General features: G+C 38.4%; 5 protein-coding genes and 1 long non-coding RNA gene across 6 annotated transcripts; 4 read left to right on the top strand and 2 right to left on the bottom strand.

Annotated features, from left to right (window-relative positions):
- Positions 1-20640: 20640 nt before the first annotated feature.
- mrpl48 (mitochondrial ribosomal protein L48) lies at positions 20641-23006 on the top strand (the record flags this gene model as incomplete). Its single annotated transcript, XM_082157290.1, is given in 6 exon segments — positions 20641-20650; positions 21808-21890; positions 21972-22061; positions 22063-22164; positions 22521-22610; positions 22743-23006. Coding segments are annotated over 6 exon segments (465 nt in total). The 3' UTR covers positions 22833-23006.
- A 130-nt stretch (positions 23007-23136) lies between these two features.
- Positions 23137-25609, top strand: dnajb13 (DnaJ heat shock protein family (Hsp40) member B13). The gene is made up of 8 exons (XM_082158316.1): positions 23137-23327; positions 23482-23585; positions 24076-24237; positions 24399-24556; positions 24630-24743; positions 24835-24948; positions 25193-25269; positions 25379-25609. The coding sequence occupies exons 1-8, from the start codon at positions 23260-23262 to the stop codon at positions 25548-25550; spliced, it is 969 nt and encodes a 322-aa protein (XP_082014442.1). The 5' UTR covers positions 23137-23259; the 3' UTR covers positions 25551-25609.
- A 63-nt stretch (positions 25610-25672) lies between these two features.
- Positions 25673-28911, bottom strand: ucp2 (uncoupling protein 2). The gene is made up of 8 exons (XM_082158317.1): positions 28769-28911; positions 28518-28652; positions 27842-28072; positions 27273-27486; positions 26965-27159; positions 26243-26344; positions 25982-26162; positions 25673-25898 (listed from the first exon to the last, which is right to left on the bottom strand). Exons 3-8 carry the CDS (start codon positions 27965-27967, stop codon positions 25784-25786), a joined length of 933 nt encoding a protein of 310 aa, XP_082014443.1. The 5' UTR covers positions 27968-28072; positions 28518-28652; positions 28769-28911; the 3' UTR covers positions 25673-25783.
- Positions 28912-28989: 78 nt separating this feature from the next.
- On the top strand, positions 28990-33367 carry LOC309489513. Its single transcript, XR_014202434.1, has 2 exons — positions 28990-29112; positions 32944-33367. It is a non-coding gene; the product is annotated as an uncharacterized lncRNA (long non-coding RNA).
- Positions 33154-36328, bottom strand: ucp3 (uncoupling protein 3). The gene is made up of 8 exons (XM_082158318.1): positions 36174-36328; positions 35875-36004; positions 35575-35768; positions 34999-35206; positions 34724-34921; positions 34001-34102; positions 33744-33924; positions 33154-33634 (listed from the first exon to the last, which is right to left on the bottom strand). Exons 3-8 carry the CDS (start codon positions 35698-35700, stop codon positions 33520-33522), a joined length of 930 nt encoding a protein of 309 aa, XP_082014444.1. The 5' UTR covers positions 35701-35768; positions 35875-36004; positions 36174-36328; the 3' UTR covers positions 33154-33519.
- A 6681-nt stretch (positions 36329-43009) lies between these two features.
- Positions 43010-67514, top strand: rsf1b.1 (remodeling and spacing factor 1b, tandem duplicate 1). Its single transcript, XM_082158459.1, has 16 exons — positions 43010-43230; positions 44705-44796; positions 45025-45117; positions 45260-45465; positions 45645-45790; positions 47486-50073; positions 57091-57366; positions 57451-57555; positions 57643-57722; positions 57930-57984; positions 59728-59837; positions 59959-60026; positions 60147-60354; positions 60438-60673; positions 63170-63349; positions 64739-67514. The coding sequence occupies exons 1-16, from the start codon at positions 43077-43079 to the stop codon at positions 65269-65271; spliced, it is 5130 nt and encodes a 1709-aa protein (XP_082014585.1). The 5' UTR covers positions 43010-43076; the 3' UTR covers positions 65272-67514.
- Positions 67515-71478: the final 3964 nt, after the last annotated feature.

Below are 71478 nucleotides of genomic sequence, written 5' to 3'. Positions count from 1 at the left end.
AATTTTTTGCCTGCCACCAGAGCTGGTATTCGAACACGGGTCTCTGGCGCGAAAGCCTTAAGGCCTATTTATACTTCTGTGTCGAACTTACGCCGTAGCTACGTCGTAAGCTGTGTTTAGCGCGCGTACCCTTCGGCGTACTCTGACGCGCACCTCTCCAAAAATGTAACAACGCGTCAATTCTACGCGGACGCAATCGCTGTGATTGGTCTGCTAGAACCCCTCCCTCGGGTTTCACATGGTCCCTCTGCATGAGTAATTGCGCGTCAACGTGGATAACGACGCAGAAGTATAAATTAAAACCAACGCGTTGCCTACAGCGTAGCGGCTCCGGCGTAGGTCCGACACAGAAGTATAAATAGGCCTTTACTGTGCGTTCACACTGGACCCAAATAGCGCGTCAAATTCGCGCCTGCCGCGTCTAGTTATACGCTTGACCACTTTGTGTCCATTCTTTTGAAACGTTTGAAACGTTTGAGAACCACTGTTCTAGGTTATTACGTGAAGACGTTTTTTGTCCAATAATTAGAATCTCTGTTTTTTCAGAATTTAGTAGTAGGAAATTACAAGTCATCCTCTGACGCGCGTAAATTTCGCTTCAAACTTTTGTTTTTACGCGCGTCAATTTCACTCGACGCGCGTAAAAACAAAAGTTTGAAGCGAAATTTACGCGCGTCAGAGGCGAACGTTTCAAAAGTTTCGAAACCCGTTGGCGGCCATCTTTTTACAAGATATCTGATGTTGATCGATCATTTATCGAGAGAGTCACCGCTCTGTATTTTCTCTGGAGAGCAGAACAGCGGCATAGGGATCATCGTCGCCGTATTTGGGTCCACCGAGACTCTCCGGAGTTTGGCGAGTTTCACTATTTGCTCCAGGAGCTACGCCTGGATCAGCGGTGCTTCCGCCTGTACCGCGCTCAGTTTGATGACCTGTTGTCTCGCATCGGAGTGAGGATCACCCTCGCCCTCACCCACATAATCTGTCATTTATTTTTGTATTGATGATAAATGGAGCCAGCCATTTTAGGATTTTTGGCCACTTGAAGTGCTGAAGTGGCCCAAAATCCTAGAATCAAAGACAACAGAACCGTCGTAAAGGCTGACCGAAACGTCCTCAAACGCTTTGTTACGGCCTATGAGGCAGGTCGTCCAGTTGACTTACCAGCTGTCCTAAAATACGAGCTTCTGCCAGTTCCCATATCCCTTGCTGAAATGAATAGGACCCTTCGCACTGAAAACAAGTCTGTTTTGGTAAATAAGTTAACAGAAGACATAGTCTGTCCTGAGGCTATTGAACTTCCCGACATGTCATCTTGCCTCATCATAGATGGACAGGCACTGGTGGTTGCCCTAGGAAAGCCAGACAAAGCAGTAACATTTGGAGATTTGGCTGACACATTTGTCAGAGCAGTATTAAAAGCAGGATTTTCCTATAAACGGATAGACGTTGTGTTTGACAGATACAGAGAAGAGACCAGCACCCTTGAAATATGTAAAGTAGGCCGGTTCCCGACTTGTACCCATAAATGCTCCTCACTTTCACTTTTTGGGTTCATCCCATCTAGACTATTAGTGGAATTGCACTAGCATGGTTTAAATCATACTTATATCAGTTTATGATGTTTTATAAACAAAGTTCGGGAGGAGCACGTTCAAATAATCAATCCAATCTACTCGTCATCAAACAATTATGTCTACCCTAATCAGCATGACAAGAAGTATATATATCCACACTGTCAACTCACCTAATATTCCTTGACAGTTTTCCAGCATCCCTCCACCCCGACTCCTCACTCTTGGCTTAATCTTTTACAGCCAGGAATACGGGGGGAGTACTCTGGGTTCGGGCCGAATACCGAGCCCGGAGCCCTCTCCTCGGACAGCACGCCAAATACGCATTTATTCTATCTAACTTATTTGTAAGTGTGAACTAGTGAAGTAGCAGTAAATGAAGAGATGTCTCATCGATCACAAGTTCAGTATGGCGTACCACAAGTATGTACATGTACTCTGTACATGCTACCATTAGGAGATATCATTAGGAAACATGGAATTAGCTTTCACTGTTATGCCGACGATACTCAGCTGTATATTTCTTCAAAACCCAACGAAACTTACCATTTCACAAAATTAACGGAATGCATAGCTGATATAAAAAATTGGATGACTTGTAATTTCCTACTACTAAATTCTGAAAAAACAGAGATTCTAATTATTGGACAAAAAACGTCTTCACGTAATAACCTAGAACAGTGGTTCTCAAACTTTTTACACCAAGTACCACCTCAGAAAATATTTGACTCTCCAAGTACCACCATAATAACCAATATGAATACAGTAGCGTAGTAGGCCTAACTATTCAGCTATGGTTATGCGTACAGCTCAAAAATGAGGCAGCTTAATTTCTAATAAGAATATTTATTATTGTCAGCCACATTAAACATTGTAAAAACACAGTTTGAACATTAACACTGCACTGTGCTGCTTACATACAGGTAAATAAAAAACTTAAATTATGATTCAATTAAAATGTATTGCACCTAAAAGTGAAATAAAAACTGAAGCCTACTGTACTTAAAATATGAAGTAAAAAAACATACTGTACTTAATTAAAAAAAATGCAAAATTAATGCAAAAAAAACTTGCATCACAATAAGTGTATTGTGATTGTCAAAACATTTTAGTAACTAAACTGAATTGTATTAGGTTTAGTGACAACATGTTACAATGTTTATATGGTACAATTTCTGGTAAGCTAGGTTTTTTTGTTTGTTTTTTTTACAAATTTCACGATTTCAATTCAATTCTTGTGATTTGATTTAATATTGACTCATTTGAATAAATATTAGGTACACAAGATAGGCGTTAATTTTTCTCAAAAAAAAACAAAAAAAAAACATAGGCTACATACAGGCTCAGATTCGCTGTCCCAGTTTAAAACTAGATTAAAGACGCATCTCTTTAGCCAAGCATTCACATAATACTTACCTTTTATACTACAGTTGAATCAGATTGAATGCATTAATATTAGGAACAGCAGCTACGCTAATTATTTCCCATCTGCTTTTCTGTTGTTATCTCGGGACGCAAGTCCCGAGGTAAATAGAGTACGTCAGCTCCAGTTTGTATCCAGCCTCTCATGGAAACTTCAGATGCCCCAACACCCATGCAGAGACGACTCGACGCCGGCGATATGTTATGCCCTAAATTAATGCATGATTAACTAACTGTATTTTTCTATGTACATTTTTTGAAATGCACTTTCTGTAAAGCTGCTTTGAGACAATATGTATTGTGAAAAGCGCTATACAAATAAATTTGAATTGAATTGAATTGAATTGAATACAGACAGCCCTATCAGCTGGTATAGGCTATTATTTAAGGTAAAAAATAACTCAGATTAAATATAATGCGTTTTTTATTATAATAACAACTTTATTTAATGATATAAGTACAAATATAATAAATATGTAATATAGTACACATATTTAGCTAAATACTTTTTCTAGCCAACTAACGTGCCTATATTATGGTCATTAAATGGCTTTCCTGAGGTAAATGTTATGTGACATAATTGTTCTCCAGCTGTTTTATTGACCCCTTTGTTTGATTGATTGATCGATATTATGTATGAAGAATATACATTTTGATAAGCTGTACTGTTTCTTTCAACATTGTTCATTCGTGTTTATTTACTATTAGCTAGTAGAGATGATCGGGTGACGTGCCGCTAGGGATCAATTACAAACACTAAAACGGTATTTATTGTTGGAATTTCGTAATAAAATTGACAGAATCTGAGAGCTGAGATTTTTTTCATATCATAACTAACCTGCTCTGTCAAGTCTGTCGGTCTCCGTGTCCTCTTTGCTTCGCGATTTTTCTGTGCGTGAGAAAATGGATGTGTGGCGTGAGAGCGTGTGAAAAGTGTTAATTGCGTGAGTCTCACGGTGAATGCGTGAGAGTTGGCAGCTCTGATATTATATTTTGACTTAATTCTATTTGTTATTCAGATTTTACCTCAAATATTACCTTTGAATTGGAACATGAGAAGTAATTGGGCTGTTAATGCTACAGTAGAAGTTTTCTTGATAATCTTATCATGTTTACTGTCCCTAGATAGCAACTTCAGGTATCACACATTTCAAACTGGTTTATTTTGTACTTCAAGTGGTAATTCGGCATTTTTGGGTTTATATGATAAACAGGTTTGAAAGTGCAAAATTCCCTATGTTTTCCTTTTTTTTTAAATGGGCACCTTTAGCATCATTTTTATCAAAAACTGCAAGGTTGTGTGTGGAGAACTTTTTCCTAAGGAATCTCTATATATTTCTGATGTTAAAAAAGTAGGTAGTGCCCCACTTGGTGGGACGAAACCCTATTTCTACCGACAGCGGCCTATCTCTCTCTCACACACACACACTAACCCGACCCCTAAACCTACCCATCACACACATACACACATGTTGGGACATCAGAGACCGGTTTGTCCAGGAGGGCAACATGTTTATTAGCAATAGCTAACGTTAGCACCGTAGTGTCCGACGTTTTGAGCCATTCCTATGCTTGATTTTTTTCCCATCGGACTTCAGTAAAGGGCTGCGGACCTTTCCCACATCTTTTCCGACATGAAGAATACACTTTACGGGTGTTAATCGAGCTTGATCGCCGCTATCAGATGAAGATGCGCTGCTTACGTCCTCCTCCATGTTTACATGTGCGTAGTGATATTGGCTTGATTTCGGCTGTGACCTACTTACATTTTCGATGCTGATTGGTTGAAAATCTAGCTCAACAGTTTTACATGTCTCAATACGCAGTCAATATAGTGCGCCAATAAATTACAATTTCTCATTAACTGCAAGATAATGCGTGGAGAACTTTTTGCTTGGATACCTTTTATTAACGTTGAACATATTGAGCAAAAGAAAAATTAGTGCCCCGTTTGTCGGAACGAAACTGAACGATACAGCTCACGTACAGCGGCCTAATGAGTTTCTTTTGCAATTTTATTTTCTGCAATCAACTCAGGAATAATTTCCTTATGTAGAGGTGTGCTGTCATCAGTTAATATACCCATAATTAACCCAACGGACACAGTATGTGGTAAAATTTGTTTTTTTGCAGTCCAAATCTATTCGCGCACTATTTTTAAAGGACGTTGTTACCAAATCTTGCTCTATTGCCTATTGGGCTAAATTTAAGGACCTTGATTGGGATAGTGTTTGGTTATTACCTCATAAATTCTTTGTTACAAACAAGGTCAAAGAAATCTCTTTCAAGATATGGGTCAATATATAATTGAGGGAGTTTTCATGTCCATGAGATTTATCTCGCAAACATGCTTATTAAAATAAAATTTTAAAAGTCTTCAGTGTTCTTCATGATCTTGTCTTTACAAATTCCATAGTTAATTATTATGGAAATAATCATTTATTTATAAAAATTTACTAGATATCCCTAAAATGTCAACTAAATAACCGTCCGAAATGAATTACAACCACAATCTCATTACCTAAAAAAACATTTAAAAAACTTATTCAAAAACAGTTTTAATTATATTATTTACATTAAGTTGAGGTAATTGTGAACAATGTGTCTTTTTGGGCAATATGTCACATTTTCAATAGAAATTGACAAATTGAATATGTGTCCGAGAAGTCGCTGTCATCTAAGTTACCCATAGCAAATACACCCCTCAAGGAAGAGTGTGTTTTCCAAATCACATGACCTGCTCCACATGATGTCATTTCCTCCTGAAGAGAAAACTAGCAAGACTCCAAGGTATGTTCTCCTTCAACATTTTCAGTTATTTCACCTAAAGTAGTGCTTGGGGCAAATGTGTACTTATCATATGTCAACAATGTTACTACAATGAATTCATAAATAACTTTAAATTTCAATTTTACTCAGTTGTACATATAATATTTAGAAGAACCTCTCCGTAAAATGCCATGTGGTGTCTGGTGCTAGGCAACCATTTTGATTTTATCCCTAAAAACAGCAAAAATGTCAACTAGGTTACCAGTCACCTATGTTACTCAGCAAAGGTAACTTAGTTGACCAAGAGTAACATAGTTGACATTCATGACATGTTCTTATAGTTTTCAGGAGTTCATTTAATATTCTAATTGTACAGTAACTATAAAATACTTTGCAATAAATATTATAAAAGTAAACTTGTTTTCAGGCAAATGCCACGATTATCTGCTGCAGAAAAGCAGCGCCGTTACCGTGCACGGCGAGATGCTGATCCTGCAAAAAGGGAGGCATACTTGGCAAAGTAGTCTTTTCGCGTAGTGTTTTTGCGCAGCGCGTATGTGTTGCACGTCATCACGTACGCTCATTATTGGCCGACGCTGGTCGTGTGTGATGCTTGTGTCGTACAACACTGATGCGCTGCGCAAAAACACTACGCGAAAAGACTCGAGGCCCAGAGAGAAGGAAATGAATAGTGGAATAAAGTCGTTATTTTGGGGGGTTTTTGCGCACAAAAAGTATTCTCGTCACTTGATATACTTAAGATTGAGCCACTCTAGTCACTTGGACTATTTTAACGATGTCTTTAATAACTTTTCTGGGCCAGCAAGTTCCAATCACTTAGAAGCCTACGGAGGAGTGATCCAGCCTTCAGATTTCATCAAAAATATCTTAATTTGTGTTCCGAAGATGAACGAAGGTCTTACGGGGTTGGAACAACATGAGGGGGAGTATTACTGATAGAATTTTCATTTTTGGGTGAACTAACCCTTTAACAGGCAGAATCACTGAAGGAGAAAATATTATTTTTTAAGACACCGTTATGGAGATCAGTGTTTGCTTTAGTTGGGCTCTTGACCCTTAAATCATTAACTTTAGATTTTGTTTGGCTGTTGTATCTGAGTTATAACGGCCAGATGAACAAAAAGAAAAGTTTATCAGGTGGTGTTGGTTATGTTTTGACATAATCATAATTTGCCTGAATCACTGAACTCATTTAGAGTCTAATCTCTAACTTAAATGTTTATTGTTGAGTACAGCAGCACAGTGACTCTACAGCATAAGATCTGCAAATAGTTTTCAGCATTTTCAATATAATCCAAAATATTTGTTAAAAGTTGTTCTGATCAAAAGTCTTAGAAAATTACTTTATGTAGACACACTGACATCAATAATCAGCCTGTGAATCTCAACAATGGTGACAATAATAAAGCATGTTGCAGTGCATTCTGGGTGCCACCAATCAAAACTCATTCATGCCTCCCATCATGCATTGCGGTATGAATAAATTATGATCCGAATGGTCTTACTAATTTCCTTTCCCTAATTAAATATTCTGTTTTTCACCATTGTTGAGATTCATACACTGATTCTTGATGTCTGTGTGTGCCTAAAAGAAATATTTGTTTTATCAGAACAACTTTTAAGAAATCCTTTAGATTATTTTGAAAATTCTGGATCTTATGCTGTAAAATCACAGTGATGATGTAATCAACAATATACATTTAAGTCAGATATTAGACTTTAAATGAGTTCAGTGAATCAGGTCAAATTATGATTATGTCAAAACATAACCAACACCACCTGATCAACTTTTTTCTTTGTTCATCTGGCTGTTATAACTCAGATACAGCAGCCAAACAAATTCAAAAGTTAATGATTTGAGGGTCAATAGCCCAACTAAATCAAACACTGATCACAATAATGGTGACTTAAATATATTTTCTCCTTCAGTGATTCTGCTTGTTAACATCAGGTGTCTTCAATAATGGTAAATCATCACTCAATGAATCACTTCATTAGCTTATTAACTTTAACAATCTTGATTGTTAATTTAACACTCATATTTTAACACTTTAGCACTCTTGAGTCTGGAGCCAAATAAACTCCCAGGAGAGTACATTTAACACTGGAGTTTTTGCTGTGTTATAATGATTTAATATCAGTAAATTGACTTACACAACTTTTATTTCCTTTATTTCAAGGCTACTCAAATATAGTGATAAGTTAAAATCTACCTTAAATGATTAAGGTATCATTAAAACCTTAAAAAAAATGTACTTAGCAGAGGCTGTCTCTTGATATTGTACCTTAACCTTTAAACGAAACAGTATATGTACCTTTTAATGCTTGGGGACATATATGTACCTTTCTGACCCTCAAAAAGGTACATATATGTACCTTGGGGGACAGAAATGGACTCCTACTGTACCCTTATTTCTGAGAGTGTACTGGCCAATGCGAGAGGATGCGCTCTGGTATCCATTTGAGGATGTGCTCAGGTTGATTCCTGCCCCACAGCACGTGACAGCACGTCATGTTGAAATAAAAAGAGATGTGTGGGAAGATATTGGCAAATCATATCTTCATGGCTAAGGACATGCGCGCGCACACACACACACACACACACACACACACACACACACACACACACACACACACACACACACACACGCTAACAAACACGTGGCACAAGCACACGGTCAAGCACACACACATATAGACACACACACGCACAGATAAAGACACACACACGCACACACACACACACACACACACACACACACACACACACACACACACTCACACTCACACACACACACACACACACACACACACACACACACACACTCAAATATTACTTGATTGAGCTTGACAAAGTCATTGAAAAACAAACCATAATTGGCCATGTTCTTGGGTTAGAAAATGGGGAGTGTGTTCTGTCTCCGCCGGTTTCATGGGTGCCTGGAAGTTGGAGGGTATGCCAATGTTTTACTTGGGTTCTGACATATGAATGTTTTTGAGATACAACTGTTTGCACTATTAAAATTTTGATCCAATGCAGCACACTTATTCTGTTAACCAACAGAATAAAACACTATTTGGTTATTGTTACTTATTGCAGTGCACTATTATTTTTTGTTCAATACAATGCACTACTGTATTTCATTCCACAAAAAAGATTTTCAAAATGTTTACGTTAATTTTTGTGTAAGTGCTGTTTTTGATACTTTTGTTGTTGTTGTTTTCTATGTTAGGATCTCTTGCTTATGATATATGTGCTTGTTAATAAAGTATTTCTCCTTTATGTCATGAAATATTCAACAGGTCTTGATTAAATGCAATAAAAGATTAGCTAACATATAATAATTGATATAGTTTAGGATTGTTTTTGTTAAATACATCATCCTACTTTGTCATGTCCAGTCAACTATGTTACTTTTGTCAACTATGATACTGGGCTGTCAATTAAGTTACCATTATGTTTAAAAAAATATATATGTATTTCAATGGTTCCCTAATCTCCAAGTAAATATTTAGAAACTGAGTAGCTGTCAAATATATACCTCAGCATAATTTCATCAAAAAAATTATCATGAATCAAGCAGTTTGGAAACAAAATATACAGACCGGTAACTTCAGTACTTGAAATTTGGGGTTTCAATTGAACAAAATGTGTATTTTCTTAATTAATTGGGTATTTTAATTGAAAAGGTAGGTAAATAGACACATATTCTTCCAAGAGTAATGATTTTTTTTAAATATCTGCCATTTACTTAAAGTTAAAACGTATAGGTTTTGTCCGTAACATAGTTGACCAAATAATGAGTAAACTTCTTGTTTTTAAAACTAAATATCTGAAATCAATTATGCCTGAGCTTGGCAATGACTAAAAACAAAATATTTCAGGGATGATTTATCAGGGAAGATAATAATATTTTGTAAATAAATATATTTTTTCCCAGAATTATTCAAACTCAAAATCTCCCACAATTATATATTGACCCATATTACACAAATTTTACCCTGTCAAGCATTTTCTTAGTAAGTTTAGGAAAGACATTGATGTAAGCTGCTCTTTTTGTTCTTTGCACCTGGAAACAGTACCCCATATTTTTTGGCATTGTAGTCATGTGAAAAAGTTATGGTAAGCTGTCGTTGTTTATTAAGAAAAAGGTACTCTTTAATTTTTCTTTGCTTTTTGAAAATGTAATTTTTGGTTATTCAAAGTTTGATAACTGTGTGATAAAGGAGGCTTTTGTAATTAATCTATTAATATTATTAGTCAAATTTCACACAGTTTTCTAACAAAAAGCGGTATTCCTTAAAGAATTTGAAAACTATTTTTCTACAATTCAATCTAGTACTAATAGAAAAGCTATTAAGACTGATCATCTATGTACTGTCTTTAAAAAATAATTTATATTTTTTATTATTATATATGTGTTTTCTTTGCTCCCCTGGCTCTAAAGTTGTATGTTGTATCAATCTGTTGTTTAAAGCAATAAAAAAGAGAGAGAGAGATTAGACCACCACTGGATGGATTTTTATCATTTTATGATGGTTGTGTACAACAATAATAATAATAATAAACTTTATTACAGACTCACAGGTCCAAATAAAAAACAAGACAGTACACACAAGACAATAAAAAATTTAAAAAAAATTCAGAGGAGACAACTATACCAATGCTTCCATAACTTGGACTTATACCGTGTAGTGCTAAACTTGATGCTAGTCAATGCCATAATTATGTAATTCTCTGAGTTATTCAGCCGACATATAAATTTGTACATAACATTTGTCAATGTGGCGTGCAGTGTAACACCTGCAGCCACAAACATCTCACTGGCACTACACCAGCGTGGTCTTCTCAGCGCATCATTGTAAGCTACCTGAAGTTTATGCAAGCTAGCTTTGCTGAAACTAGACCACAAGTGTGCATTGTGGAGAGGAGTGCAGTATGCTCTGAACAAAGCAACTTTCACTCTATCTGTGCACCCACCAAACTTGCGAGCCAAACTATTCGCCTGAGCATATAAAGAACTAGCCTGGCAAGCCAGACGTACATCAAGATGTTTAGTCTGGCAACTCACCATAGACACGGTCAATCTGATGGGTGGGATAAACGGCTGTCTTTCAAATTCCCTCTGCACACAATAGGACAGTGCTTCAACCAACCAGAGCGTTTTCCCAACAGCGGAGCTAACGTTAATTGATAGATTCAACTTTTAAATCTGGCCGACAAAACTACGAACACATCTTCCTTTTTTTAAGAATGACTTAAGTGCCGTTCTTTGTTCTTTTCTCAAAGAAAAACTTAACTCCAAGTCCTCCAGAGTTGCGGCCAAAGCCGATTCGAAAGACCGCTGTTCTCCATCCGCAGCAGCCGTCATTCTTTGTATTCAAGTAGCAGGGAACCGTCACAACTCTGTCGTCATATGTTAAGCCCACCCCCGCCTACTCTATACTCGACGTGATTGGCCTGACCCAATTTAGGTTTTTGCAGCAAAAAGGTCTATTGAGAGTTGCTAGACTGACCCTGGCTGCAAAATAATTTTGCTGCCGCTAGGGTGCGTCTAGATTTCTAGGCTAATAAAGAACGGCATTGCCTGTAAACGTCAAGGTCATCCTTCAACTGGTCCGTAATGAGATGCCCAAGATACTTGTATCTGCTCAAAACTCTCAAGGTATTACCTGCCAATTTAAAAGGAGGAAACATTAGACATTTATCCTCCTTTGTTCTGCAAATCATCACTGCACTCTTGTCTGTATTAAATTTCATGTCATAAACAGTTCCATAATCAGAGCAAACATTAAGAAGCTGTTGAAGACCAGCACTGCTAGGACTGAAGACCACAAGGTCATCTGCATACATAATATGATTCACTAAAGTGTTGCCTATCATACACCCAGTGTTACATGAATTCAGGCAGACAGAGAGCTCATCAACATACATGTTAAAAAGAATAGGGGAGAGGATTCCACCTTGTCTGACCCCGTTCCTAACCCCAAAAGGGGCAGAAAAAACAATGGCCCCATTTTATAAACATAGACTGGTTGGCATACCAGTAGGACAGAATTCTCACAATACATTTAGATACACCTCTCTTACTAATTTTATCAAATAACTTGTAGTGATTGACGCGGTCAAAAGCTTTTGAGGCATCAATAAAACTCATTAAAACTGAGGAATTCTTATCTCTATACGTATTAACAATTTCCTTTAAGGAATATATGGCCATATCTGTGCCATGTTTAGATTTAAAAGCAAATTGGTTGTCAGTAGAGGGGATAATGTCCACAATTCTGCTCAACAGGATGAGCAGAGTCAAAGTTCAAAAACTTTAGACAATACACTGGCAAGGGCTATTGGTCTGTAGTTATCAGAGCAACCAACCTTACCAGACTTATCCTTGATCACCGGCACAAGCAAGACAGATATCATTGTATCCGGCAGGAAACCATGAATTAAAAAAGAATTAAACCAGATACCAAGAAGGGGGGCTAACCTCATGCTGGCATATTTAATGTGCTCAGCAGTGATGTGATCCGACCCGCTTGCTTTATTATCTGCTAACTTATTTATAGTGCGTGATACCTCATGTGAAAAAATTGCCTTAAAATCAACACACTTAACATTGTCAGACATATAAATATCACTTTTAACACAATTAAACAAGGTCCTGTAGTGCTGTCTCCACATCTCAGAAATATTCTCAACACCTGAGATACCATCTACAGTGCACGGGGTGATTTAAGACCCTTTACCTCCTTCCAAAATTCAGTAGTGTTGTTATCCATTACCTTCTCGGCCATAGATTCTGCCCTCATAGCTTGCTCATTTTTACAGATAAATCTGACAGCATATTTATACGCTGCATTAGCATTTTTCTTTTGTTCAAAAAGCGGCCCTTGCCTTGGTCTACCAGCCAACACCCATGATTTAAGCGCTAACTTAGCTTCCTCATGATAACCGGCCACATACTTATTCCAGCCAGGCCTCATTTTACCCCTTTTGTTTTTCCGTTTAAAATAGGGTCTACTGCTTTCATAAAGGGCTCTCACAACATGATCATATAGAGAGGAGATTTCATCCCTGTGCTTCCAATCATTACAGGTAGGATCACTACACCTGATTGCATCACTAGGAAGACTGATTTTACTCAATAATCTATTTGTATCAGCATAGTAGCCAGCAATATCCTCCCTTGAAAGGGATTCAGTATTACAATCATAACTATCACAAGAGAGCATTGGAATATCCTCAACATTTATCAATATAAGCACAGGCATGTGATCATAGGTGGCTGCCCCATACAAAATGTCCATACCCACTATAGATGAGTGTGCATCAGCTGTGCTGATACAGTGATCCAACCACGAGGCAGTATGCCAAGCCTCACTTTTATAAGTATAAGTATTTGAGGGTAGAAACTCTTGACTTGATAGCATTAAACCGTTATCCTGACAAAACTGGATCATGTGATTAGCAAACAGTGAATTTCTGTCTGCAATGTCAGCATTCATATCCCCAATTACATAAATACAAGAAGTATTGCTACACTGAATAAAAAAATAAATAAAAGCAAGCCTATTAAGATATTCAGCTTCATTATGAATACATTCATATGGTGTATAAACATTAAGTATGATGAACTCCCTGCCACTGTGACTGAGCTGAACACCAATACACCAGTCTACATCAAGCCTAAGCACATTAATAAGTAAGTCAAGTCTCTTATTCCACAGAATGGCCACACCCCCAGGTATTCTACCCCTGATTTTTCTCGAACTAAGATCAGTTGTTGATTCCCCTGCACCATGAAAATTGACATCAAGAATGTTTAATTTTGCCAAGTCTTGCTTTGCCAGAAACGTCTCTTGTAAGCACAAAATGTCACAATTTTCCAAGAGATTGTCAACAACCAAATGGCGAGCCCTGTCACCTGCGCCCTGGCCCAGACGCAGGCCTCGACAGTTGTAGGACAAAACACGAAGAGGACCAGTCATATGAGTGAACTAGTAAGTGCTCGCAGCACCAGTAGACCCACTTCTCAGCTCAGCAGACAAAACAACATTAGTCAAGACAGCCTTAACCCCGGTAGCACCCACCCGGCGCGGCTCATAATATCGGCGGACAAATGCCCCGTCCGGCCAGAGCTCCGGATTGTACATTTCTCTGACCTCATGACACTCAGCAGAAACTTTAAAAGAGCTATATCTGCCGTTGCCATTACCGATCCGGTTGCATGACACCACACGTCCAAGCTTTTCACCAAGATAACCGGAGAGAGCTTCCGCATCCAGATCAGGTGCGAACTTAGAAGCAAACACACTCACCAGCTTGGTCTTGACAGTTCTGATGTTACCTGCAGCTCCAGTCCCAACAACAGACGTGCCTGATTTCTTCTTCGGCCCCGAGATGGCACGTCTGAGCGCCAAGTCGTCCGGGCCGGCGGCACCTCCACCCAAAGCCATGGACACCTCCAGGCCACCCCCAGGAGCCAGGTCAGATGCTTCCAAAGCACCCACTCGCCGGTTAATATCCTTAGTAACTTCCCGCAGATCCTCAGACACATTCACCTGCAGCTGCGTTACGCGCTTCTGGGCGCATACCTCAGATGCCAGCTGCTCCACTTTCCCGAGTAGACACGAGACATCCATGTTGGAAAAAGTTACCGGAGGTAGCTCTTCCAAATAGTGGGAAACAAATCTGGGTATATTCTCACCACACTCATTCAACACTTTGAGGCAGCTTTTTATGTTTTTAATGTCCTTCTGCGATCCTTTATGGGCAACATTGCGCTGCGTGGTAGTGCAGAGATCAAACAAAACTTTCTTGGAAGACTCTATCCACTCTGAGTCAAATGTGTTTGTAGCCAGCAAAACAATCTCATCTTGATTCATTGTCTTCATTTTAACAGCAAGAAAGTTAAGCAACTCATCCTCAACAATGATCTTGCCATCCATAGTTCTATATATATCAGGTTATAAACGCGGGCGACTAAAAATTCGAGCCGCCGCACCCGCACCCACAGAATCCGCCATCTTAGTCCATCTATGTACAGGCACTGCCAACACACATTTCAGTACAATCAACTTGTAAAAGTGCATGTACCATTATATGACCCCTTTAAAGGGACATTGTATAAAAATTTCCCCCATCTAGTGGTGAAAATGTATTTTGCATTCAAACAAATAGTGCTCTCCAGCACCTCGCTTTTTCAAATGCGTGTTGCATCTACGGGAGCCGTTATGTACCAAAAAGCTATGACGGGATGTTCTAATAGCACTTCGAGTTTTCCTTTGGGTGAACAGGTTTGTTATTTCAAACAAACTGCAACTTGACACAACGAACAAACGAATGTTACAGTATGAATTACTGACTGTGAAAAACATGAACTATGGTAATTAGTAGTGATGCCTTCTTTATTTGTTGTATTTTTGTATATTATATAATAAAGTACACAACAAAGCAATGAAAAAAAGCTTGTAATTAAGAACGTAACATTGACTTGCCTGTCGAGAAGAAAGCAGGAAACTTCAGCGTCTCTTTTGAAAGTTTTCTCCTGCATTAGCTCTTTCCACCTGGAAAAAGCTATACCGACATTAACCCTTGTTTTTTGTAATCTCCGGTCACGTGTCCTTTTACAGTCTATTTTGGACTTTTTCGACGACGAGGACTCCTTATCCTGTGACTCAGCATATGTATGGTCCTCCATGATAAATAACCGTACAGTGCAGCCTTTTAAACTTGCCGGGGCAGTGACAAGCGCCTCTCACTGCTCTGCTCCTCCGCTTCTGCTGGTTTCAGTCACTGGCTCTGAACGAAAACGTGTTGTGGAAACGCATTGGCTTAGTACTTTTTGTCCCTCTCTGCTATTATAGTTTTTCAAGATGGCAGAACTACATGGAAGCCTCCGTGGACTTACCTTACCCGTACCTTCTGGGATGCTTTCCAGTACTGGATCATGTACGATACACAAAATATCCCAATTTTAACATATGAATGCGTTAAATTTGGCCTTCAAATGGAGAACAGAACAACTGAGTTTGGAGTAAATAATCTGATTTTAATGGCAAAATATTTCATACACAAATGTCGATTTCTTAAAACATCCCCTGTCTTTAATGCCTTTCTAAATTATATACACTCACCTAAAGGGAACACCATACTAATACTGTGTTTGACCCCCTTTCGCCTTCAGAACTGCCTTAATTCTACGTGGCATTGATTCAACAAGGTGCTGAAAGCATTCTTTAGAAATGTTGGCCCATATTGATAGGATAGCATCTTGCAATTGATGGAGATTTGTGGGATGCACATCCAGGGCACGAAGCTCCCGTTCCACCACATCCCAAAGATGCTCTATTGGGTTGAGATCTGGTGACTGTGGGGGCCATTTTAGTACAGTGAACTCATTGTCATGTTCAAGAAACCAATTTGAAATGATTCGAGCTTTGTGACATGGTGCATTATCCTGCTGGAAGTAGCCATCAGAGGATGGGTACATGGTGGTCATAAAGGGATGGACATGGTCAAAAACAATGCTCAGGTAGGCCGTGGCATTTAAACGATGCCCAATTGGCACTAAGGGGCCTAAAGTGTGCCAAGAAAACATCCCCCACACCATTACACCACCACCACCAGCCTGCACAGTGGTAACAAGGCATGATGGATCCATGTTCTCATTCTGTTTACGCCAAATTCTGACTCTACCATCTGAATGTCTCAACAGAAATCGAGACTCATCAGACCAGGCAACATTTTTCCAGTCTTCAACTGTCCAATTTTGGTGAGCTTGTGCAAATTGTAGCCTCTTTTTCCTATTTGTAGTGGAGATGAGTGGTACCCGGTGGGGTCTTCTGCTGTTGTAGCCCATCCGCCTCAATGTTGTGCGTGTTGTGGCTTCACAAATGCTTTGCTGCATACCTCGGTTGTAACGAGTGGTTATTTCAGTCAAAGTTGCTCTTCTATCAGCTTAAATCAGTCGGCCCATTCTCCTCTGACCTCTAGCATCAACCAGGCATTTTCGCCCACAGGACTGCCGCATACTGGATGTTTTTCCCTTTTCACACCATTCTTTGTAAACCCTAGAAATGGTTGTGCGTGAAAATCCCAGTAACTGAGCAGATTGTGAAATACTCAGACCGGCCCGTCTGGCACCAACAACCATGCCACGCTCAACATAGCTTAAATCACCTTTCTTTCCCATTCTGACATTCAGTTTGGAGTTCAGGAGATTGTCTTGACCAGGACCACACCCCTAAATGCACTGAAGCAACTGCCATGTGATTGGTTGATTAGATAATTGCATTAAAGGGGTGGTTGAGTGTGATTTCACTTTTCTAACTTTAGTTAGTGTGTAATGTTGCTGTTTGAGCATAAACAACATCTGCAAAGTTACAACGCTCAAAGTTCAAAGCAAAGGGAGATATTTGCTTTTAAAGAAAAGGACTACAACAAACGGCTGATTGGGACTACACGACATTCCTCTCGGGTTAGTGACATCACTAACCCTAGAATTTACATAAACCCCGCCCCCGGGAACACGCAGTCCATGTTGAGAAGAGGAAAAGTTGTTGTATAAGAGTACATTTGTGAGTCAGCTCAAACTTTAGCATCCATCTTTTCACATGCAATAGAAAGTCACTCTGTGTGCATCTCACAACAGTTCCTATATGAGCAATTTATAGATTTATCATGACAGAATATCCTAATTGAAGATAGTTAACTCCACATCAGCAACATAAATTCATCAACTAACCATTCAGAGACGTCCTGTTGCATTCTACATGTTGTCACTTCTTCTTGAGTCTCTCCATCCTTATCTGACTCCGTTTAACATTAAAGGCAGGACAGTTTCTGTCATTTTAGTGTGTCTGCGTGAGGTAATAGCAGCTGCTAACAGACACAAGCTCTTGAAACCCCACCCTCTGCAGCAGCTCATTTGCATTTAAAGGGCCAGGCACAAAACGGTGCGTTTTTGCAAACCCTCAAAAAGTGACAACTTTAACTTGCTATATAAAAATATCTGTGGGGTATTTTGCGCTAAAACTTTACACACACACTTTGGGGACATCATAGATATATTTTACATCTTGTGAAAAGGGCATTATACCACCCCTTTAATGAGAAATTGAACAGGTGTTCCTAATAATCCTTTAGGTGAGTGTAATTCTGTATAAACAATCCCTGAAATGTTGCAAAACAAAAAAAGCCCTAATTTTTCATGAATACTTATGCAAACTCATTCCTTAGTGTCTACTGCTGAGTCTCTTGGTCTCTTTTCCCTTTATTTATTTATTTATTTATTTATTTTTGTTTGGTTTTGTTTTTGGAAAATGTATCAATGTTGTACTCCATGTTCAATTCATGTTGTAAGATTGACTGAATATGATTGCAATGTGACTTGTTTTATGTTTGATATATGAATGTTTATTAAAAAAAACATTAACTGTAAAAAAAAAATTAAAAATTAAAAAAAACGTCCCATGTATATAAAGATAATAAATTCTTCGTTTACGATGATAAGTCAGATAATTAGCAGAGGTATTTGTACACCATTGAGGAAATATTTATGAATAAAAATTTTCATTTTAGATAATAAAATACCTAAAAAGCTACACATTGTCCCTTTAAAGTAGCATGTCTCAACATTTGGAGAAGTGGCAACAAAATTTAGACGTACATTTTCAGAGCGGAGTTGAACCAGAGCCCGTCTACGGAGAGCCTTGGCACTTCCTATTAGCCCCATTGTATCGATCTTGGTTGCAGTTCCATTAGAATTCCACTGGAGGTGATCGCGGGCGAGTGCAGACTGTATGGGAGTCTATGGGGCTAGACGGCTAAATTTGTCTCTTTCACCCGATTGCCGTTGAGAAATCTCATATTTTATTGTAGGTTTTGCAAGTTCAACATGGGTTATAGGTCGAAAATTGAATGAACGAGTACTTATGTCCTTTCGATTTCTTACAGGTTGAGTTGTTGTTGCCCATAACACGCTAGCATTCTGCTAATGAACACTGATTGGTCAGTGAAGGACTGATTACGACCAGAGATACCGCTTGATGGCATCGTGGCATCCGAAGCGGGACCAGAAAAAAAAAAAAAAAAAAAAACTCTTCTAGCATGTGTATTTACCTGTGTCAGCTGTGTTGTCGATGGCTCGAGAGAAAAGAAAGTGCAGAGCGCGAAATCACCAAAGCGACTGAAGCATTGCCGTAAACAGAGCCCGTCTACGGAGAGCCTTGGCACTTCCTATTAGCCCTATTGTATAGATCTTGGTTGCAGTTCCATTAGAATTCCACTGGAGGTGATCGCGGGCGAGTGCAGAGTGAATGGGAGTCTATGGGGCTAGACGGCTAAATGTGTCTCTTTCACCCGATTGCCGTTGAGAAATCTTAAATTTTATTGTAGGTTTTGCAAGTTCAACATGGGTTATAGGTCGAAAATTTAATGAACGAGTACTTATGTCCCTTCGATTTCTTACAGGCTGAGTTGTTGTTGCCCGTAACACGCTAGCATTCTGCTAATGAACGCTGATTGGTCAGTGAAGGACTGATTACGACCAGAGATACCGCTTGATGGCATCGTGGCATCCGAAGCGGGACCAGAAACAAACAAAACAAAAACTCTTCTAGCACGTGCATTTACCTGTGTCAGCTGTGTTGTCGATGCCTCGAGAGAAAAGAAAGTGTAGAGCACGAAAGCACCAAAGTGACTGAAGGATTGCCGTAAAGCAGTATCTCTGGTCGTATGATGTGTATGACGTCATTGACATTTTAAAATATTTTTTAAAGCAAATAAGTGACTCTAAAAAATCTAACACCCAGCAATGTGTAATTTCTTTGCATCTCCTTTCGAATACAACATTCAAATTACTAGACAAAAAATTATATCCTGAGAAAAGTGGATTTTGATGGGTATAGCGCCATAGACCTCCATTCATTCTGCACTCGCCTGCGAGCGCCCCCGCATGGACAGAGACGTGTTACTGCAGCCAGTCCAGATACCGGAAGTAAGCAGAGAGTGCCAATTCTCTTCCTATTAGACATTCTCTGCCGTAAAGCAGTATCTCTGGTCGTACGATGTGTATGACGTTATTGACATTTTAAATGACTTTTTAAAACAAATAATTGACTCTAAAAAATCTAACACCCAGCAATGTGTAATTTCTTTGCATCTCCTTTCGAATACAACATTCAAATTACTAGACAAAAAATTATATCCTGAGAAAAGTGGATTTTGAGGGGTATAGCCATAGCGCCATAGCCTGGTTAAAACCAGACCCTTCTCAGTTGAAACTGAGTGTAGGGTCTGGGGAAGCTATGTAGACAATTCATTTCCAAAGGAGCGTCACCAACCGACGTAGCTCCCTTCGCAGGGAGCTTGATTGACAGGCGATCTAACCAATCATAATCCGCCATCCGCCATTTTGTCCGACAAAGCAGTCAGGAGAGATCAAAGAGTATAGAAGTAACTTCTATACTCTTTGGAGAGATAGCAGATTAACATGGGAGGATTTGAACATGAATAACGGAGTGTACTGACGTCTTTCCGCGGTTAAAACAACAATCCTTCCCATGTTCATTCATGTTTATTTGATGCTATAAATGAACTAGAAGGAAGTGATGATTGGTTCACGAGCAGCTTTAACTGATGCTCTACAGCGATCTGTCAGGCACATTAAAGAGCCACAAATGGTATGTATCGTTTCAATTTCTTTTAAAAAATGGCCAAATTTGAAAGGTGAGACTTTGTTTAATATGTTTAATATCAAAAGTAACAGAAAAGTAACCTGGTCTGTCCTGTCTGTCAGCGTGTTGTCCGTGTCCTCTCTGCTCCGCGATGTATTTTTCACTGCGTGAGAACATGGTGTGGCGTGAGAGCAGCGTAGCTTGTCGGGCATATTAGCGACAGTAACTAAGGAGGGCGGGTCTTTGCAATCAGATCGATGAAGGAGATGACGTATGCTTCGAGTGTTGTTCTTTGCTCCGGTTTAAACGAAAACGGTCATTTTAAATCGCTCAAAACAGACGCGATAACTGATTCGAACGAGTGATGTTCCACGGCGGCATCCATCTTTGTAATGAAATCTCCTTCAGCGTTGCTGCGCTGTCGTCATCATGTAAATCCCTCCCCAAACGTTTCTGATTGGTGCCGCGATTTCGGCGGCACAGAAATGAGTTTGAATGGGCTCTTCTCCAGACTATCCTGGAGAGAGAATTAAAATTCGCCGGAAGTAGTCTGGGTTTTCCCAGGCTAATACGCTGATTTCACGCAGCCGTTATTCTGAAATCGAAAGCGAGGCTCCGGTGGGAAGAAAACCGGAAGTGTCGCCTTTAATCACAGGAGAGTCGTGAATGCGATGGCGTATTGTTGTGTTTAATGATGGTGTGTCAATTCAAAAAATTTACATACATTTCTTTCATACTTTAGACTATATACAGTGAAATTCATTTATAAAGAATTTTTTTTTTTTATATATATATATAATTCAGAATGTAAAAAAAGAAGCAGGGATGAACTATATACATATCCTATATTGAATAGTAACATCCAATAGTATAAATCGCGGCAGCAGCTTTAGGTTGGTAATCCAAGGCATTGTTGTTTATCTTTACTTCCGGGGTTCTTCCCACCGGAGCCTCACTTTCGATTTCAAAATGGCGGCTGCGTGAAATCAGCGTATAGCGCCATATACCTCCATTCATTCTGCACTCGCCTGCGAGCGCCCCCGCATGGACAGAGACGTGTTACTGCAGCCAGTCCAGAAACCGGAAGTAACTAGAGAGTGCCTATTCTCTCTCTGGTTGAACTCAGATGAATATGAGTATATGACATGAAAATATATAATGGATCATTTAGATTCATAAATTGATTGATAAATGGAAAATATTTTTGAAAAGAGTAATCATAGACCATAAAAAAAAAAATCATAAGAATTCTTTTTTTTATTACACACCAGTGTTCAAATATAATTGTTAACTGATAGTAATCAAATGTTTTTTTTTTTGTTGTTTTTTTTTGTCTAACCAGGTGTTTTGCTGACTAATAGACAGTATAGATCAATGCCCACACATGGTATCGGAAGATACAGACATCTTCTTCCAAAAGCATTGGTAAGACCTAGTTTTGTACATCATCAGTATAAAAAGTTTTCACTGCCAGTTAATAGAATATGCTAAATTATTTTCGTTCAGCCAAAGAAGAAGGACAAAATTCAGGCAAAGCAGATCAAAGCAGCGACATCCACGGAGTTTGGCGTGCTTAATGTGTGTGTTTCCGGTTATGGAAGTGGAACATTATTCCCAGTACATCCACAATCTCTGCAGTCACTTGGACATCAAAGTCGATGAATGGTGGGAAAGAGAGATCATCTATTCTCAAAATCATGTTGTTTTTAATATAAAATGTGTCATGATTAACAATACATCATTTAACATTCTTTGAATTATTGTAAGGTAACAGTGAAAATAATTCTCTCTTATTTGTGTTTTAAAGCTTTGCCCTGCCTACGAAAAGCACAGAGGGGTGGTGGTGGCGCAATGGATAAGACACATGCCTTTGGTGTGAGAGATCCGGGATCGAATCCACTGTGAGACACCAATGTGTCCCGGAGCAAGACACTTAAACCCCTAGTTGCTCCAGAGGCGTGCGACCTCTGACATATAGCAATTGTAAGTCGCTTTGGATAAAAGCGTCAGCTAAATGAATAAATGTAAACTGATTTATTGGTGATGTGCATTTAGATCAGTGAAATGAAGGCAACACTTTTTCCCATACTTGCGGAAGTTCTTCTCAAGAACCAGCCTGAGGGAGTGCAACTCTGTGTAAAGCAGGTTAGAAAATTACACTTCATAATCATTGACATTGATACTGCTCTTATATTAATATGTCTGGCTGCATTTATGAAACTATTATTATCAACTGTTATGGGCTTCATTTGTGTGTGTTTTTTCTTCTTTTTTCAGCACAACGAAGCAGATTATCAAGCCCGGTTCAAAACAAGACCTGAGCTTGAGGGGCTTATTGCAAAAATTAATAATGAATGTATTATTTAAAAATGTTTGTCATATTAAATAGTGTGTTTTTCCATGACAGACATTTTCTACCTGGTGTGTGCTGTGATGAATAAATGATCTCATGATTGTTTTCCATATAGTCATTTTTGTCTTGACCTGTCTTTAAAAGTTGATGTGAATGCACTGGAGTATGAGGAGAGTTGAAATTCATCCTCAATGACTGCTGTAATGTTGTTGACAGTATCAGAATATTTTTAATCTCTGGGATTAAATAATTCAGCAGCTGTTTAATGAAAGACGGCATTACCCAGAATTCCGTTCTCTGTTTCCATATCAACCTCCTTTGACAACAGTAAACTATTGTTCATTCCTACTGACTAAATCCCGGTTTGCATTTGTGCCCTGATACGTTTAAAGTGTAAATATTAGAAACATACATTAGGAAAGTTAGATAAACAGTTGGGCGATGGGCAGAGACTATTACGCTATTTTGGAAATAAACCGAAACGCCACTGATGCTGACATAAAGAAGGCGTAAGTTACGTTTTGTTTAATTTCTAAGTAGTTTTGTAAATATAACGTTATATAAATTCAATTAAAAGCAGATAAACTAGTCAACAATGTGGTTTACGTTCATTTTGAGGAATCATTTGCTAGCAGCTGATTGTTTTTATTTCGGTATAATCAGGTATCGGCGGCTCGCGCTGAAGCACCATCCGCGCAGCAGCAGCCACGCGCGCGCCGCCGAGCGCTTCACATTGCTCGCGGAGGCGTTTGACGTGCTGAGCGACCGTGAGTTCACTAGACAAACTCATATACATCCACAAAATACAAAAAACACCTTGCAACAGCACTTGAATATTCGACATAACGTTATTAAACGTTTTTTATATTATATTACAAGTATTTTGCGACGTGTCTCCCAGCTGTATTTTAAGTTTTTGGTTACCAGAAAGTTCTGGCAGGCTAGTTTATATTTAAAAGAATACAACCTAAAAATAACCTTTAGAGAACGTCGTGTATCACATAAAAACTTCAATGTTTGTTTGTTATTTAAAAAAATTAAAAATATTCATTCAACGTTAAGCTTTGGCTCCCAAACATAAACAAAATGGAACCATACACTAACGTGTGATGCATGTTCTGCTTTTGCTGTGATGTACACTATTTCATATTACTATGCTCCTGCCACTGTATTGTGTTAGGAAAACAGTAGTACACAGTTCAGGCCTCAATTGTTGTTTCCTGGTAAGTTGGTAATGGCTTTTCTCATGCAATTCAGCTCGTAAAAAGGCCACTTATGATAAGTTTGGAGAGGAGGGTTTAAAAGGAGGAATCCCATCTGAGCTGGGAGCGAACGGCGCCTGGTCATCAGGATATGTCTACCATGGAAATGCAGATGAAACATTCCGACTGTTTTTCGGAGGAGACAATCCTTTTGCAGGTAATTTTTATAGTATGATTTAATTTGATTATTATTATTTTTTTGTATGGTTTTAATTTACATTTTAAAAGACAAGCTGGTTCAATCAATGTTCATAATGCCATGGTGTTTTGAAGAACCCAAACTCTGATTAGTAATATCTGCTAACTCATTCTCCATAGATTTCTTCACTGGTAATGGCAGTGAGGTCAACACAGCTTTTCAGAGCTTGCGTGGGCAAAAAGAAAAGTTACAGGATCCACCAATAGAGAGAGACCTTCATCTTGCATTGGAGGACCTTTATTATGGATGCACTAAAAAAATTAAGATATCCCGTAGGGTAAGTTCTGCAGACAAGGGGTAAAGATAAATCATATGGACTCATGAGAAATTAATTTCATAAATTGATACAGGTCATGAATGAGGATGGACACACATCCAGCATAAGAGACAAAATTTTAACCTTCACTGTAAAAGCAGGATGGAACGAAGGGACACAGATCACGTTTCCAAAAGAGGGAGACCAGGCATGACAGAACACATTTTTATCACAATTTTGTTTTGTCGTGGTTGTAAACAGATCTTGGTCATAACAGAATTTAATCTTTTTCTCCACAGGGACCAAACAACATCCCAGCAGATATTGTGTTCATCATACGCCAAAAGCATCACCCACGCTTTGTCCGCCAAAATGATGATCTGTATTACACAGCAAATATTTCTCTTGAGAAGGTGAGAAACATTTGTTTTAGCATATTTCAGCAGATTTAAATATACACATTTTCACACTCTAATAGATCATGGCCAGAGAGGTGTTCCATCTTTTCCGTTTCATGCTGAATATGTGATGGGGTCTCAATTGGACCAACATGTTAAAAATGAATAGTTTCACTCAAAATGTAATTTTTTAAAATTGAATTGTCAGTTTAAGTTTCATAAATCTAACTTTGTCTTTGAATATATGGTAACTCTACAGGCTTTGACTGGTTTCTCAGTAGAAGTTGAGACACTAGATGGCAGGCTTCTCAACATCCCCATTAATGACATTGTGCAGTGAGTAAAACATTTATCTTTTTTAACATGCACGTTTATGTTACTCAGCAGAACTTCTGAACAAAGTTCATATTTAAGACAGTTTCGTTTTAATTTCTTTGTACTACAGCCCTCAGTACACCAAGGTTGTGACCGGGGAGGGAATGCCACTAGCCAACAACCCATCCAAGAGAGGCGACCTGATCATTCGCTTCGTTACACATTTCCCAGAGAAGCTCTCGGCTGAAAAGAAACATCTTCTAAAACAAGCCCTTTCATCAAAACTAATCCAGACTTCTTAAAGTCCAGTCAGTCATTAGAAATGTTGATTCTGAGGATTAAACACAAAAACAGATTTAAACGGGTGTTTTTTTTTTAATAGCCCAATTTTATTTCACAGATTCCGAAAGACAGAAGAACCATGTAAAAGCCAAAGATCAAGTTTAATAGACGTAAACAATTCACACAGAAAATCTAAAGTCAATAGAAAGTTAGAACCGCATCAGCAAAGCTCAACTAACAGCATTCTATGCTCTTAAAGAGGAGTGACCCAGTTATGGCGAGCTGCCATCAGGGCCCGTTTCAGCTGTTCATAGGTGACAAACATAACCACGTTCCAAGAGCCCAGCCTCAGAAACGATGGCATGAATCTAAAAAGAAAACAAACAGATGTCAATTCTACATTCATCCTCCAATCATTACAGTAAAGCTGTAGTTGGTCAAGAAAACCGACCCCTTGTAAAAAGCCTTTGGTCCCTCTTTAGCAAACATGGCTACAGCACAGTTGAGGGCACTGCTGTACTGGCCCTGGGCGGAGTTCATGTATCTTGTCTTCACAACATCAACAGGAGAAGCAATAACTGTGGTGCAGAAACCAGCTCCAAATGCAGAAGTGAAGTGGCAGGGGAGATCATCTGTGAAGAAGAGCAGCTATAAATGTTTCTGTTTTAGTCTTACTCAAGTTTGCCATACTTTTTTTGCAGCCTCATCTTACCAGTCATCAGCATTGATTTTATGAGTGCATCTTTGATAAGGTCATAGGTCACCAGCTCAGTGCAGTTTACAATGGCATTACGGGTGATGTTTGGGCCAGTTCCTTAAAGGATAGAAAGGGTAGTATAAATTAGAAGGGAGAGAATAAGTTAACAACAAATTACACAATATATTGAATGCACTTTAGGTACATCATTTTTAGTTTGTTACTTATACTTTTTTTTTTTAAGTTATAAACGAAACTAATAAACTTAAAATAACATTCATAAGTTATTTTATTACATAGTATTATTAGTAGTAAAAAAAAAACTATGCATTAAAATAATTTACATATTTAAAAAGTATTATTAGTGGTAATAGTATAATAATTTAAATATTTATAGAAGTATTATGAAATAAATGCAATTAATGAAAGGTTTATTAAATTTAACAAATGTAATTATATAATTAATAAAAGAAGTTATTTACATATTAGTAAAATAAACTGCATTAAAACAACAGTTGTAGTAATAAATTTAAATGTATAATTTTAAATGCAATTAATAAACTTAAATGTTTATTACACTTGTATACATTTAACAAATACGAATGTAGTAGTAACTACTTTGATAAATTTATATAAAGAATGAATAAACATTTAAAAATGTATAACAAGTTGTTTATTTATATAAAAGTATAAAAAAAATGAAATACAACATTGACATAATTGGGCCCCAAGCTCACCTTTCCACAAACCACGAAACCCTTCTTCCTTTGCAATGGTCCGATATGCATCCATCGTGCCATGGTAACGTTTATTGGCCCCGGCGCTGATCTGAGCCTGAAACCGTACCTTCACCACATCTGTGGGTTGGGCCAAAGCCACTGCCATGGCTCCAGTCGTACAGCCGGCCATCAACCTACTGCCGATCCCGATGTCTAATAAAGGAAAATGCATGGAAATGGGGTTAATATGAGAGGTCTTGCATTAAAAATAAAATAATTTCCTATAATCTCTGCATACAAGTGTAGAGCACATGGAATGAACTTACGATCTGAGCCTTTGGTGTAGAACTGTTTGACTGAATCATAGAGGCCAATGCGTACAGAGGCAAAGCTCATCTGACGCTGCAGTCCCGCAACCAACCCGCTGTAGAGACTTCGTGGCCCCTCAACACGCACCATGGTGCTGATCGTGCCAAACACTCCGCGATATTGCACCAGACCATGGCCTGTGTTCGCAGGACCTTTGGTCTCCCCTTGAATCTGTACAGAACAAAAGGTGGATGGAGAAACTTTACAGAATCACAGGGGAGGGAAGCAGCATCTTCAGGTTAAAAAGGGTCCACAGTGATCCTGGGGCAGCAAGGACAATCATCAAGGCCTGGACCTGCTTATGTTGCTAGTGTAAAAAGAGTCAAAAGAAATATAGAGCTGGCATCAGTATGGGTGTGACTTTAAACAATCCAACTGAAAGAAAAGATTAGTTTGTTTTTGTTGCTGCAAATTGACCTGGATTGAGTCATCACACGTGTCTGTTGTCTCCAGACTCAACCGCTGGCTCAGCTGTCACTCAAGCAAAGTTTGTCATTTAAACAAGTTCCACACAACAAAGACTCACCTGAAGTCTAACTTTTGCTGTGTCCAGTGGAAACGTGAAAAGGTCTGCAATGCAGGCTGCGGTTCCTGCACCAATAAACTTCACAGTGGCTGTAGGAGGCACATCACCAGCTCTGAATCCAACCATGTTTAATTGAAGTCAGAATCACGGGAAGTCAGGAAGGTAAAAGATGAGACGGAATGTGTTGAAAACCAATGAAGTGAACACAAGATAGGTGGACTCCACCCTAACCTGGATAAGGAAGACACATGATATTATTCACTTTTTAAAGCTTATGGCATTCATGTAATGTTTTTATTATTATTTTTTTATGTGTTATGCAAACTTAAGCCATTTTCGTTGGAACACATTAAATTAACTTAGGTTTTAGATATTTTTAAGCCATTTGGAGTGGGACAACAGATGTACTTAAGACATCTCTATCAAACGGCCAACAGACAAAAACAGGAACATAATGTTCTTTCTGACATGCTAATCTATAAGCTGACGTCATCATCCTGTTTGCATCTGCGTGGGGGTTTTGTTGACTTTCTACCACACAAAGGAACTTCAACAAAGGAATTGCGGATACGCACAAAGTGCGAGATTATATAATGGTTACGCGATACTAAATCAACGATATCCAACTATTCTATATTGGTTAAAACAAACGAATAAACGCTTTTGGAAAACTTACCGGTTTGGATGAGAACTTCAAGATTCTCTAAAAGCATCTCTTTGGTTGAAATTACTTTCAACTTGAATTTTGTTGCCGTTTTCTTCCATAAAGAAACGTTTATCCCCCGTACAAATAAAAAACATACTCCAAAGTCTGAAAGACAACAACTCCGTATTACATACAGCTCAGCATCACTTCAAATAAACAGAAAATACTTTCGCTAGTAGAGGAGAAAGTCTGTTCGTACTATGTAAGTTCACAATACTCACCTTGAACAAAAATGTATTAAGTGTCTATGAATAAAAGTGTTTACTGAAGAAGAAAAAAAAACTCCTTCGGAAAGCTAACAGTTAAAAACCACAGGTGCTCTGCTCTGTTCCGAACGCCGCAGCGACCCTTTTAAACTCCTTCGAGGAAGTCACGTGACACATGTGACGCGTCATTCATTCGGCGCAGAAGTACTGGTTAACGCCTCTTCTGGCTTTACTGATAAACACCTATTTCCAACGTTCATCTTTCATTGTTTTCGATTTAGGTTATTAAACTAGAAACCTATGTGTTATTTGAAGAAGTTTATCAGCATACGAAATATAAACAATGTTTTAAATGCCAGGTAAATTCTGCTAAACGTTCACGACGGACAGGCGTCACGCTACTTTTAAATACACCGGGGTTTGTTGTCACAAGGGCTTATCTCAGTAACTGAGCTGTCGAGTCAAAATACTAGTATGCAGTTGTGCATTTGCTCTAGTTTAAATGTGTCGAATGTTAGTTTAATAGATGTTGGTGTTTCATTCTAATTGTTTTGTGTTTCGGAATTGTAAACTTGGTCCAGTGACAAACGTGCCAATATTTCAAAGTATGCTTATACACATGAAATTGACTTGCAAAAACAATTAAAGCTGCAAGCAGCGATGAAAGGGCCCTCGCACCCGTGCCATCGTCACTCGTTGGCTTTAGGAAGACAGAGCATGGTTGGGCAATGTGCATTTAAGGAGGTATACAGTATATAGTAGTTGCTAGCATGTTTAGTATGTTTTTAGCATGCTTAGTACACAATAGGTATGTGGTTAGTACTGCATTACTGTGTTAACCAGTTCAGTTTCTGTTGGCAGTAGGTGGGGTTATATATCTGAATATTGCTTTGTAGATGTGTTCAGTGCAGGACTTTTATCAAGTATGTGAAGTTTGGGGCAGATTGGATATTGTATGTTTGAGTTACAGCAAATTCATATTTAATTGTAGTAATAGTATGGTTTAGTACTTATAGTGTTTACTAGTATGTTTTAGCATGTTTCTAGTATGTTGGTAGGATGTTAAGCACCTACTGGCATTTTTTTTTATATGTTATTAGGAGTCCACAACAGTGTTTAACATGTCACTTCCTGTTGCCAGCAGGTGGCGCATTGACTGTAACTGAATATGAGCATTGTCATGTGTTCAAGACAGAACGCTTATCAAAAGTGTGAAGTTTGGCGCAGATTGGACATTGCCTTCTTGAGTAACAACAACATCCTGTTTCATTATATTAGCATGCTTTAGCACTTAGCTTAGTATTGCTAGCATGTTTTAACATGTTTCTAGCATGTTTAGAAGTCAATGGTATTTTTAACATGTTGCTAGAACGGCATCAACGTGTTAAACATGACACTTCCTGTTACCAGTAGGTGGCACTATTACTATAACTGAATATTCTCATGTAGATGTGTTCAGGCCATGACTCTTATCAAACGTGTGAAGTTTGGGGCAGACTGGACATTCCGTGCCTGTGTTACAGCAAATTCCTATTTAATTGCAGTATTAGCATGCTTTAGCACTAAGCTAAGTGTTTGCTAGCATTTTTTAACATGTTTCTAGTATGTTGTTAGCATGTTTAGCACATGCTGGAACTTTTTTATATGTTATTAGGAGTCCACAACAGTGTTTAACATGTCACTTCCTGTTGCCAGCAGGTGGCGCTATGACTGTAACTGAATATGAGCATGGTCATGTGTTCAGGACAGAACGCTTATCAAAAGAGTGAAGTTTGGCGCAGATTGGACATTGCCTTCTTGAGTAACAACAACATCCTGTTTCATTGAATTAACATGCTTTAGCACTTAGCTAAGTTTTGCTAGCATGTTTTAACATGTTTCTAGCATGTTTAGAAGTCAATGGCATTTTTAACATGTTGCTAGAACGGCATCAACGTGTTAAACATGACACTTCCTGTTACCAGTAGGTGGCGCTATTACTATAACTGAATATTCTCATGTAGATGTGTTCAGGCCATGACTCTTATCAAACGTGTGACGTTTGGGGCAGACTGGACATTCCGTGCCTGTGTTTCAGCAAATTCCTATTTAATTGCAGTATTAGCATGCTTAAGCACTAAGCTAAGTGTTTGCTAGCATGTTTTAACATGTTTCTAGTATGTTGTTAGCATGTTTAGCACATGCTGGAACTTTTTTATATGTTATTAGGAGTCCACAACAGTGTTTAACATGTCACTTCCTGTTGCCAGCAGGTGGCGCTATGACTGTAACTGAATATGAGCATGGTCATGTGTCCAGGACAGAACGCTTATCAAAAGTGTGAAGTTTGGCGCAGATTGGACATTGCCTTCTTGAGTAACAACAACATCCTGTTTCATTGAATTAGCATGCTTTAGCACTTAGCTAAGTATTGCTAGCATGTTTTAACATGTTTCTAGCATGTTTAGAAGTCAATGGCATTTTTAACATGTTGCTAGAATGGCATCAACGTGTTAAACATGACACTTCCTGTTACCAGTAGGTGGCGCTATTACTATAACTGAATATTCTCATGTAGATGTGTTCAGGACAGAACGATTATCAAAAGTGTGAAGTTTGGGGCAGATTGGACATTCCATGCCTGAGTTACAGCAAATTCCTATTTAATTGCAAAAATAGCATGCTTTAGCACTTAGCTAAGAGTTTGCTAGCATGTTTTAGCATGCTTCTAGTATGTTGTTAGCATGTTTAGCACTTGCTGGCACTTTTTTATATGTTATTAGGAGTCCATAACAGTGTTAAACATGTCACTTCCTGTTGCCAGCAGGTGGCGCTATGACTATAACTGAATATGAGCATGGTCATGTGTTCAGGACAGAACGCTTATCAAACGTGTGAAGTTCGGGGCAGATTGGACATTCCATGCCTGAGTTACAGCAACTTCCTGTTTCATGGCGAAACATCGAAATTTGTCAGGCCGCCGAGGACCCGCCCTTCGACGAAAACTCAAGATCTTCGCAATTTAACGTCGCAAAGGCCTTAAGATTACACTCACCAAATTTGAAGATGATCAGATTAAAACTGTAGGAGGAGTTCGTTAAAGTACGAGGCATGAAAATGGCAAAAACTGCACAAAAATCTGAGAGGAAGTTCAAAATGGCTGACTTCCTGTTGTGTTTAGGGCTATGCTCCAAGAGACTTTTTTGTAGGTATTAGGTGATTACATGTATGTACCGAATTTCGTGCACGTACGTGGAACGTTGCGGGAGGCGCACTCCGTTGAACTTTTATAGGTGGCGCTATCGAGCCATTTTGCCCCGTCCAATTCTGAAACCTATATCAGATGTAAATTTTCGCCAGTTCTGACGCGTGTGCAAAGTTTTGTGAGTTTTCGAGCATGTTTAGGCCCTCAAAAATGCAATTAAATGCGGAGAAGAATAATAATAATAAACAGAGCAATTCCAAGAGGGTCCTCACACCATCGGTGCTCGGGCCCTAAATATATCCTGAGAAATATTCCTTAAGAATTAAAGTGTGACAACTAGCCCCAGACTCCCCATGTGAATGAAATGCTGAGTCATTCTGAATCATTATGCGATGTAGTTGCACATATGTTTTTCATAAAAGAGGACTTTCAGTTCTCCCTTTTTTCAAGACACATCCCCTGGATTAACTTTTTCACATAGATTGGTATTATTGGGTATTAAGTTAATTTTTGTGAATGATCAGTTTCATGTAAAGAATTCATCTTAATATCCTCATAGCCTATAACCAAAAGCATCTATACTTTATTACATACTGAACTCCCTCTCACCATTATAGAAGAAAAAGCTGCTGGTTAAGTTTCATGGAGGTATGTTATCGCGGAACTATGTTGGAGAAAGTTCAACGCAAAACAAAATAATTATGTTCACCTGAGACATGGGTTGAAACCCGCAGTGACACGTGCTTCATGAACTGCACACTGTTGCTTATTATCGTGTGACCATCAGGCCTGATCTCAGGTCAATTGAAGGGTCACATACACAGCAGTCTTCAGAGAGCATCAGGCATTTCTTCTGTCACACGTCCTTGTCTTCCTTTTTTGTCACCCACTTCACAGATTTGCATTTGTCTTCTGATTGTTAATTGGACAAATGCACTTCCTCTTTCCCTCAAGTGAACTTCACAGCTCCGTTCTAATGAAGATTTTGTTTGTCTGTCTTTTATAGGTCAGCACGAGAGCTCGGAAAAGCAGTTTGAAGACACTTTCTGGTCTTCTGTCATGTGAAAGCCATTTGTGTTGATTTGATCATTGAACCTGATTAAATGACTCTTGAGTTCAGGGGAGTTAAATGCATGGGATCTAAATGAGTTGTATGTTCATGGTTTGATACTTAAAACAGTTTAGACCTTTTATCAAAAGAAATAGGTAGCCTATATCATAAAAAAAAAAACTTTATTTTCCAATAATGTACAGTTTACAGTTTATAGTATAAATATTCATTCAGTTATTAAAGCTATGGACCCGTTTTCATGACATTTTAAAAGCGCATACATAAATAGTGAACTCTAAGGCAAATACCACCTCTCTCAGTGTTCCATGACACTGAAACTAAGACAAAATATGCACATTCTGCTTTATCAGCCATGCATCTCATGATTTTTGGTGACTCATCTCTTTCATTTTTGATGAGCTTGACCTTTGGCCTTTAAAAGTTGCAGCATTTTTTCAGTGATAAGACTTAACCGTGAATCCCTCTGTTCTCTCTGTTCAATCAAAATCAGAAGATACTGACTATGTCCATTCAGAAAGGTGACTCCCATGAGCGCTGCATTTTAGTCATACATCTCTTGATTTGCTCGTAGGAGACGAACATCACAATGTTCCAGGATCCCAGGCGCAGGAAGGAGGGCACGAAGCTGTTGGGGAAGATGAAGATGTCACATTCATGGTACTGAAAATAAGAATGTGTGCATTGTTCTGTGTAAATAACACATCATGATTGGTTTACAGCATGATTTTTCTTACCCCTTATAGAAAGCTTTTGGTCCCTCTTTGGTTAGCATGGTGAGGGCACAGTTAAGTGCACTGCGGTACTGGCCTGTAGATGAGTTCATGAAGCGGGTCTTTACCACATCTACTGGAGATGCCACAATCGTGGTACAGAAGCCAGCGCCGAATGCAGCAGTAAAGTGGCACGGTAGGTTATCTAAACAGGGCACACATGTTAGACAACATGTACATAAAAATAACCATAATGAAAGCATATTCTTATGGTAGCATACCTGTCATGAGGTCGTATTGTAATATGAGTTCCTTGATGATGTCGTAAGTAACCAGCTCTGAGCAGTTCACGATCGCGTTCCTTGTGATGTTTGGCATGCAGCCTAAAATAGAGAAAAACATGCATGTTTATCTCCACTAGAACACATCCACTTAGAATGGCATGTGAAAGCTGAAGTTAAAGGGATAGTGCATTGAAAAATGACAATTGTGTCATAATTTACTCACCCTTATGTCATTTCAAGCCTGTATGACTTTATTTCTTCTGCAGGACCAAAAAGAAGATATTTTGTCTCAGTGTATTTTTATCCATACAATGAAATTCAGTGGCGCCCAATGTTTACAGTGCAATTTTAGTATTATTTTAGTATTTATTAATATTTTGAATTGGCTTTAATTTTTTTACATTTTCAGTTTTTAAATTTAATTAGCTTTAATTTATTTTTATTTCAGTTTTAGCTTTTGTAATTTTTTGTACTTTTTAAGTGTAAGTTTTTCATCTAATATTTATATTTTATTTCACTTACAGATTTTTATTAGTTTTATTTTTAGCTATAGGTAACAATAACAACACTGGCTTGGACCCCATAAACTTACATTGTGTGGAAAAAAACAACGGAAGCATTCTTCAGAATATCTTCTTTGTTCCCAAGAAATTCAAACAGGTTTGGAATGAAACGAGGGTGAGTAAATGATGATAGGATTTTTTGGGGTCTTTTGCTCACCTTTCCATAGCCCTCGAATACCCTCATCGCGGGCGATAGTCCGATATGCATCCATTGTGCCGTTGTATCTTTTTAATCCATCAGACTGACGCACTTGAGCCTGAAAACGCACTTTTACGACATCTGTGGGCTGTGCAAAAGTGACAGCCATGGCCCCGGTGGTGCAGCCAGCCAGCAGGCGAGTCACAATGCTCGCATCTGAGAAGAAAAGAGCAGAGCGTTAGTCTGTCTATAATCATTTCTGTCTCTATTTAAACAAACAGTCTGATACTCACTCTCAGATCCTCTGGAGTAGAATTGCTTCATTGAGTCATAAAGACCGATACGAACAGATGCGAAGCTCATCTGACGTTGCAGTCCTGCCACCAGGCCGTTGTACAGACTCCTTGCGCCCTCTGTACGCACCATAGTGGTGATGGTGCCAAATACTCCACGGTATTTCACCACGGCTGATCCTGATGTAGCTATAGACTCTCCCTGGATCTGAAATAAGATGTACTGATGAAAGCCATGACAGATGGATCAAAATGCTTTTTTTTTGTTATTTGATTGTTACTGCAACTCTTACCCCCAGTTTCACAGATAAGGCTTAACTCTAGTCCCAGACTAAAATGCATGTTTGAGCTGTTTTAACTGAAAGCAACTGGCATATCTTAAAATATGTCAGTCCCATTGTTTTGTCTCAAGATGCACACCAGTAATGTTTTTTTCTATAAAAGCTACTTAACTGTTCAAATTACCTAATTGATCTAAGGTCTAATTCCGGCTTAACCTAAGCCCTGTTTATGAAACCGGGCCTTAATGTATAAAAAATGATATACTTTATGCAATGCTTTTTAATAAGTCCTCACCTGAAGTCTCACTTTTGCTGTGTCCAGGGGGAAAGTGATCAGGTCAGCAAAACATGCTGCCGTACCGGCTCCAAAAAACTTCACAGTGGCAGTTGGTGGCAGATCGGTAGGTTTTATTCCAACCATTTTTCTGTGCTTCTGATAGCAGCAAGAGAATTTTACTCTCTTTTACAGAGCTACTTGTGTTTCCCTACCTGAGGGAGAATAAGAAGCAGACCAAAAGTAGTTAAGATTCATTACCTCAAATGAATGTTGATTCAGATTAAAGAATTCTAAATAAACATTTAAGCTTCAATTTACCTCAGCTGATTCACGATCAAGTTTCTTCCAAAAGGATAACTCTCTTGCCTTTTGTTTTAAATGTTTCAACACATTTGGCCATAAAAAATTGTGGCTCAATGTCCCAAAGCAGCATTCCAGCAGCACAAAACTACAGAGAAACATTTAGGATCAATACCCATCATATGTTGATTGGTTGTTATAGAAAAAGCCTGACTGTAAACTCAGTATCTCTCATTACTTCAGCTCTGGGTACCCAGAAACATAAATTAGCATACAATATTGTGTGAAATATAAGAAAATGCAGTGTGCTCACCAACCTTGCGGTAATATGAAATTGTTAGTCCAAATTGTACTGACAGAAAGCAGAATAATTATTTCCATCTGGGGGTTAATCCAGCGAGTGTGTTTTCCACCTGAGTATGATGGAAACGGTCTGTCAAACTCTGAATTTATAGGCGCATGTGCCGGTTGCAGCCAGTCCCATGTATTCCTTTCATCACACGACTCTAAATTTAACTTTGTGCGGTGGGACAATGTGTACACTTGTTTACTAGTTAGTAGTTTACCGATAGGGTTGTTGTCTGTTCTCCATATTAAAGGTACACACATATCAGTAAAAAAAAGATATATATATATATACGTATACGTATATATATATATATATATATATATATATATATATATATATGTGTGTGTGTATGTGTATATATTTATGTATCAAATCATATAAATTGCAAGTAATATTATTAAATTATGAGAATTGCAGATTGTTATTAATTTTATTATAATTTTTTATATATATATATATATATATATATATATATTTATTTTTAGAAATAACACAAGAAAAATATCATTTTGGAAATATTTTCTTGTGCATGTCCATTTTAAATGATTCATTTAATTGTTTATTGTTTTCCACAAAGATAGATGACATGGGCCTCAGTCATGTGTTGCTGTACCATCGCTTTGTCACCTTTCCCCCACTTCCCAAAACACCTCTGGGGGAATTCTGCACTGTAATCTGAGTGCGATCTCATTGGCTGCTGAGATTGCCATGGTATATATGTTCATCCTATCAGAGAGGGGCTTGTAAGTTTGACTCAAGCACTTAGGGATAATTTTCATTTCTGCTCTTTACAGAGAAGGGATCAGTGATTCAAGTAATGTTGCCATCAGTTTATTAAAAACACAATGGTTTTTCCATCCATTTTTTCTTTGCCGGATAAAGAGAGAGCAGCGGCTTTACGTAAATATTCCTGACACCCGTGCCAGAGGAAAACAATATGTACCAAGATGCTGCTCCGCCCCAAACTTGTTAAAGTTGTATAAGCTGTTCGGGGAACGCCACTCTATACAGCCAATCTGTGCATGTCTCTGGGAGGGAGTGAATGTGTACATCTGCTAACAATAAATCAGGAACCTCTGTAGTCCGGATGAATGCGGATCAGGTCTAGACCTCATCATATTGCATAAAAAAGAGGCCATTTTAAGGTCATTACACATTACAATGAAAAAAAAAAACTTTATCATATGTTCATAGATTTTATATATTTATATAATGCTGTGATCTAAGAGGAATAAGTTAGCAAAAGATTACCCTAAAAAAAGATTTAGAAACTGAACTTAAAATAGTCTATGATAACATGATAATAATTTATTATCATTTGGCTGCTTCGTAAATGCAGTGACGTGACAGTGGCATTATCATGTTTCAATAAATGCTGGGAAATATTTCCTGTCTTGACGTCTTAAAGCTGCAGTAGGTGGAAGATCAGAGGAAAAATAAAGGCAAAACATCCATCACAACCCTGTTTGAGTACATGAGATCAGGACATTCAAAGTGCTGCGTTATGATATTTGAAAATGAAATCTGAACTGCCACAACCTGCTGCTGTTTGCTACCAGCATTCCCAGGAATGTGTGACAAATGAGCTCAATGGGTTTGCATCACTGGCTAAGAGGAATGTGATTTGCACCTTTGTAAACCTTAATCACTGGCTAAACAACCTTGTTATATTCTTACCTTCTGTATTTTCAAGATTTGTTTGTGTGTGTGTTTTTCTACTCTTGAATCACTTGCACCCTTTTCTGCATTGTTTGGTCTGTAATCTTGATGCCCTACCTCTGCTCTCTCCATCCAGCTAGAACCAGTTTCTTCAACGTACCCTGTGATCTTTCAGCTTCTGAAAGAGGTAAACAAACCCCTGTGTCCTACCAGACACACTCAGAACGCCCACTACTGAAAGCAGATACATCCTCGACTGACGTAGACGCAGACATGAATTCATGCCTACCATAGACAGCTGCCACTGAGACCTGCCTTGTATATAAATACATATTTCCTCTGAAAGGAACAGGCACATCTATAAATATCCTCCCTGCATTAAAACAAAAGTCAGTAGGTCACACTATGGAAACACAAGTATCTCATCAAAACTCCATGTGTGGTTATTTATCAGTGGATCACAAAAAGTATTAGGACTCTTAAAATGTCTGAATGGTAGATAAAATATCAAATCAAGTTGCATCAAGCTAGATATTTTCTACTAATTGAATTTGCAATGACTTTAACCATCGATTTCCAACGTTTGACAACCATAAAATATCCAAATACACTTATTTTCTTGATTTTGAACTGTATATTATTTCATGCAAAGACATTCATAACATTTTAAGCATGCTAATCACAAGAACAAAGGTTTAGACAGTTAACACAATTAAGATTTAATGCACAGGAAAATTTCAGGTATGTTTTTACATTACAGGAATTAGAATTTTGTATCTCTAGTGATTTTCTTGACCTCCAGAAGGTCCAAGATGCATTTATAATCCTGAAGCATGTGTGTGCACATTAACGTCACTGCTGACTTCACTGCTGGATTGTTTTCTTTTCCTCGCGTCATTCTTAATATGGCTGTCCCATCATGCCACATCATTCTCTGCATGCTATTGCTGTGTCAGCTGGCAGAGTTCATGGAAATCCATGGCACTGTAGTCATTTGTGCCCTCTTCTTTATACATAACTAATTTACTATATAATACTATATATATATATATATATATATATATATATATATATATATTATAATATATTATAACTATATAATATATAATTTATAAAATTACTGCCACGGAGAATTGCAACAATTCAGTAAAATGTAGCTGCTGTCCAGAAGACATTGCTGAATTGTTTGTTGTTCTACTTGTCCACGTAGTTTAATTTTGCATTTTTACCTTATTTTCAGCTAAAATCAATCATGAGATGGTTTAAAATCACAGATAATTTCATATCAGTAAATGTATCTTTCTTAATGAGTGAAATACAAGGAAATATTTATATTTGCAGTAAAGGATCAGTTTTAATTCTAAGTTATTAAAATATGAATAACAAAACAAATTTTCTCTAAGTCCAAGTTCCTGCTAGTGTGTGCTGGTGTGGGTAACACTTTACAGTAAGGTTCCATTTGTCAACATTAGTTAACTACATTAGACAACATGAACTAACAATGAGAACTACTTATAAAGCATTTGTTAAAGTTCATGTTAATTTAAATGTTTAGGCTACTAATATGTTATTCAAATCAAAAGTTATATCTGTTAATATTATTTAATGGGCCTGAACTAATGGTGAACAGTTAACTAACGTTAATAAAGATGAATAAATACTGTAACAAATGTATTGCTCATTGTTGGTTAATGCATTAACTACTGTTAATTACTAGGACCTGTTATCCTATTGGGTGTTTGGGATGGCAAGGAACATTTTGCATGTGTCAAAGGAATGAAGAAAAAGAATGACCTGGGATGAAGAGAAATTAACAATTGCCTGGAGTTTTGAATGGGAGATCTGGCTTATCTGGTCTAGAAAATAGACAGATAAAATCATATATTTTTTTCATGTTTCATGCATATGCATTGAAAAAAAGAACACTAAAGTTTTTAAACAACAGAAGGAGATATGACAGATATGATAATTCAAAGCAACCAAAATGTTACATGATTATAATTTTCAGATTGCTTGCCTATCATAAACTTTCCTAATACGCCCTGTCATGACTTTTAGCAGATTTTATGATGTGGTAATTCACCTAAATAGCTGCAATTTTAGTCAGTCCACAATTCTTGATAAAAGAAGACTGTACATCTGCTTTTATTATTTAAATGACTTACAAACCTACATGTCAAGCTCATAAACTTATGTAATACTGGCTCTAAATGGCACACAGCATCTGGAATGATTTTGGCTCCAGCCAGTAGGCTTTTTTAAACACACTCTGCCCTCCTCATTATCCAAACTTCATTGAAAGGAAAAAGACCACCTCAGTACACAACGCATAAATAGGTCCACTTTAATAGCTGGTGCTTTTTTCTTAGAACTTCACAATCTGAATATATACAGTACAGCTCCTTTATGAATGCACAATATAATATGCATGAAATTATCACTAGCATATTCAGACACAAGGGGTCAGTGTGTTTCTACTCTGAAGACACTATTTCTACCAACCTGATCTCATGAGAAAACAACTTTATTTATGAGAGCGATTTCATATAAATTTATACAATGTGACTCTTATGGAAATGTATGATTTTTAGGAAAAAAATAAGCATGAAGCACCCCTAAACCTAACCATCAATGGGGCACTGAACAAAAAGTGTGTGGACTAAATGAAACTCCCCAGGACTGAATGTACTCTACACACAGACACTTTCTGTCCTCCTGTCTGATTACCTTAATTATGGCCTCAAATTGTACTGATCATAAATATACATATATTCTCAAATAAAATACTAAGCCAAAAGAATATTTAAGTGATGATTCACACAAACTTTGTGCTTGCTGAGAGTTTACCAGTAAAAGTACTTTGCCTATCTTCTTTATCCTTGAACTAGACGTGACAGAGTACCGGACCAGAAAAGTATGGATATTACTTCCATTAATGTTGCCTCAATGGGGAGTTTTCACTGGCCCAAAGGGACTGTTATTTTTTTCATTTCAAGATGGGAGAACCCTGAAGGATTATGTGGAAGTTTGTCAGGGTCAGCCATCACCCCACCTGAGATGACATGATACTGATGGAGGGGTTCATGAGTGGTCTAGATGAGAAAATTCGGATGGTAATGTAATGCCGAAGGGGGATTCCTGTTGGACCCTGGGGGAATATAGCAACTTAGCCTTGTGGGTAAACGGATCCTCTTTTACTGTGGGCGAAGTTGAAGAGAATTCCGTCCCAAGCGTCCACCACTTTAGCCCCAGAACCCACAGCGAATAAGGAGCCTGAGCCCACCGCAGGCCGAGAGACCCAGCCAATGCCCGCTACAGAGCCAGCAGCTTCATCCGTCCCGGAGGAAAAGCCTGAGGTCCCATCTGACCAGGTGTGTGAGGCGGTCATTACATCCGAGTAATGAAGAGGAGGGGCAGATCGACTGGGAAGTGGAGGAACAGCTTCCCCCCCTGATTCCTGCCTACAAACCTCTTCTGCCTCAGCACAGACTTCTTCATCGCCACTTGTCCTGTCCAGCACAGAGTTGTCTTTGTCGCAACTGGTCCAGTCCAACACCAAGCCTGTTTCCTCACCCTGCACCAGTTCTATGGCATTGATGTCCACACTCAGCCTTCCTCTCCTGCCTGCTCCACCGAAAGCCAGCCATTCCTTTGTCCCCGCTTCCACTGGCTTCCTTCAGCTTATAGGCTCCGCCATGCAACCCGAATTCGCCTTGGGGCTTCCAGTCACCAACTCTGCCATGGTGTGGGTATTCCCTGGCTCCGCCTCACCCCTCTGAGCCCTCTGCTCCACCTCAGCCCATCAACCAATCAGTTCCGCCCTGGCTCCTCGGCCCAACCTGAGACCATCGTCCTTCCGGCTTCACCGGGCTCCCTCATCCCACCAACTCCACCTTGGTAAGTAGTCGCTCTACCGTTGCCACGGACGGACTTACGGGCTTTCAGGTGCGCCTCATCCCTCCACTCCAACGGCTCTGTCTGGCTCCTCCTTCCCTTTGGTTCCACCTCTGTCCTCACTCACACCTTCGTCGCCCCAGTCCTCTGGCTCCCCTTGCTCCACTTCGGCCACTCTGCACCACGTCTCTGCCTTGTTATTTTTCCTGGTTCATCAGACTTCACCTGGGTCTCCACATCTCCTGGCATCACCACTGTCGGTTGGGCTAAAACTCCACTATGGCTCCTTCCTCCATCAGTTCTGCCATGGGTCACCTTCCTCCTGGCTGTCTCCTGGGTCGCTTTGTGTTCTCATCGGCCACGTACTTCCTCCCACCATCAGCTCCTCATTGGTTCCTTCCATCGTCAGCGCCTCCATGGTTTCTCCTGCCAACGTTCCTTCCAGGTTCCTGTTATTTATACTGATAAAAGGTGTACATTTAACAGTATTTTACTGTAAAATATATACTGTATATAATAAGGGAACTTAACAGTTTTTTACTGTAGCATTATTTACAGTCTTTTACAGTTAAAATTACAATATTTTTTACAGTTAGGCCTTATAAAACAAAAGTAGAACGAATTTCTGTGTAAATCGTACAAATAAATAATCTTTAAAAATGTGTAAATTGTAAATTCAATGGATTTATAAAAGATTTACAAAAATTAATTCTGCTCCAATATGAATTTGAGTGTGTGTGTGCAGAAGTATCATAAGTATAGTTAACTGACAGCACCCTCTGCTGGTAACCTATGACATTGTTAACGCTTCATTAAATCACCTGTCCTATGAATGCATAATGAGATCTGTCATACACATGAGTTAATTTTGTTAGTGAACTTATTCACTACAAAAAAAAAATTTTAAATATAGTTTTTTTGGAGGTTTCCAAATAACAGGAGAGATCAAGTGTCTGGATTTCTCTCACTCTTTCTTTTATGTTCACTGTTGTCTCTTTCTTCCAATTCTTCTCTCTCTCACTTTCAAAGAGAAAGAGTCCCTAAAAAGTGCAGCTTACGGCAGTGACATAATTAATTATTTATATTTTTGGTCTCGTATTTGTTTTAGTCTGGAATATTGTGCCATTTGAGGTTTTGGTTTATGGGCCTTTGTTTCTTTTCCTCTCGAGTTCTCCCGCTTTCTGTCTCTCTGCTGCTGCTGCTGGTTTGTTTACATCAGTTCAGTGTCTCTGGCGCAAGGGGTTCTGGGCCATGTGTCTGCCATAGTCGCGGTGCATTGTGGGGAGGTTGTGGTCCTCCAGTGGCTCGGTTCGGAATAATGTCTGCCTCGGAGGCAGCGGACGGTTCTTCCACGGGATTATGCCCGAGCTTCGCCGTGATCTGCTCGTTTCTGGAGCGGTATGGAGCTCTGCTGGACCTGCCGGAGGTGTCGTTCCCGATGCTGGAGCGCAGTCTGCAGGAGAGCAGCGCGGGTGAGCCGCTCCTCCATTGTTGCTCTTTAGCCGCTTTACATGCGTTTAAACGAACTGCTCAGTAATCCAGCAGCGAGTGTTGGTGTTTTGTCGCTGTTTGCGTCTTTAATGTGCCGTTTCTGCTTTTGAATTCGGCGTTTTGAAGGACGGGGGGTTTTATTCCGCTTTATTTGCTCATCACAGCACACAGAAACACATTGCTGCTTTATTTCCGTTTAAATGCGACCTTTTGCACTGGGAAATCACTTGTATTTGCATATAACAACGTACTTGTTGCGATGAACGAAATATTCGTGTTTATTCATTGTTAAATAATAATTTGGCATGAATTGGTGCGATGCGAGCAGCGCGCATGCGCAGAATGTGTAAACTTCCTGCTCCCGCTGCTGGGAGGGAGAAATTACAATATGGGATTATTTTGATTGTCAAACTTTAGTGAAAGTTGTCAATAAGCCTTTTTATTTTTATCTATGATGGTTTTGCAGCATTATAAATGTATTAGGTATGCAAGCTGAAGTGACTCGATGAATTGTTCCGAAAATTGTTATATCCATACATTTCCTTACAAATGTGTACATGGTAACCATAGTTTCACCCTAAAATGCTGCAGTTGTAGTTATTGTTACTACACTAAAACTGTAAAAAATTATTACAGGTTTTTGATTAAACAGTGTAAAAACCCTTCTGAATAGTTTGTTGTTGTTGTTTTGTTGACAGCATTGAGTAATATTAAACCCAGAAATTAAATTAAAATCTCATGCTCTTCTAACCTGTATAACTTGTAACTGTATAAGTTATTAAAATAAAGTACTAGTTTTGTTGTGGTAATAATAAATGTAGTTGTTATTGTATTTTGGCAGAAACTATCACTGTTATGGTACATTTACATTAGAGACAGACAGATTCTTTCACTCATAAACATATTTAAATGAATACATTGATTTATTGAAGCATGATAATAAACTTGGCAGGTCCAAGAACAACAGCAATAGTAAATGTCCAGTAATGTATAACACTGTGTTGTTGCTTTAAGTGCCAATTTAATGTGCATACATTAATAGTACAGTGTACAATACAATAGTAATAATGTGCAGACCAGACTGATAATTTTTCCAAATGAACATTAATGATCCTACTGTTGCTGGCTTGGACCAAGCACTTACATAAAATGCTGTGTTACTGTCAATGTATTTTACTAAATAAACAGAAACACTACTATATTAAAACAGTCAGTTAATGTTTGGTTATGACTTGATTAATCAGTCACTTCATTCAATGCTGGTGCTCTTTTGTAATGTGTAATAAAGTTTTTTTTTTTTTTTTTTATTCCGCAAACTGAACTGCAGAACAGTCGGACACACCGTAGTTTGAGAACCACTCCCCTAAAACGTACAAAAACATGCATGCGTCAAACATGGCTGTGTAATTGTGCTGTGCATTTTGCTTAAATATTGAAATACTTTTATGTCCCCAGTACCCAAACTCCTCGTGGACCTTCACGTGAAGTTGCTGAGGAAAATTGGCAAATCTGTGTCTGCAGACAGATGGGAGAAGAATCTCATTAAGGTAAGTCAGTCAGTGTTAACAATGAATTTATGCATTGAATGACTTGTCATATGTCACACATTCTGCTTTTAACAATCAAATTTAAACAGTTGTGTGAATTATGGATTATTTCAGCGGTGATAAATATGTAAATGGCTGTGAGCACTAAAATCCGTTGACCTTGTTAAGTCAATATTGGTCTCATCAGTGTTTAATTTTTTATGCCTTTATTCTGATCTGATGCTGTAGATCTGTCAGGATTTTAACACCACATGGGCATGGGAGCTGGAAAAGAAGGGTTATCGAGAGATGACAGTGGAGTGTAAGACTGGAATACTGAAGGTAAGATGGGAAAATCTGTTTATGTCTAACCACTGGATTAAGTTGCATTGGGACCTCACATCCATCCATGAAAATTGTTGTGTTTGTAACACATTTCTGTTTTTACACAGTATAACCTAACAATGTTTTGTTTTTCAAACAGTACTTGTGTGAATGCCAGTTTGATGACAATGTCAAGTTTAAGACCGCTATCAATGAAGAGGACCCGGATAAAATGCGTCTTCAGCCAATCGGCAAAGACAAAGATGGCCTCATGTACTGGTTTCAGTTAGACCAAGACCATAATGTGAGGATTTATGTGGAAGAACAGGATGATCTTGATGGGTCATCCTGGAAGTGTATAGTAAGGTAGGCATTCTGTGATCAGTTTCCACAGTTTCTTCATAACATGCATGCATAACAGATTTTTTCCTTCCTGTACTGGATGGCTGTTAAATTGTGATTAAAACATTGATGCCAAATGGCAATAAGAGATAACATTCACTTGCACGATTTTGTGGGGGAAAATCCATTATTTTCCATTGCAGAAATAGAAATGACCTGGCTCAGATCCTTGGTCTGTTGAAGACTCAGATTGATCCAGCGCTCCTAGTAAAGAAGGATCAGGAGGGCTCGTCTAGTAACAGTCCCAACCCAGACGATGAGGAGAACAAGAAGAAAGAGGGAGCTGAAGGTATGTAAATATTGAGTATTGACTAGGGCTGTGATGGTGGAATTTTATTTTACTACCGCGGTTGTATAATGGACCAACTACCGCCAGTGGTCGGGGGGAGGGGGAGGGTTGTTTATAGTATCAGTGCCATGCAGTGGTGTTCTGAAGTCCTCAGGTTTATAGTATCAGTGCCATGCAGTGGTGTTCTGAAGTCCTCACAGGTTTATATATATATATGTGTGTGTGTGTATATATATATATATATATATATATATATATGTATATGTGAAAATTCATGTCCCAGTTACACTTAATGTTGCCAAATATTTCTGGTTAAATAAACATTACATAAGTTTATTTTATTTTATTAATATTCTGTTTATTAAACCAAGGATAAATATAATCAAGTTAGTGTTTTTAAGCATTTTTACATTTATTACAAAATAATAACTAAATGCAGTAATAATTCAAACAATATATTTTATTTGTAAATTGATGTTCAGCTGTTCTTTTTAATAATCAACTTCTTTTCGGATCATCATTCATCAATTATTGGTAAAACACTGGTCACAAACACTTAAATTTCACCAAGCTGATTGCTCACTAAAATCCCCCCACAGTCATCATGTTTTCAGAGCATTTCAAATTTGATTTTGACTTGACATAAAGCGGTGATATCAAAACAAATGACTTTTTAATTAGTCTTCCCATTAACAGCATCATTTTCTTCATTCATACTGATTTGTGAACAGGAAACTCGTGAAAACAAGAGGCAGGATTTCTCCCATGAACCAATCATATCCAATCCAGACATAGCGCCATGGAGGCATTGCCTCCTTTTATGTGACTTTCACCTACTCACTCTGAATTATCCCCACCAAACCCATCGCATGCTTTTGGGGGTCTGTTAAAACTCAATGTGCTCAGCGGAGGCAAGAGAGACGCGGACTCCCGCTGTGACTTTACTGCTGGTGTCAATGTTGGACAGTGTTACTTTAGAAAACCCAGTGATTTTTACACTTTTTAATGTCCAGAGACCATCTTTTAAAAAATTTAAGATTTTTACTTTTGGCATTTTTGCCTTTATTATGACAGGACAGTTAGTTGATAGGAAACGAAGTTGGAGAGAGAGAGGGGGACGGGATCAGGAAAGGTCCACGAGCCGGGACTCGAACCCGTAAGCACAACTACGCTATATGTCGGCGCGCTGCCCACGAAGCTATTGGCGAACCACTGTAAAGAATGTGAATGTGAATATAGAAATTAAAAGTGAACGAAAGGAAGAAATGTTTATAATTCCATGTGAAAATGTGTGAGTCAGGACTGGAGTGAAGATCTGGGAAAAGACGACATTCCATGGATTACAAGGGTGACCAGATCGCAAAACAGTATACAAAGCCGACAAATGGGTTAACTGTATGGGCTCATCTACCTCTTTCTTTTGGAAGGAATCCAAATGTTTCCATGGTTCGATGTAACATTTAATTGCTAACCTATTATTTATTTTGTAAACAAAGCTTTGTGCTTCACTTGTGCCATAATATTCACGTAAAACAGCATTTACATACCAAAAATGTTTTGGTGAACCACTGCCGGTGCTACTCGGCCGCCGTATTGCCCTCAATACGCCCTAGTATTGACTGAGCACAGATTGAATTAGGTATGAATCATTTTTGACTGGTTTTCATTGTTTTTCCTGTGTGTTTTGGCTTCTAGAGGAGATCAGAGATGAGAAGTCACAAGACGACTTATCGACTTCTGAAAATAAGGAAAACATCTTGGAGAAAGAAAATGCAAAGCAAGAAGTTCCAGAGGCCACAGATGCTTTATCGGAAAAGGGCTTGAAGGTGAAGGAAGAGTTGCAGAAACATTCGGAGATGTCAAATTGCACTGGTGTTATTGCTGGATCTATCAAAGAAGAGCCACAGGATGAGGAGGAGAAAGTCAAGGACTTGTCAACACCTTCACATAATGCAGAACAGATCGATGACGTGAAGAGAAAAACTTTAGAAGAGACTCAGAGAACTTTGAAAAATGACCATCAAGCTAAAATCCCTCTAAAAAAGCGAGAGATGAAACTAACCGAAGACTTCGACAGCAACAGTGCAGGAGTACGAAATGCACCTGTCGCTTCGGTGAAAGAATCACGGACATGTTTTGATGACAACAGATTGAGTGCTGAAAAGATCAACGGCCACGTCCCTCACCTTAAACCATCTGAAAGTGAAACGCAAAAAGGTTCAGAGAGTTTACAAAATGAAAGAACAGAGAATGATTCAGAAAATACCCCATGTGTCTCAGATGAGTCCAATGAGAGAAAAAAGCATACTAAGGATGACCAAACGGAAGATAAGATGGACACAAATGAAACCAGATTGTGTGCTGAAGAGCAGATGGAAGTGGAGAAGCCTGGGAAATCTTGTGAAGCCACCGCAGAGGAGAACAAAGCAAAATCTGAAACTCCTCAACCTCACGAAAAGATCCCTGGGGAAGAAAAAATCTCAACAGTAAGTGAGCAGTCAGAAAAGACACCTGGTTCTGAAGAAGTACCTGAAAATAAAAAATCCCCCACTAGTGAAAATATGGAAACTACAGAAGCAAATACATCAACACTGCCTGAAGAGTCAACAAAAGATCTCTCAAAAGAAGAATCAATGAAAGATCTCCCAAACAAAGAGTCAATGCAAGATCTCTCAAAAAAGGAAGCAACAAAGGATCTCTCAAAAGAAGACTCAAAAAAAGATCACTTAAAAGAAGCAACGAAAGGTCTGTCAAAACAACAAGCAGTGAAAGATCTCCCTAACAAAGAATCATCAAAAGATCTTGCAAGAGAAGAGTCATTGGAAAATCTTCCAAAAGATCTGGCGAAAGAACAGTCAATGAAAGATCTCACAAAAGAAGGGTCATCAAAAGAAGAGACAATAAATAATCTCCCAAATGAAGAATCAAAAAAAGATCTTGCAGAAGAAGAGTCACAGAAAGTTCTCACAGAAGAAAGTCAAAAATCTCCCAAAGACTCTGACAACTCCAAAAAACAAGATCCAACTGCTTCCACGGCAATGGAAACAGAACCATTCCAGTCATCTAAAATGGAGGAGTCCTCTTACCGTGAAGTAATCAAACTGCATTCTGGCACAGAAAAGCCAGAGAATGCTGACGAAACAAAAACTCATCACAGTTCTGCAGACACCACCATAGAAAAAGAGTATGCTGCTCCTGTCTCAAAAGCTGAAGAACAGTATATGTCTGAAGCAGACAAATTCTCAACCAATGGAGAAAGGCAGTCCATTGCCTCTAAACCTTCTGAAGATACAGATGGCCCTCAAGCCAAAGCACAAGAGCAGTCTGCCTCCCCCAAGTCGGCATCAATGGATCTTGAAAAATCATCTGTTTCTGATTCAACAAAGAAGCCAAGTATGCCAAAAACCACAGAGAAAGTTGATGGTGAGGGCAAATGTGACACAGCTGAAACGGATAAAAATGAGAATTCAGAAACGACAAAAGAAAATGATGTAAAGGGTGAAGCTGCAAACAGCTCTGAAGAATCTTCAGCGAAAAAATTTGTTGAAGAAATTAAAGCTACAGAAAAACCCAATGAATCCAACAGTTCTGAGAAACCTTCTGAAAGAGAACATGAAAAGGAACCAGTTTCAGAGGAAGGGACCAAAGAGAAGCAAATGGAAGTTGATTCAAAGATCACTAAAGCTGATGAAGTAGAGTCGGCTGTTGAGGAGGTATGTGAGACTTCAAGAGCAAGTAAGAAGGAAACTGATGTTCCTGTGGATCAAAGCACCACCTCAAGCAAACAATCTGAGCAAGACACAACTTCTGAACAACGTGAGGCTTCCGGTGATGTTCAAGAAAAGAGCAATGCAGCTGTGAAAAGCAGTAAAAGACTTGGACGGCCTCCAAGGAAGTCTCAGGAGAGTCAGGATGAGGATAAAACGGGAGAAGAAGAAAAGACCAACTTGCGACAGGAAGGAATTCGTCTGAAGATCAAAATCCCAGCTCACAGACGGAAGGCCAGACTCCAGAAAGAAGAGGTCAAGGGAGATTCAGAGTCTGAGATGACTGAGGGCAGATGCTTGAGGAGATCTCCAAGAATCTGCAGGCCCACTGCTAAAGTTGTGGAGATCCAAGATAGGAGGGCAGAACGGAAGCAGGTGACTCCAGTGTCGGAGAAAGAAAAGGATGACGATGAGGAAAAAGAGGATGAGGAAAAGGAGGATGAGGAAAAAGAGGATGAGGAATCTGTACAGAGGAAACCGAAGAAAGCTGAGCCAGATGGCCAAACGAAACCAAAGGTACCTGTCAACATTAAAATACATTAAACTATATAATTTAATTTAGTGGTTTCAGTCAGGATATTTACAGTGGTCTCCACAAATATTGGCACCCAAAATTGACTGTGAAAATTTGTTTTTGCAATTTCGCTTCTTAGTCTTTCATTCAAAATATTCACATACATCTAACCTTTGAAGTTGAATAGTTGAAAGAAAAATCTTATACGTTTTTTTCTTTCTTTTCTGAAATGTGTGATATATGTATTCCACAATTATTAGCACCTCTTCATTTAGTAGTTTGTGCAACCTCCCTTTACCAAGATAACATATCTGCATCTTCTCCTATAATGTATAAGAAGGTTGATGAAAATATGGCAAGATATCTGAGACCATTCCTCCATACAGAATCTCTCCAGATCCTTCAGATTCAGAGGTCCATGCTTGTGTACTCTTTTCTTCAGCTCATCCCACAGGGTTTTGTTATGGGGTTTGGGTCAGGGGACTGCTATGTCCATGGCAAAACATTCATTCTGTGGTCAGTGAACTATTCTGTTGTTTATTTTGAGATGTGCTTTGGATCATTGCATGCTGGAAGATCCAACCACAGCCCAGTTTAAGCTTCTTGACAGGTTTATGATACCGGCTGTTGTCCATGTTCTTTGGAAGATTAAAGATACACCACCGGGGGGTGCTGTGGGGCTGCGGACCGAGATGGCAGCTTAGTTTGAGTGCTCCCCGCGACTTTGCAAAAAATCTTGAAAAACCGACTAATTCATGCTTAAAATCGGGTCAGCACGATGTCTAAACAATCGACTATTGAAGACTGTGGGGTTGGACCAAAACCACGCGGCTCACAAAGAAACAGAACTACCACCACGAATGTGTTAGCCGCTGATGCTGCTAACAACATAGCCGAGGCACAACAGGCCGACCTAGCCGCGGTGCTAAGTGAGCTGCAGGCTTTACGTACCACTGTTTCTTCGATTAACACAAAGATAAGTGCTGTGGATGACTTTGGGAATAAGCTTGACAATGTGGAGAAACGTATTACTGAGATGAACGGCTCTGTTGCTGCTGTGCAGAGAAGTTTTGCTGATCTAAAAGCGGATATCATTGCTAATGATAAGCGGCTAACGGAGGCTGAGGACCGGATAGGGACCGCCGAAAAGGACATAGAAAGGGTGAAATTGCAGCTGACTGATGCTGTAAAACGCATTGCTTACTTGGAGTCAAAGACGGAGGATTTGGAGAATCGCGGGAGACGCAAGAATTTGAGGCTTGTGGGACTACCAGAGTCAGCGGAAAAAACTCGACCCATGGTGGAGTTCATTCAACACATGCTACCGATCTGGCTAGGTCTTGATACCTCTAGAACCTTCGTCTTGGAAAGGGCACACTGCACTTTGGCGAAACCGAGGCCGGGTGAGAGCAGAGCGGTAATCATTCGTTTTTCACTATTTCAAGATCGTGAGTTTGTGTTTCAAACAGCCAAAAAGCGTGTGATCACCCACGAGAACCACAAGATCTTCTTTGCACAAGACTTCTCAGCGGAAACCATGAAGACACGGAGTCCATTCAAAGCAGTGAAGAAAAAGTTCATTGAGGCTGGATCCTTTAGGGGATTTCAATTACATCCTTGCAAGATGAGGATTCTTCACGAGGGGAAAATAATTCTTTTCTCCACACCTGAAGAAGCTGAGGACTTCCTACCGAGCTAGATTTGTAATTTAAATACGGCCACGGAATATAGATAACCGTACTGGACTTGAGGACAAAGAGGGGCAATATATATTTTTTATTTTCTTAATTTTTTTATATAATATTTGCACTTTATATATATTTTTTGTTTTTGTTTTTGTACGTGGACTCTAATTACCATATCTGGTGGACACTTTTTGTTAAGCATCAAGTAGGCTTGTGCAATTTAATTTTTGGTATATGGTTGAGTCGTTTGGCACTAGAGATGGTTAAATGCGGAGTTGCGGGGACGAACTGGGTGGGCTGTCTGAGAAGTGTACCTACACAGTTTTTGCCACTCCTCATTGGTGTGGATTGGCACTGCCCTTACATAGGTTGTTTAAGTATGGGAAGGGAATGGGATCTCAAGGATCAAGGGGACTTGTTCTAATTGGTTCATTTTTTTATTTTTATTTTTTTATCTGTTTTAATTTTTATGTCACACTCAATATGGATAGTTATTATGTTCTTAAAGCATTATGGAAAATTCTAAATTGTCTGATTTGAGATTTACAAGTTGGAATGTCCGGGGACTCAATAAGTTAACTAAATTGAAACAGGTTATGAACAGGCTTAAAAACTCGCATTCTAAAATAATTTTTCTTCAGGAAGTCCATCTTACAATTTCTGAAATTAAACATGTACGACGAAGATGGCCTGGCCAAGTTGTACATGCAACGTATAATAATTATGCTCGAGGCGTTCTAATTCTTATCCATAAGACAATTCCTTTTCAACTTACTAATATTGTTCAAGACCCTCAAGGAAGGTTTGTTATTGCTCAGGGTAATATACTTTCTATTGCATTAAATCTGGCTAGCATCTATGGACCTAATGAAGACAAACCCACATTTTTTGAAAATTTCTTTTTAACTTTATCGTCTTTACATGGCCTAAACATAATAGGTGGGGACTTTAATTGTACTTTGGACCCTCTGGTAGATCGATCAACAAAATCAGATCCCCAAAAATCGCAATCTAGGAAAACCATAATACTTGAATTTGACAGAGATATGGAGGAAACTTAACCCAGGTAAATTGGAATACTCCTGTTATTCAGGGATACATAAATCTAGATCACGTATTGATTATTTTTTAGTATCTCAAGAATTGGTATCAAAAATAAAAAATTGTTGGTATGATTGTATAGTTATAAGTGACCATTCGCCCATTTCCTTATCTATATTTTTTGACAAGCTAAAAATATCTCCCACTAATTGGCGTCTGCAGGTATGGTGGCTCCAAAATCCAGAGTTTGTTAAATATGTTGAAAAGAAGATTGACATTTATTTCGAAATTAATACTGATCAAACTAATGCATCAATTAGATGGGAAGCGTTTAAAGCATACATTAGAGGGGAAATGATCAGTTTCACAAGCACTAGAAGCAAGGAACAAAAGTCAGAAATGGTTAAATTAGAGAAACAAATAAAATCATTAGAAATAGACAAATAAGCATGAGGATTATGGCAAACAAAAACAATTACTAGTTCTAAGAGCGCAATACAACAAGCTTACAAGTGATAAGGCAGCAAAAAGTCTACTGTGGTTAAACCAAGCTTTTTATGATCAGGGGGAAAAGTCCGGTAAATTGTTAGCATGGAGAATTAATGGCATAACCACACAATCAGGTGGGATCACGAATGATCCACAAGATATTAATAATGCATTCAAAGACTTTTATCAATCATTGTATAGATCAGAATCTTCTGCCGACTTGGTTGATCAAGACTTGGTTCTTGACCATCTTCAATTTCAAGTACTCACTGAAGAGGTCAGGAAGGAATTGGATAATGATATAACTGAACAAGAATTATTGCAAGCCATAAAAAGCGTAAATTCAGGTAAAGTTCCTGGGCCTGACGGCTTGCCTATAGAATTTTACAAAACTTTCCAGCAGTTGTTAACTCCACTTTTGAATATGTTTAATGAATCATTTGATATTGGTAGCCTACCTCCAACTTTAAGACTTGCTACAATAACTCTTATTTTAAAACCTGGTAAAGCATCAACTGATTGCTCATCATATAGGCCAATTAGTCTCATGGGAGTGGACACAAAAATATTATGTAAAGTTCTTGCTAAAAGATTAGACCCATACGTCCCTTTTTTAGTGCATAATGATCAGAATGGATTTGTAAGGAGCCGTCAGGGCTTTCATAACATTAGACGAGTCCTTAATATAATTCACTGTAATAATAATGCCAGAGACAATGCACTATTGTCTTTGGATGCAAGACAGGCATTTGATAGAATAGAGTGGCCCTATTTGTTCAATGTATTGCCGAGATATGGAATTGGGGGAAAGTTTTTAAAATGGATACAGTTACTATACACTGGCCCTGTGGCATGTGTAAGGACTAATAACAATTTATCAAGCCAAATAACCCTAGAAAGATCAACCCGTCAGGGCTGCCCTCTGTCCCCATTATTGTTTGTTCTGGCCATTGAGCCACTAGCCATATCTATTCGAAATGAAGCAAATCTGTCAGGAATTACTATTGGAGACCAAGAACATAGAATATCGCTATACGCAGATGATGTGATACTTTTCTTGTCCAAATTATCAACTAGCATACCAGCAATATTACAATTAATTAATAGGTTTGGTAAGTTTTCGGGATATAATATTAATGACACAAAATCTTCCATACTCTTCCTAAACAAGGAGGAAAGGAGTAACCCAGTCATAAGATCGCCATTCTTTAATGCAAGAGAAGGATTTACATATCTTGGAGTTAAGATTACCCCCCAAATTAATAAAATTGTTAAAGCAAATTACGATCCGCTAATGGGTGAAGTGCGTGAATCAATTGAAAAATGGACAACAATGCCCATATCAATGATTGGCCGAATTAATTTGATTAAGATGGTAACTCCGCCAACATTTTTATACCTGTTTCAGTCACTCCCACTGTCACAACATTTTTTTAAGGAAATTAACAAGATTCTTCGTAGGTTTATCTGGAACACTAGAAAATCTAGACTTAGGCTTAGACTACTGTATCTTCCATATGACAGGGGTGGTTTACAGATGCCGAATTTACAGTGGTACTACTGGGCCGCTCAGCTTCGAGGCGCTATGTTTTACTTCCTCACACGGTCTCCTCCAGCCTGGGTTTCTATTGAACAAACAATATCTAAGCTCCCATTAAGATTATACTTATATTCATCAGATCCAAAGACCTTAAAAAAACAAACAACAAATCCTTTCCTAAAGAATACCATTGATATATGGTTCAAAGCTCACAAACATATTGGTGATACACCTTCGATTTCTCAGTTCTCTCCTATCTGGAGTAATGCACAGTTCACTCCGGGCAGGGCAGACGGCGGTTTTAAGGTTTGGGCTGGTAGAGGTGTGCAAAAAGTTGGAGATTTATATGACAAAGGCATTTTGTTAACATTTAATGACCTGAGTCTGAAATATTCAATTCCTCAAAAACATTTTTTTAAGTACTTACAATTGAAACATTTTATTTCATCAAAGCATTGTGATGCCCTTCGGGAGCCGCCGCTGTCCTGTCTGGAGAATATTATGATAAAGCATGAACATGGGAAATGCCAAATTTCTATATTGTATGCTACACTTATCTCATATGATAAGGAATCCAGTAAATATAGAATGAGGGCTTGGAGTTTGGATATTAAAGAGGATATCGAGGAAACTGAGTGGTCAAAAGCATGCTTAAAAGCTCAAATACAAACGATTAATACAAGAATGAAGCTATTGCAACATAAATGGTTGATGAGGACATACATAACCCCTGAAATGCTTAACAAATGGTCTCCAGACATTCCAGACACATGTGTGAAATGTTTAATTGAGAAGGGAACTTTAATTCACTGTGTATGGGAGTGCCCTAAATTGGTAACTTTTTGGAAAATGATTGTATGTACTCTAAGTAACATCACAAAAACCCAAATACCGTGCATTGCAAAACTTTGTATTCTGGGGATATACCCAGATCATCTTTCTATCAATAACAATCAGAGGACTCTTATCGACTTTGGCCTCCTGCAGGCCAGGAGGATGGTTGCTTTGAGTTGGAAAGAGACTGAAATATCTTCTGCACACTCTTGGATCAAGGAGATGGCAATGTGTGTTACTTTAGAGAAGTTAACGTACATTACAAGGGGTAAAGCACAGCAATTTGAAGAGATGTGGGCACCTTTAATTGATTTCCTTAAGAAATGAGAAGGTGCATGTATTAATGTTTTGAGCGTGACATATTTTTGTTCTGTTTTGTTTTATTTTAATTACTGGTGCTTTGATCAACATATTTGGAATGTTTTTGTAACTTATTTTCCTTTTGGTAATATAATTTTTGTTATTTTTGTTATTTGCTTATTGTTTGTTTTATTGGAAAATCAATAAAAAAAACATTGTTGGAAAAAAAAGAAAAAAAAAAGATACACCACCATACTTCACAGTGGGGATGTAGTACTTTTCTGCATGTCTATTTTTCTGTCTATGTAAAACCCACCTTTGGTGTTTTTCCAAAAAGCTTTTTTTTTTTGGAGACTTTCTAACACCAAGACCCAAACTAGCATCTGCAGTTTTCCAACTTTGATCCTTACAGTTTCTTTGGCAGCTCAAATCATCCTTCTCAGTGCATGACATATGGGTCCAATATAGACACTCATATTCTTCCAGGTAGATTGTTACCATCTCCAAGTGATTTAAACTTCTTAATTATTGGCCAGATAGTGAAGTAAAGTATTATCTTATAGCCATTTAATGATTTGTGCAGCTCAACAACCTTTTGTCACACATCATTACTGTCTGTCTGTCTATCACTTTATATTTAGAGCCTAGTGAAACAGGAAGTCTTCACTTATCACTTGAGTGTTCCTGATCACTAAGGGGAATTTAAAAACATACCATATGAATGGGAATATACTTTAGTTAAAAATTTATTCGTTAGAATTTGTAGGGGTGCCAATAATTTTTAAATGTAATTTATTCCTGTGATGGTAAAGCTGCATTTTCAGCTTTGTCACATGATCCTTCAGAAATCATACTAATATTCTAATTTGATGTCCCTGAAACATTTATTCTTCTTATCAATGCTGAAAACAGTTCAGTTGCTTTATATTTTTGTGGAAACTGATGCATTCTTTGATGAAAGCTCAAAAGAACAGCATTTATTTAAAATAAAAATCTTTTGTACCATCATAAATGTCTTTACTGTTTGCTTAATTTAAAGTGTCTTTGTTGCATGAAATCAAAAATCTCACTGAGCCCAAACTTTTGAACGATAGTGAAAGTCATTTACAGTGTAACACATCTTTCGCCAGGTTGGGAGACGTCGAAAACGACAACCATGGTCTCGCACGAGACGTAAAAAGAAATGTTCTGAAGATGACGATGAGGAGGAGGAGAGCGAGAGTGAGTTCGAGGAGACGGAGGAGGATGACAGCGATGAAGACTATAAGGTGGAGAAGTCCAAGAAGAGAAGGAGAAACCGAAACCGAGAGCGGAACAGCTCGGACTCCTCTACCTCTTCATCAGACAATGATGTACCCAATGATGACCCCTGCAAACACTGTGGCCTTCCCAATCATCCCGAGCTGGTGCAACACTTTTCTGCAAAGCATCTTCATCTTCAACTCACAGTCAAAAGTTCTGCATCTAACTTCTCATTTCTGTTCACCTAGATACTCCTGTGTGATTCCTGTGACAGCGGCTACCACACTGCCTGTCTGCGTCCTCCGCTCATGATCATTCCAGATGGGGAATGGTTCTGTCCCCCATGCCAGCATGTGAGTCAATTCAGATTTCATGATTCTCTTTACAGAAATACACAGTCCTGGCTATTCAGATGCTGATCCTCTTTATCTCTCTTGCAGAAACAACTTTGCGACAGGCTCGAAGAGCAGTTGCTGAATTTGGATGCCGCCCTCAAAAAGAAAGAACGTGCAGAACGAAGGTGAATAAAGAGAAATTTAGACCAGCTCAAGTGAATTAGTTTGAAGCTGTCGCAGTAAAGTTCCTGAATTATTCACAACTATTCCACAATATCAATTTGCTCTATTTATGCTGCTGCATGATGTCTGCCTGTAGGTTAGCTGTTCAGTCCATATGAGGAAATATTTTCAGGCCTGAAACATTGTCATTTTTGTTTTTTTCCTCACAGAAAAGAGCGACTGGTGTATGTTGGCATCAGTTTGGAGAACATCATCACACCCTCTGTAAGTGCCTGCAATAGTAGTGTAAAGTATTTGAGTAAATGTAATTGGTTTCTGTACTTCAGTATCTTTTTGGCTACTTTGTAGTTTTACTGAGTATCAAAGATATTAACAACTTTTACTCTCTACTCAACAAAATTTTTGAAGAAGTATATGTACTCTTTACTCCAATTAATTTGTGATGAGTAATACAATTACTCATTACATTTTGCATGGCACCTAACTTTTTCTGCAGCAGTTTATTTCTGCTACAAAAGAAGCGATATCGGCATCTACAGGGCATTAAAGGTACTATATCATGTGTGATTTGCCCTTACTCACTCAAACTTGTCAACATAGCTACTTTACGTGAATGCGAGCGCATTAGCAGGTAGTTGTAATAGCAGGTGTTTTATAGATGAGGACATGAATGCAGCCGGTGATGAGGCTAAAACCAGCACGTCCAGTGCAAGTAGCCTTTGAATATTTATTTTTACTTAACATTATTTTATTTATCATTATAAAGAAGAGACCTTTTTGAAGGATGTTGGTTTAATTATGCTCTTTTTGAGCACTTGAGCTTGACTGTTTGTAGATGTTTAAGAGGCTGTTGTGTCGACCTTGATTTTTTAATTAATTGATTCTTGATTAAAGTGATCGCTCTCTTCACAAATCAACTGTTTCATGTTTTTCACTGGCATGTTTCTCAGCTGTTGAGGACTAGTGCATCTTTGAGCCTACATTCAGTACTAGTAAAATACTTCAAATCTTTTACTCAAGTCGTATTGGAATTGGTGACTTGTAACTTGTCACCATGAAGTCATTTTTGCTGTAAAGTACCGTTATCTGTACTTTTACTCAAGTATGGTTTTCAGGTACTCTTAACACCTCTGGCCTGCAATGTTTGTTGAAATTTGTGAATTCTTAATATCGATATTTAATTTTAAAATGTTAATATTCCAGAAGAACCATATTAAACAAGTGAATGAAATAATGCTTTTAGATCCTAAAACTTGATCCAACTTTTACACCAAATCAGGTGGCATGAAAAAACCCCTGCTTAATAGTGTTAAAAGTAATCTAATCTGCTGTCATTAAGCTGAACAATTTGTTTTAAGATTGTAGAATAGACTTGAAAAAATTATTAATCACATGAGAAGTTAGTTTTTTCCTTTTAAGCTTAATTAGAAGTAATATTTGGAGGTTTTTCTTTTAATTGTCATCACATTTAACTTTTACATTTAATCATTTAGCAGACGCTTTTATCCTAAGCGACATACAAATGAGGAATCTCATCATAATCATATTTTTTAATAATTTGTAATCATAATTTACACTGCTGTTCAAAAGTTTGAGGTTGGGATGATTTTAAAGGTTTTTTTATTTTTCACCCAAGGCTGCATTTATTTGATTAAAAACTGTAATATTGGGAACAATTATTTTAATTTAAAATAACTGTTTTCTGTTGTTATACATTTTGAAGTGTAAATTATTCCTGTGATGGAAAAAGCTGAATCAAGAAGGGTTTTTTTGTGGAAACTGTAATAAATTTGTTCAGGATTTTTTGATGAATAGAAAGTTCAAAAGAAATTTGAATTTTCAAATTTATAATTTGTAAAATTATAAATGTCTTTACTGTCACTTTTAAGGTCACTTTTAAACAATTCTTCTTGCTGAATTAAAAAAGAAAGAAAACTCACTGATCAAACTTTTGAACAGTGGAGTACTCTGTAGTAAAAGTAAAAATATTTTTTTTTTTTGGTGAAGGTTGAAGTGGAAGAAGAAAAGGAAGAGGTGGTGGTGAAAGAGAAGGAGATGAAGAAGAGCAAAAGTTGGGGACGTAGATCAACCAGGGCGAAGAAATACATAAGCTACAGGTATGTCAATCTGTCCGCTAGGTTTACATAATCTTATGTACGTACGATTTTTACTTTTTCATTATCTTATGCTGTTTTTACATTATCTTTATTCATTTTTTTATTGTTACATTTTTGTCAGATTTGATGAGTTTGATGAAGCGATCGAAGAGGCAATTGAGGAAGACATCAAAGAGGCAGAAGGAGGAGGTAGGGGAGCATTTCCTTCAAGTGCTTGTGCTGCAGTTGTCATTACATCTCGCTAGGGTTTATCATGTTGATATTTGAGCTTGAACGTATGAGTTTAGACTGATCAAACGTGACCAACAGGAGCAGGCCGGGGGAAGGACATGGCGAACATCACAGGCCACAGAGGGAAGGACATATCCACCATTCTACAGGAGGAAGGGAAGGAGAACGGCCGGCCACAGAGACCCAGTGCAGCTCAGAAGAAGAAGCGGCGGCGTCTCAACGATCTGGACAGCGACAGCACTGTGGACGAGGAAGAGAGCGAAGACGAGTTCCGTCTTAGCGACAGGTTCTGTTCAACAGCATTTCATTCTAAAGCATCACAGAATCCTGAGGTGAAATGACACTCACTCTGCTCTGATTGGTCTGCAGTTCAGAAGAGGAGTTTGTGGCTTCTGATAACGAGGCAGAGAGTGAAGCAGAAGCCCGGTCCTTGGAGGACAGTGACTTCGGGAGCGATGTGGGCGGCCCGCGGATAAGACCTTCAAACAGAAAGGCGGCAAGCCGGTGTCGAAACAGAAGGCAGCCGCCACGCAGGAGACGCAGACCCAGAGGATACTCTGACGAAGAGGAGGAGGAAAGTGATGAAGAGGAGGAGGAAGAGATGGGTAAGGCATTAAGTGCTTACAAAAGGCATTTAGGTCATTTAGGCATTTAGGTCAAGCTCAAGAAAAATGGTTAAATAAACATAAGAAATGTTTAGTTTATCAATATCTACAGTGGGGAGAACAAGTATTTGATACACTGCCGATTTTGCAGGTTTTCCCACTTACAAAGCATGTAGAATTTTGATCATAGGTACTCTTCAACTGTGAATGACGGAATCTAATGGCGCTTTTCCATTACCAGTACCAGCTCGACTCGACTCGCCTCGTCTCGGCTCGCTTTTCGCTCCGTTTTCCATTGCAGATAGTACCTCCACAATAGTACCTGGTCGTCATAGCGACGCTGCAGGAAACTGCCGTGACTTAATCTTTTACGCGAGACGCGCGAGATACACCCGCTACCCACACACACACAGGACAATGGAGGAAATCGAGTGTATGCTGTTTTTGGATGTTTTTGTTTTTGTTTTTGCTGTTTTTTATTCAGGATACTCCGTCTGGCGCGTGCAATGATGACGCAGTGAATAGTGACGATTCTCTCTGACCAATCAGCAGTCTGCCTTGTTTTCACGTCACATTTTAGTATCGCCTCAGCTCGCTTAGAACCTCGCCGGAGGTGGTACGAAAAAAAGAACCTGGAAGCAGGTACAGGTACAACTTTTACACAGTGGAAAACCAAACAGAGCCGAGTCGAGGCGAGGCGAGCCGAGGCGAGCTGGTACTGTGTAGTGGAAAAGCGCCATAAAACAAAAATCCAGAAAATCACATTGTATGATTTTTAAGTAATTAATTTGCATTTTATTGCATGACAAGTATTTGATACATCAGAAAAGCAGAACTTAACATTTGGTACGGAAACCTTTGTTTGCAATTACAGAGATCATACGTTTCTTGTAGTTCTTGACCAGGTTTGCACACACTGCAGCAGGGATTTTGGCCCACTCCTCCATACAGACCTTCTCCAGATCCTTCAGGTTTCAGGGCTGTCGCTGGGCAATACGAACTTTCAGCTCCCTCCATAGATTTTCTATTGGGTTCAGGTCTGGAGACTGGCTAGGCCACTCCAGGACCTTGAGATGCTTCTTATGGAGCCACTCCTTAGTTGCCCTGGCTGTGTGTTTCGGGTCGTTGTCATGCTGGAAGACCCAGCCATGACCCATCTTCAATGCTCTTACTGAGGGAAGGAGGTTGTTGGACAAGATCTCGCGATACATGGCCCCATCCATCCTCTTCTCAATACGGTGCAGTCGTCCTGTCCCCTTTGCAGAAAAGCATCCCCAAAGAATTATGTTTCCACCTCCATGCTTCACGGTTGGGATGGTGTTCTTGGGGTTGTACTCATCCTTCTTCTTCCTCCAAACACGGCGAGTGGAGTTTAGACCAAAAAACTTTATTTTTGTCTCATCAGACCACATGACCTTCTCCCATTCCTCCTCTGGATCATCCAGATGGTCATTGGCAAACTTCAGACGGGCCTGGACATGCGCTGGCTTGAGCAGGGGGACTTGCATGCGCTGCAGGATTTTAATCCATGACGGCGTAGTGTGTTACTAATGGTTTTCTTTGAGACTGTGGTCCCAGCTCTCTTCAGGTCATTGACCAGGTCCTGCCGTGTAGTTCTGGGCTGATCCCTCACCTTCCTCGTGATCATTGATGACCCACGAGGTGAGATCTTGCATGGTGCCCCAGACCGAGGGAGATTGACCGTCATCTTGAACTTCTTCCATTTTCTAATAATTAAGCCAACAGTTGTTGCCTTCTCACCAAGCTGCTTGCTTATATTGTCCTGTAGCCCATCCCAGCCTTGTGCAGGTCTACAATTTTATCCCTGATGTCCTTACACAGCTCTCTGGTCTTGGCCATTGTGGAAGAGGTTGGAGTCTGTTTGATTGAGTGTGTGGACAGGTGTCTTTTATACAGGTAACAAGTTCAAACAGGTGCAGTTAATACAGGTAATGAGTGGAGAACAGGAGGGCTTCTTAAAGAAAAACTAACAGGTCTGTTAGAGCCGGAATTCTTACTGGTTGGTAGGTGATCAAATACTTATGTCATGCAATAAAAGGCTAATTAATTACTTAAAAATCATACAATGTGATTTTCTGGATTTTTGTTTTAGATTCCGTCTCTCACAGTTGAAGAGTACCTATGATAAAAATTACAGACTTCTACATGCTTTGTAAGTGGGAAAACCTGCAAAATCGGCAGTGTATCAAATACTTGTTCTCCCACTGTATAAGCTAACATAGTAGTTTAATTGAAGCATTCTGTTATGTATTCTGCCAACTTTTATTTAAATTATTGACATGTTATTTTTCATTTAATGTTCATTTCTTATGTTTATTTAATTGCTAGAAAAAGACCTAGACCTGCTGAGGTAGACCAAAAAAAACATAATTAACCATTTTAAGCCATAATTTGTACCATACTTGGGGTTTGCACTATATTCACTGATATATTTCTCTGTTTGACTTCCCATTGTGTGTGGTTGTTTGCATGTAGTGACAGAAGGCTCTAGTGAATACAGTGACAGCGATCTCGACATCCGCTTTCGACGGTCCCATCGGAGCCGTAAGCAGCAGGTGAATTACTGTGAAACTTCAGATTCTGATGGCTCACAGGCCAGCACCAACAAAGACAAAAAGAAGAAACGCAGACGTCTTTCCAGCTCTGACAGTGAAGGTTAGTGCCATTTACACCCATACATATTCACAGCATAAGCCTGAATCATTAACTTTGACCTCTATACAGTATATAACTGTAATGTCACTATAATCTTATATAATATTACTAGAATTATTCAGGGTTGAGTGATATAAGCACAAAGATAGTGAACCAGGTGTGTGTGTGTGTGTATTCAAAAGTTTGGGATCAGATGGGTTTTATTTTTAAAGAAATTATTACTTTTATTTAAAGGGGTGGTATTATGCCCTTTTCACAAGATGTAAAATAAGTCACCAGAGTGTGTATGTGGAGTTTTAGCTCAGAATACCCCACAGATATTTTGATATAGCATGTTCAAATTTGTCACTTTTCGCGGGTGAGCAAAAACGCATGGTTTTGGTGTGTCCCTTTAAATGCAAATGAGCTGCTGCTCCCAGCACAGAGGGCGGAGCCTCAACAGCTTGTGTCATTTTACCTCACACAGACATGCACTGAAAATGTCTAAAACGTTTAGCCTTTTATGTTCAAACCAGAGTCAGACAATGATGGAGAGACTCAGGAAGAGGTGACAACATGTAGAAGCAACAGGACATTCCTGAATGATTAGTTGATGAATATGTAGCTTATGTGCAGTCATGATAATCTATAAATCTCGTTCCTGGGGACGGGGTTTATGTAAATTTGAGGGTTGGTGATGTCACTAACTCGGGAGGAATGTCGTTTAGTCCATACCAGCCATTTGTTGTAGTCCTTAAAAAGCAATTTCTTTAAAAGCAAATATTGCTTTGAACTTTGAGCATTGTAACTTTGCAGATGTTGTTTATGCTCAAACAGCAACATTACACACTAACTAAAGTTAGAAAAATGAAATCATAATCAACCAGCCCTTTAACAAGGATGCATTAAACTGTGTCTGTAAAGACATTTATAATGTTACAAAAGAAACTAAATGTGTTTTTTTTTTACTTTCTTTTTCACAGTGTCCTCAAAAATATGAACTGTTTTTAACATTGATAAAACTTATTTAAAAAAGTATTAAAATACTTAATATACATTCAAATATTACTGCTTTTACTGTAAGTTTGATCAAATTAAGCCAGTCTTGGTGAGCAAAAGACTTATTTTAAAAACAAAACATATTACCAACCCCAAACTTTAATTATTAAATATAGTATTATACAGTATGTTCTTATATACACATAGTATATTATTATATGTTCAGTACATATAAAAATATAATATAATATACAAAATATAGGTCAACTAATCGGCCTGGTCGATATATCAAACTGTAGCCAAAAATGCTGTGATTTAATTGTGAGTTTAACTTGAATTGTTCAGACTGATTTGATGCGTACTGTTGTCATGATTTAACTGTCTCCTCCGTGTGTTAACTTGCTCCTCCAGTTAGTTACCAGTCAGCTGAATCTGATGAAGAAGACAGGAAGCCCAAGAAGCTGAGGGCGGACTCGTCCGAGGAAGAATCCAGGAAACGGCGCAGACGCTTGTCCCTTAAACGCCGGAGGGAGTCAGAGGATGATGACGAAGACGACGACGATTCAGACGAATCCGAGGAAGAGGAACGGCCCGTTCGGAAGCGTGTGAACCGCATCGACTCTGACGACAGCGAAAGTGAAGAAGAGGAGGTGAAGAAGAGCCCACAGGAGAAAGAGTCAGAGGAGACCGTTGTCAAAGGGCCCAGTCCACTAGACTACAACTTGGTGGAGCTTCCTCCCACTAACGGACAAAGCCCAATGAAGAGTTTAGAGGGCCTCATCCCACGACCCGAGGTGGGAGTGACACCTAAAAATGGCAACGCCCCATCGGCTGTATCCTCAGCGCCGAATGGCCTGGAGATCCCTGCGCAGGACGAAGATGAAGACGACCTTTTGGGCGTCACAGACCTCGTAGACTATGTCTGCAACAGTGAACAGCTATAACTTGGTATTCTTTTTCTTTCCTTTTTTACATTTTTCTCCTTTTTTCCCCCGACCTTCATCCTGTTTTCAGCACCGTCAGCACGGATCATGTCAACAGTCCCTGTTAAATGTGCCAGCGGAGCAGATCAGGGACAGCTCGGCATCGGTGGCACATTAATAATAGCTGTAAATATTTTACTGAGCAAGAAGTATCAAGGGAAGGAAAACGCAATCCTTCCGAGAGACTCCCCCGAGATATTCCTTTTAAAGTATTGTTTTTGTTCGATAAGAGTGATCGCTCTCAAACAAACCCTCTCTGGAAACAACCTCTAAAACCTCTTTTTACACTAATCACACAGCCATGCTCACGCTCACCCATCTGACATAGAGACATTTGTCCAGTTTACATGCGTTTTGATCTCCACTGCTGTCAGTTGCACATTTCAGAGAGAACCGGAAGTGGGTGGAGTCAGTACAAAGGGGGAGGGGCCAGAGACAAACCAGATTTCAATGAAATTCCACACATTGCTAAATACCTTAGCGTTCGGTTCCACTCAGATGCCATTTTTAAACGTTCATATTTTATAATCTAATTGGAGTGGAAGTTGAATTTCTAGCGATTGGTTTCATAGTGTCATTTGGTGGGGAAATGTTTTTATTAAGTGATGTCATTATAAGCTTTGTTTTGTTATACTATTTATTATGGAAATTGTAATTTGTACCTGAAATTATCGCTTGGTCATAGAGCTGCTCGCACCATTAGAGCAAAAGATTCCTGGAAGTTTCTAAGAAATGTCTAATAGTGAAAAATTGCTCATTTTCTTATGCCAACATACTAACAACGCATCAAATCCTGTTGCTTTGGACTGTTTTAGCACCATGTTTTAATTTGAAGTCAAACACTATTTACTCTGGCAGCTTTTCAATGCGTCAAATGCCAAATCTTCCTCTCAAAGTTGATCAAATGCTGAAGACTCTCACCCGCACCGGTGTGTTTCTCTGAGGGATTCCTTGACGTTTAGTGCTGTTCATCTCATAGTGCAGATATTCCATCAAAGGGATTCTATTTTGCCCATCATGTCCTGCTTATGTCTGTGTTTCGACTATATTCATTTTCTTTATATAAATATATGAATATACTCATTGTAATGTTTTCCTTTTTTAAAAACATACTAATGATGTATGACATTAATGTTTTTTGTTTTTCATCAATTACAAGCAATACATTTTTCTTACAAGACATACAGGAAGAGATTCATCATCTCCTGGTTTCGTCTATTTTTAAAGCTCGAAATTCATGACATTAAAATGATTTCCGACCCTTCCGAGAGCAGCGTGATGTGAGACGCCCCTCTGAGATGTATGAACACGTCTGAGAAACATGGTATAGTCTTGCATTATCCTGGTGTGTATATCTGTAGTTTTTGCTGTAACATATTAGAAGCATTTTAAAATCATTTAAAGTATACATAGCAGTCCTTTTATGATTGCATCTGTTTATAATTTGTTTTGTAGGTACATTTGTACCACTTCAAAGTGGGTGCGTCTGTCTCATTTTCATCAGTGCATTCTTTTTGTTTTTGTCTTTTCTTTGAGGGTTTTCAGTCTCTGTCCCATTTCCACTGATTGCTAAAACATTTTCAAGAATGATCTGTTCTCAGAGGGAAAAGCATTCGATAAAAAAAGCCCAACAGACAGTATAATTGTTTAGATGTCAGCATTGATAGACAAAAGCGGTGTAAAAATGTCTTGTACATTAATGTTTTTTGCTTGGCATGCACATATCTTCTAATCTGATTCGTTTGCTCTTGCAGCATTAGGACATCAGATTTTGAGAATAAAACTTCCCTTATTTTTTACAAATATAATTTGACATGCTGAGATCAAGAGCATCATTAGGTACTAGACCACAGTGCATTTTTGTCTATTAACAGTATTGGTTTCTTGTATAATATAAAAATCAATGGTACAGACATCGATTTAAAATTGAGGCCCAGCCTATAATGACACAGTATATATTTGTATTTCACATAAAAAAAAATCTGATATTCTGTTATGAGGGATGTCGACACCAGTGTTTGAAGACAATTGGCTGATGTAGTTTGACAGCAGATGGACAGATGCCGTCTGGTTTTAGCTTTTAGAAACGTCCTTTGTGTTCGTCTGTTCTTTTTGATGTTTTTGTTAACTGTATTGTAATTTCTTTCATATGATTTACTATCTTGTACATTTGTCATAATAAAAATGAAATGAAACCTGTTTAATGACGGTGTAATGCTTTTATATGTGCCGAGATTCGCTACCTTTTCTATTTATTAGAGCTAAATGACGTGACCTCGTGGCAGGCTGATGTACTTTTGACATCGATGTTTTTGGGAAAAAGGGTTAATACAAACTAAGAGCTAGCCATTTAGTTACAGCCGGCGTTATATTTTACCCGTCGATATATTTTTCTAGTTTCTTCAAGATATCAACAATAGACCAAGAAGAAGAGAGGGGAACAATTAAAGGGATAGTTCAGCCAAAAATTAAAGTTTTGTCATCATTTACTCACCCTCAAGTTGTATGAGTCCAAAACCTGTATGAGTTTCTTTCTTCTGTTGAATACAAAAAAAAAACTACAAAAAAAAGAGTGAGTGAAGAATGTAACCAACAAACTGTTGTCAGTAGACGTTGACTTCCATAGTAGAAAAATAATAATAATATGGAAGTCAGTGGCTACCGTAAACTGTTTGATAACCAACAGTAATTGTGTTCCGCAGAAGAAATAAACTCATACAGGTTTGGAACAACATGAGGGTGAGTAAATGATAATGGAATTTTCTTTCTTTTTTTTTTTGTGAACTATCCCTTTAACTCGATGTGGAATTTGAACTGTTGAGGTCAATCTGACACTATTCTAATTGTGACCACATGGTGGCGTCAAATTTGTGAAAATAGAAGAAAACAGACATTTATTTTAGACTTCGGTCTGTAGTTTTATTCCTCATTTGTGCTGCATGTTATTGCCAACGAAATGAAATTGTATTAGCTAAATTAGTTAAGCTAAACAAATAGATGTTTAGCAAAAAAATGTTACATCACAAGTGTCAGTCACCATATCTTGGTATTGATATTTTATATATTGATATTTTTATTTTTACACAATATATTTTCATAAAAACAGTGTTCTTTTTTTTCTGTTTTCATTTTAGTTTCTTATTTTTTAAGTTTTTATATTTTTTCTTTTGTTTTGTTGTTTTTGTCATTTTATTAGTTGTAATGCTTCTTCAACTAAAACTTAAACTAAAATGAGAAATGTTGCCTTGGCAACAAGCTGAAATAAAAATAAGTTTAAAAAAATTATGAATTTATTTCAAGTAGGCTAATGATTTTGTTATGTTCTAGTTTAAGTTAACAATAATTGCCCTTTGCCCAATCTAGGCTGGTTTTAGAGGGGTTTTGAGCACTTTTCATCTGGAAGAGCAGCCTAAATCAGCTAAGACCAGCAAATGGCTTAAGCAGGGAGAGAAAAGTCTCACTCTCCAGTGTGCTGCTTTCCTTTTCAATCAGTTCATGATTTATTCTTTCTGAGTTTCTGGCATTCACTTCAAAACTCTCTGCAGGAACTCCTGTTAGTTGGAGACTTTTCCCTAAACCGTCCTGTGTCTCTCATTAACTTTACCCATCTGATCCCAAATTGCAAGTGGCATCACCATGACAACCCCAAAACTAGAAACAGGCAGCACTTTTTGTGTTGTCGCATTTCTCGCATCTTCACTCAGAATCTCCGTTTGGATGAGACGGAGAGTTTTTGTTTAGCATATTATTATGAATTCTGCTAACATGGAGACCAGCTGTGAAAGAGGGTTTACTCGTTCTGAACTCATTACCGCAGAGGCTGAGCTGAATACTAATGCTGCTCCTCTCTGCATGTTAACAGTCCTCACATATTCAAACTTTCAAGTTTGTATAGAAGAATGAGTGTTAGGGATGGAGAATAGAGCATGAGGGTGATGGGAGGGAACAGATATAATGCCTCGGGTGAGAACCCTCTGAATTTGGCCCCTTCAAAAAAGCCCACTTGTTTTGGTGAAATACTCTAGCTTGATGATTAAATATAAATTTCACAGTCTTTTCTTTTGGAGACAGTAACCTCTGTTTCATTTTAAATGTTTTTCTTTTTTAAATTAAATTAAAGCTTATATAGCCTTACTTTTAAGAGCTTAATGTAAAGTTACATTTTAAAGTAACTTTTCACATCAACCAAATTATCGCATACTCTAAATCTAAACAACAGAGATGAACAAGTGGTTTTGCAAAGGGATTTTGAGACAGTTTTTTAAATATAATAATAGAAAATCTCTTAAAGGGATAGTAATTTTGTTGTTCCAAACAAAGAAATATGTATGAGTTTCTTTCTTCTATTAAAAAGAAGAATGTTGGTAACCAGACAGTTGATGGTAGCCATTGACTTCCATAGTATTTTCCTCCATGGAAGTCAATGGCTACCGCAACCTGTTTGATTACCGTAAGTTTGGAGCAACTTGAGGGTGAGTAAATTATGAATTATGAATTTTTATTTTTGGCTGAACTATCCCTTTAAAATCCGAGCTTCATTAAGGTCGATGCTCCATATTAGAACCATTAACGTCTTCAGTCCCTTTTGTGACTGTCTGCTCTCTATCCGATGAACCACTCCCCAAGTGTGTGAACTCGGAAGTGTCTTTTGTTTTCTTTTGATCCTGGTCCCCCCCAATGTCCTTAAGCGAAACAGGCAGCAAAATGCTTTCAGAGTGAATGTTCCTTCTGTGAATAGTGGTGTGAATGTGTGATGGTTATGGGGGAGTGATTGCTCATGGTCACAGTGAGGTCACGTGAAGTGGGAAATGTCCACTCAAGTTCACCAGTGCAAGAATTACAGGCGTGGAAATTCCCCTTTGCCCTCTGAATGAGATGCAGGAAATGTTGTTAATTTCAATAAATTTAAGAACAAAATACACACACACACACACACACACACACACACACACACACACACACACACACACACACACACACACACACACACACACACACACACACACACACACACACACACACACACACACACACACACACACACACACACACACAGCATACTGTCTTTTTTATCACATTAAAGCTTATAGTTTAATTTAGCCTAACTTTAAAGAGCTTAATGTACATTTTGAAGTAACTTTTCACATCTACCAAATTATTGTGTGTGTGTAAGTATGTATGTATTTTGAAATTAACCAAATGTATTTTATATATATCTTTTAAATGTAGTTTTATGTAGTTAATCTAGTTTTCTTTCAGGAGAATGAAGTATTATGCAAAATGATAAATTATTTGGATTTGTATATTCAAATATTAATATATATAAGAATAAACTTTCTTAGTATGTATTACAATTATTTTCATTTAAAAAAAAAAAAAATACAAAATGTTATTTTAAAAGTATTTAGTTAATCTGTCAGTTAGATAGAAAGTATAATTCAAAATGATTCATTTTCTGGACCTGTGTATATCCAAATATCAACTTGCATTGGATATAGTGTAAAACCGTAAGCACATTATTACGGAACCAATTCTTTGAGCAAGTATTTTGCATAAAACTCTCATAAATAAAGACACAGTGACACATATGGATTATTCTCTTCCTGCTTCCATTTTGATCATCTCGTGTTTTTTCTATATGATGTTTTGTTTTGTGAGGCCAAAGAGCCTCTTTGCACAAAGCGGCATCCCTGCGGACCTGCTGAATGTGTGGTGAATGAGCAGAATCTCTGCTAATGGCTTGAATGGTTGCTGGGTGATAAGCCATTGATGCCGGCAGACTCACTGAGTTTGCTCATCGCAGTGGGTCTAAAGCCCCTGATCTCACAGAGACCCAACAGCCAGCTCAGTGCTGGAAAACCCTTCCTTCTGTCATCCTGACACTTTTATCTTACATCTGGTATAGACTATATCAAATGTCTTTTGCCTAATGATGAATAAAATGCTGTTTCTCAATATATATTTAAAAAGAAAACCAAAAAGAAAACATTTTTTAAAACATGTTTCTTCAAGACAGAAGTTAGATTGAATCGTCTCACACATCCCAGAGTCTTTCAGAGGAATATGCAACCACATTCATTTTCTAGCTCTTTACTGTTACTGTATGTCAATTTTGTCTCATTTCTTGTAGCTCACCAACACCAAGGTCTTGGGTTTGATTCCCAGGAA

This window comes from Leuciscus leuciscus (genome assembly GCF_965113295.1).
Source record: "Leuciscus leuciscus genome assembly, chromosome: 24".
Taxonomy (NCBI): domain Eukaryota; kingdom Metazoa; phylum Chordata; class Actinopteri; order Cypriniformes; family Leuciscidae; genus Leuciscus; species Leuciscus leuciscus.
This window is presented reverse-complemented; position numbering and strand designations above follow the sequence as displayed.

Bases quoted from the DNA above. Each gene is read 5' to 3' on its own strand.
- dnajb13 (XM_082158316.1), top strand. From the start codon at position 23,260: ATGGGCAGAGACTATTACGCTATTTTGGAAATAAACCGAAACGCCACT. The intron at 23,328-23,481 runs GTAAGTTACGTT...CGGTATAATCAG, and splicing joins GATGCTGACATAAAGAAGGC to GTATCGGCGGCTCGCGCTGA. The intron at 23,586-24,075 runs GTGAGTTCACTA...CATGCAATTCAG, and splicing joins GTTTGACGTGCTGAGCGACC to CTCGTAAAAAGGCCACTTAT.
- ucp2 (XM_082158317.1), bottom strand. From the start codon at position 27,967: ATGGTTGGATTCAGAGCTGGTGATGTGCCTCCTACAGCCACTGTGAAG. The intron at 27,487-27,841 runs GTGAGTCTTTGT...TGTTCTGTACAG, and splicing joins CAGCAAAAGTTAGACTTCAG to ATTCAAGGGGAGACCAAAGG. The intron at 27,160-27,272 runs GTAAGTTCATTC...TTCCTTTATTAG, and splicing joins CTACACCAAAGGCTCAGATC to ACATCGGGATCGGCAGTAGG.
- ucp3 (XM_082158318.1), bottom strand. From the start codon at position 35,700: ATGGTTGGAATAAAACCTACCGATCTGCCACCAACTGCCACTGTGAAG. The intron at 35,207-35,574 runs GTGAGGACTTAT...ATCTTATTTCAG, and splicing joins CAGCAAAAGTGAGACTTCAG to ATCCAGGGAGAGTCTATAGC. The intron at 33,925-34,000 runs GTATGCTACCAT...TGCCCTGTTTAG, and splicing joins ACAATACGACCTCATGACAG to ATAACCTACCGTGCCACTTT.
- rsf1b.1 (XM_082158459.1), top strand. From the start codon at position 43,077: ATGTCTGCCTCGGAGGCAGCGGACGGTTCTTCCACGGGATTATGCCCG. The intron at 57,723-57,929 runs GTGAATAAAGAG...TTTTCCTCACAG, and splicing joins AAAGAACGTGCAGAACGAAG to AAAAGAGCGACTGGTGTATG. The intron at 60,355-60,437 runs GTTCTGTTCAAC...ATTGGTCTGCAG, and splicing joins GAGTTCCGTCTTAGCGACAG to TTCAGAAGAGGAGTTTGTGG.